At 31.2% G+C, this 72,089-nt stretch overlaps 2 protein-coding genes and 2 long non-coding RNA genes across 8 annotated transcripts; all 4 read left to right on the forward strand.

Annotated features, from left to right (window-relative positions):
• The first annotated feature begins 17,023 nt into the window (after nt 1-17,023).
• Nucleotides 17,024-20,095, forward strand: LOC117693137 (uncharacterized). Its single transcript, XR_010714318.1, has 3 exons — nt 17,024-17,156; nt 18,104-18,478; nt 18,665-20,095. It is a non-coding gene; the product is annotated as an uncharacterized lncRNA (long non-coding RNA).
• Nucleotides 20,096-30,889: 10,794 nt separating this feature from the next.
• LOC136275740 (uncharacterized) lies at nt 30,890-36,711 on the forward strand. 2 transcript variants are annotated; one of them, XM_066085643.1, is made up of 11 exons: nt 30,890-31,038; nt 31,453-31,506; nt 31,630-31,660; nt 31,817-31,857; nt 32,158-32,205; nt 32,666-32,734; nt 32,837-32,890; nt 33,960-34,043; nt 34,155-34,299; nt 35,843-35,989; nt 36,156-36,711. In XM_066085643.1, exons 1-11 carry the CDS (start codon nt 30,931-30,933, stop codon nt 36,410-36,412), a joined length of 1,038 nt encoding a protein of 345 aa, XP_065941715.1. In that variant the 5' UTR covers nt 30,890-30,930; the 3' UTR covers nt 36,413-36,711. The 2 variants fall into 2 exon arrangements, with proteins under 2 accessions (XP_065941715.1, XP_065941716.1); XM_066085644.1 differs by having other exon boundaries at nt 31,630-31,656; nt 31,813-31,857.
• Nucleotides 36,712-38,403: 1,692 nt separating this feature from the next.
• LOC109617940 (uncharacterized) lies at nt 38,404-40,068 on the forward strand. Its single transcript, XR_002198966.3, has 3 exons — nt 38,404-39,004; nt 39,320-39,441; nt 39,540-40,068. It is a non-coding gene; the product is annotated as an uncharacterized lncRNA (long non-coding RNA).
• A 9,410-nt stretch (nt 40,069-49,478) lies between these two features.
• On the forward strand, nt 49,479-61,912 carry LOC105322990 (uncharacterized). 4 transcript variants are annotated; one of them, XM_034449290.2, is made up of 13 exons: nt 49,488-49,718; nt 51,470-51,544; nt 51,708-51,755; nt 52,076-52,129; nt 52,245-52,271; nt 52,434-52,478; nt 54,590-54,637; nt 56,374-56,442; nt 56,531-56,584; nt 58,357-58,440; nt 58,559-58,703; nt 59,753-59,851; nt 59,968-61,912. In XM_034449290.2, the coding sequence occupies exons 1-13, from the start codon at nt 49,671-49,673 to the stop codon at nt 60,228-60,230; spliced, it is 1,059 nt and encodes a 352-aa protein (XP_034305181.2). In that variant the 5' UTR covers nt 49,488-49,670; the 3' UTR covers nt 60,231-61,912. The 4 variants fall into 4 exon arrangements, with proteins under 4 accessions (XP_034305188.2, XP_065941719.1, XP_034305181.2 ...); XM_034449307.2 differs by lacking the exon at nt 49,488-49,718 and adding an exon at nt 49,719-49,838; XM_034449297.2 differs by lacking the exon at nt 56,374-56,442 and having other exon boundaries at nt 49,479-49,718.
• The last annotated feature ends 10,177 nt before the right edge of the window (nt 61,913-72,089 follow it).

Raw genomic sequence — 72,089 nt, forward strand, 5'->3', positions numbered from 1 at the left:
AAAGTGAATTTCTCTGTGCTTTATATATATATATATATATATATATATATATATATTTATATATATATATATATATATATATATATATATATATATATATATATATATATATAATATAATATATATATATGGAGGGAGAAAAAATTTAAATCTTTCACTAAAAAACCATTTATCTAGAAAAGCTGTAACTTAAGTAAAAGCAGCTTCAGTTAGTGTATATTCAAATTCGTTAAAATCAAAATCTTGAGAAATAGGGTGGGGCCACATTAGGGATCCAGTTGTACAAAGGAAATCATTTTAATATATCACAAAAGCTGAAATGTTACTTTACATGATTATGGGTTTACTTATATGCAAGCATTTTGACCTATTGCTGATTCTTTAAAATTGTTTTGACTTTTCTACTGAACTAATCTTTGGCCTCACATGGGGTTCAGTGTTTGATGTAGGTCTTAATCCCGTATATAAACAATTGTTTGGGATCTTTTTTGAAAACTGCAATGCTCAACATGTGATATGTGATATGACTATAAAGTTATCCTGTTAGAAAATTAAAGGGACTTGATTAAAAACATAAGAATATCCGGGAAGGTGGGGAGTATTTACACAGGATCTACATATATTATACCACATTGTCCAGAAGTTTCGTATTATTAAGCTGATTTTATCATGCCTAATGTTGCTCTTGTGAGTGATGTGGCCCATTGGCTTTTTGTTCAAAAAGTCTGTTTGTTTTCAAAACTCATGTCTAAATGATTTAAGTCTATGTATTAAGAACTATTATTTGAAATATCACGCAACGGGCTCCATGACTTTAGCTCACCTGAGCTGAAAGTCAAGGTAAGCTTTTCTGATCACATTTTGTCTGTCTTCCATTTGTCTGTAGTTAACTTTGCGCATTGTCAACATCTTCTCTAGAACCACTGGGCCAGTTTAACCAAATTTGACACAAAGCTCCCTGAGGCATATGGAATTCAACGGTGTAAAAATTAAGGATCCCGCTCTTTTTCAAGGGGAAATTATTAGAATAATAATTTTGAGAAATTTTCAAAAAGTTTTTTTTTTCAGGAAACATTTGGCCAGGAAAGCTGAAACTTTAGTGAGATTATTCAAAGTTTTGAAAAATCATGACTTTCGGGGGTAGGATGGGGCCACAATGGGTATCAAATTTTTTACCATAGGAATGAATAGAGTTAAATGTATTCTTAAACAATCGTCGTCTAAAGAACCATTTGGTCGGGAAAACTGTAATTTTTGAGGTAGCATCCTCAGGTCAAGTAGACTTGAAGATTTGAATGTCTTATGGCCACATGGTCTCTATATATTTAAGGTCTTTCGTTTTCCAACGGGAGACCTTATTGTATTCGTTCGGTTTCGTTTTCCCTATTATTATTTTGTTTTCTTACAAAATTGAAACTTTCAGATCTAATAGATATTAATCCGAACTTAATATACATTTTTTTTATTTTGATGGCGTCATTTCCGTTCTTGAGAAAATGACATTTTAGCGATTTTCAGAGGGTCGGCTTGAAATTGAGTTCAAACTTTCAGGGATTGTAGATAAGAGATTGTAGATGTGCAATTTGGCACTCATTTTTGTCATGCTCAAAAGGCGTTAAAGATCGCCTGGTCCCGAAAATTGAGACAAAAAAAGACGTCGTATTTTTTCATGGTTTTTTTAGTTTAGCTCTTTTCTGAAAAATATTTTGTTTAAACATGTAATGCAAGAAAAGTTTATATTTACAAGACCTTTCATTTGATATCAACAAAAAAGGGCTGGCCCTTAAAATTAGGGCTCTAAAGTCTGTTATCTGTAGCCCTTTACTGAGGGATATTTTGTGAACGGTTATAGAAGCAAATATGTTTATCTTACAGTTATGTATCAAAGCAATGTAATGATTTTATCATGTGTTACATAATTAGGGGTTTTTAGGGGCCAAATTTCCAGAATTTTGATCACCAATATCTCAGAAAGGAAAAATATTTTGAAATGCAGTATAGAAAAAAAATAACTCAAAATGATGTTCTTAATAATATGCAATTTTCAAAATTTCGTTAAACGGCCCCTATAAGGAGTAAAGGGATCAGCCCCTGAAACATTCTTTCCAATATATCTCAAGAACGGTAACAAATTTCTGAACACTTGTTGAACAAAATATGTTCAGATTTAGATGACATTTTATTTGATATCAAGAAAAAGGGCCTGGCCCCGCAAATTAGGGAACTAAAGGGCTCTAAAAATTTTCATCTGTAGCTCTTTGCTGAGGGAAATTTAATGAAAGGCTAAAGAAGCAAATATGTTTATCTTACAGTTATGTATCCAAGTAATGTAATGATTTATTCATGTGTTATGTAATTAGGATTATTTAGGGGTCAAGACTCCATAAACAAACTATAACCACCTATATCTCAATACGGAAAATATTTTGAAATGCAGTATAGTAGAAATGATGCTCAAAATGTATACTTTACAAAATGCAACCTTCAAAATTTGGTTCAGCGGCTCTAATAAGGAGATAAGGGACTGGCCCCTAAAACTTTTTTTTCTCAGATATCTCAAGAACGGTGACGTATTTCTAAACACCTTTTGAACAAAGCTCTTATCCCTGAAACAAAATAGTATCTAGTCCTTAAAATGTAAACCCTGCTTTTCTATTCTAAATCATGTTTAGCTGTTAAAAAGCAAAATCAAGATCGAACATATATCTCAAATTCTCAAATCAGACGAAAGACTCCTCGTTGCTCGCAGCGAGATTGTGTCTAGTTTGATATATTTTTTAATTTTTATTTAAGGTTATTGCTGGACATAGTACACACGACTACGAGGAGGTAATGCTTGTATTTACACATCCTATAACGATTTTAATCATTTCACTTGATACATTATACTTAAAATGGGTACTTTCCTTGTTGATATGTATGCATAAAAAGCATGCCGCATGTTAAATTAAATTAAGTAAAACACGTCGTTCGCTAGTCGATTTGAGATGAATAAGAGTTTGTAAGGATAACCATAAACGGTTAGATATTTTAAGTTATTTGCCTTTATAACAAACTTTGAACTGTTCCCATTCTGGATACAAATCTATCGTTAAGTTTTTGACCACGCATGGATAAAAAGTACATGTATATGTCCTTTTCGTGTCATATCTATTTTTTTATTGAATTTTCTGATCTCATTTTTTTTAAATCCATTAATTTTACCTATCTATTTGTGGGTTTTTTCATGACTTATGTACAATGTCATGTGATTGTTTTAATAAAGGATTTGTTTCTTTCTAGACACCTGGAATGCAAGAACGTTACATTCCCCACGCAACTGCCTATGTATGTTCGAAGTTTTGTTTTTTTTCTTCAAAAAATTGTACTGTTAGAATCATTATTTAGATTTAATGCTGCAATATTTTTGTTATTAGAAAAGCTTTAAAATATCAGAATATATTACTACCTTATACATGTCAGAAAAATATCGTACATTTTCATTTTATGTAGTATTTCTATTATATCATAATAATATAAGATAATATTATCTGATATAGTAATTGCAAATTAAGAGTTTTAGTTTTAAATACGAGGCGTTTCGATATCTGTTTCAAATATTCAGTTAAGGGTAAAAATTTTAATTTTAAAGATCTTAAAAAGAATTGAAAAAATAATCTATAGAAAAAAAATGAACTTAAAATTTCATAAGATGTAAGATTACTATATCAGATAATATTATCTTATATTATATGAGATAATAGAAATACTACATAATATGAAAATGTACGATATTTTTCTGACATGTATGACGTAGTAATAAATTGCTAATATTGTAAAGCTTTTCTAATAACAAAAATATTGCAGCATTAAATTTTCCAGTTATTGTTATAGAAATCACAAAGAGAAAGTAACAAATCAAATAATACATTTTAAGCATCTTGTAAGTAAATATGAAGCATAGATTGTCCAAATAATTGTACAAAAAGATCAAATAATGCTAGACAGCTCTTTGTGTTTCAAAAGGTAAGAGTTGGTAAGAGGGCGAAGGAAGAAACCCTTCAAAGATCATTTCGAAATTCAACTAAAAACTAAGAGCACATTGTTAGCAAAACAAATTTACACAGAATGCCTACATTAAATTCTAGATAAACAGGTTATATTATACTTAATATTATTTGAAACATGGAGACTGCGAGCAGAGAACACAGTTCAGCACCTAACATTTTTTTCTTTTGAATTATCAGAAAAATTATGTGTATTATTCTGCCCCTGAAACACTAATTATTATTTCTTCGCGCACCTTTTTGCAAGGGGAATATAGCGCTACTACTGTGCGTTTATGTGTACATTGTATGTGTGCCCATTTTCAGTTTTTTAGTAAAATTCAAAGAAAACCTTCTCATGATCGTTCTTAAAACTTTGTATACTTCTTAGTGCATAGTACAAAAACAAATCCTATTGATTTTCAAGTCCATTGATTAAGTATTTTTGAATTATCGTAAAAAACTGAACTTAAAAGAGCAATTTTGGGTACGACTTTTCCGATAGTTTTATGAACGACCTGAAGTAAATAACTACCGTATGCAGTTCTAATCAACAACTTGATATATAGGGGGAATGAAATCTAGCAAAGGTAAAAACAAACGTTATTTTTAGTATTGAAGGGTTAAAAATAGTTAAAACTTGAAGCGGATAAGAAATTAAAGTCATCTGATTTACATCAAAACAAGCAGTCTAATTTTTAACAATTTTTCCCGTGTAACTTAAAATCGAACTATTGCAAAATTTAGAGTACACATTGACAGATTTTGCAAAATTTATAACTGGAAAATTGTTTCATATTAATAATAGCTGTACATCTAATACTATATGGTATGGGTTGGCATAGGAAAAGCACCTACAATCGTCTATCAGAGCAAATTACAGATTCATAATGCTTAATGGGCTATATAATAATGAATAATTGTGTCAAATTTATTCTGATCTGATACATTTACATGCATTTTTTCAAATAATACATTCTTGTCTTCAATAATTCATGTCGCGAGGGGATCCTCCGTCTAGCGATGCCCTTGCTTTTGAAAAGTAAGCAATTCAACAAAACATGTAAAATTCTGACATTCGTATTATAGTGATTTTTTATTTCAAATATCGAATTGAATTTGTTTTATCACAAGTATGACGGCATTAATAATGTATGACATGAATATGCCTCTGATGGTGTTTTAATCAAAAGTTGTAAATTTAAAAAAAAATATGGATGTATTTAAAAAAGCACATAAATGAAACGCTCTTCAGCTTTATATGAATATTAGTTTTATTTTAATATCATAATTTCATGAAAGCTTCTTTGCATATTATTATATTATAGAACGATGGAACCTTTCGGCAACAAGAAGTGAGTATCTGTATTTGTAGATAGATAGATAGATAGATAGATAGATAGATAGATAGATAGATAGATAGATAGATAGATAGATAGATAGATCGATCGATCGATCGATCGATCGATCGATCGATCGATAGATCGATAGATCGATAGATCGATAGATTGATAGATAGCAATTAATAAAAATGTTAATGAGACCCGCGTGATTAGTTTGATTATAAAAAACAAGAAGACTCAAATCTTTTTTTGAAGTGGGATGTTATGTTTTTGTATAAAAAAATCTTTCGCTGTGTAAACCAGAAAAAATTGAACTATTTCAATAAAGGTGTTTGTTTGTTTTGATAACAGATTTCTAATTTCCTACCACTGGCTTCACGTGTTCCTAGAGATAGGGATAGTAGTCATACCACCCCTAAGGTAAAATATCTTCATTGATTTAAAGTTATTGGTTTAAAAAACGTATATAAAAATTGATATAAAAACACAAATGAGCTTTACAATTGTTATGCATTATAACTTTTACAACTACAACAAAGAAAAAAAAACAAGAGGCCCATGGGCCACATCACTCACTTGATGAAAAATAGGTTGATAAAATCTGCTTAATGGAGTCATTATACAAACTGTCAGGACAATGTAGTAAAATACATGTAAATTCTGTATAAATAAAACTCCATATTTGTTCACCCTGTATATTCTTATGTTTTATAATCAAGTCCATTCTCTAACAGGATGATTTTATACTCATATCAGCTGTAGAGCATTGCCGTTCTCAAAAAGATCGTAAACAAAATTAATGTTTATATATGGGATATAAACCTACATCAAACTCTGAACCCCTTGTGAGGCCAAGGAATCGTTCAGGGACCAAAGTCTAAACAACTTTAAAGATCAGCAAAATGTCAAAATGTTTGCATATAAGTAAAACCATATATACCTTTTCAGTTTTTGTAAATAATTAAAATGTTTTCTATGTAAAATTGAATTTTCCATGTGGTCCAACCCTACTCCTCAAGATATACAAAATAATAATACAAAAAACTCGTACTTCATGAGCCTGCTAACAAAACAAGAGCCTTTTGGTTTCGTCCAGCCGACATAGTATGAAGCATTTGTAAAACCGGCAGAGTTGACAAAATCAGTAAAACTGTTTTATTGGTGCGAGGTGATAATGTTATCAAGCGTTCATTTTTAGCTTACTTGTACTGAAAGCCAAAGTGAACTATTCTGATCACATTTTGTCTGTTGTCCGTATGCCTGTCCGTCTGCAATCTTTTCACATTTTTAACATCTTCTCTAGAACCACTGGGCCAATTTGAACCAAACTAAGCATAACGCACTCTTAGGCAGAGGGAATTCAAAGTTGTGAAAATTAAGGATCATGCCTTTTTACATATGGAGATAATAAGAATTATAAAAAAAATTGAGAAATGTTCTAAAATCTTTTCCTTAAGAACCGTTTGGCCAGAAAAACTGAGACTCATGTGAAAGCATCTTCAAGAAGTTTAAATTCAAAGTTGTGAAAATCATGCCCCCTGGTGGTAGGGTGGGGCCTCAATGGGTGTGGGTGGGTTGTGTATAATTTTTTACTTAAGAATATATAGAGAAACACTTAACCAATCTCCTTCTCATTAACCATTTGGCCAGAAAAGCTAAAACTTGTATGGAAGTACAACTGTACTTTATGTAGTGGTGATGCAATTATGTGAAAATCATGATACTCGGTGATAGGGTGGAGCCACAAGGGGGGGGGAGTCAAATTTTACATAGGAAATTATAGAGTAAACCTTTAAAAATCTTCTCAAAAACAAATCAGCAAGGAGAAATAAAGAGTAAATCTTAAAAATTCTTCTCAGAAACTAATCAGCAAGGAAAGCTGTAACTTATGAAGAAGATGTAGGATGGGGCCACAATTGGGGTGGGGGGATAGTGTCGAATGTTTAACTTAAGAATATAGATAAAAACTTAACCAATCTCCTTCTCATTAACCATTTGGCCAGAAAAGCTGAAACCTGTATGAAAGTGCTTCATGTAGTGTTAATGCAATTGTGTGTCAAATATTTCATAGGAATATAAAGAGTAAATCTTAAAAAATTCTTCTCAGAAACTAATCAGCCAGGAAAGCTGTAACTTATGAAGAAGCATTCTCAGGTCCTGTAGATTCACAATTGTGAAAATCATTGACCACAGGGATAGAGTGGGGCCACAATAGGGGGTCAACTTTTGACTTATGAATAATATTCATAGGAAAAGGTCTTATAAAATATTCTTCTCAAAACCAATCAGCCTATAGCTAAAAATCTGAAACTTGTGATGAAGCATCGTCAGGTAATGAAGATTCATGTTTGTTCAAGTCATGATTCCGCGTAGGATGGAATCAAAACAGGGGGGGGGGGGGTTAGAATATATATATATATATATATATATATATATATATATATATATATATATATATATATATATATATATATATATATATATATATATATATATAAATATATATATATGGAGAGAGAAAAATTTTAAATCTTTCACTAAAAAACCATTTACCTAGAATAGCTGTAACTTAAGTAAAAGCAACTTCAATTAGTGTATATTCAAATTCGTTAAAATCAAAATCTTGAGAAATAGGGTGGGGCCACATTAGGGATCCAGTTGTACAAAGGAAATCATTTTAATATTATACAAAAGCTGAAATGTTACTATACATGATTATGGGTTTACTTATATGCAATCATTTTGATCTATTGCTGATTCTTTAAAATTGTTTTGACTTTGTCTACTGGACTAATCTTTGGCCTCACATGGGGTTCAGTGTTTGATGTAGGTCTTAATCCCGTATATAAACAATTGTTTGGGATCTTTTTGAAAACTGCAATGCTCAACATGTGATATGTGATATGACTATAAAATCATCCTGTTAGAAAAGGGACTTGATTAAAAACATAAGAATATCCGGGAAGGTGGGGAGTATTTACACAGGATCTACATATATTATACCACATTGTCCAGAAATTTTGTATTATGGCTCCATTAAGCTGATTTTATCATGCCTAATGTTGCTCTTGTGAGTGATGAGGCCCATTGGCTTTTTGTTTAAAAAGTCTGTTTGTTTTCAAAACTCATGTCTAAATGATTTAAGTCTATGTATTAAGAACTATTATTTGAAATATCACGCAACGGGCTCTTTGACTTTAGCTCACCTGAGCTGAAAGTCAAGGTAAGCTTTTCTGATTACATTTTGTCTGTCTTCCATTTGTCTGTAGTAAACTTTGCGCATTGTCAACATCTTCTCTAGAACCACTGGGCCAGTTTAACCAAATTTGACACAACGCACCCTTAGGCATATGGAATTCAACGTTGTAAAAAATAAGGATCACGCTTTGTTTCAAAGGGAAATTATTAGAATAATAATTTTGAAAAATTTTCAAAAAGTTTTTTCTCAGGAAACATTTTGCCAGGAAATCTGAAACTTTCGTGAGATTATTCAAAGTTGTGAAAAATCATGACTTCCGGGGGTAGGATGGGGCCACAACTGGTATCAATTTTTTTACCATAGGAATAAATAGAGTTAAAAATGTATTCTTAAACAATCGTCTTCTTAAGAACCATTTGGTCGGGAAAGCTGTAATTTATGAGGTACCATCCTCAGGTCAAGTAGATTTGAAGATTTGAATGTCTTATGGCCACATGGTCTCTATATATTTAAGGTCTTCCGTTTTCCAACGGAAGACCTTATTGTATTCGTTCGGTTTCTTTTTCCCTATTATTATTTTTCTTTTCTTACAAAATTGAAACTTTCAGATCTAATAGATATTAATCCGAACTTAATATACATTTTTTTTTATTTTAATGGCGTCATTTTCGTTCTTGAGAAAATGACATTTTAGCGATTTTCAGAGGGTCGGCTTGAAATTGAGTTCAAACTTTCAGGGATTGTAGATAAGAGATTGTAGATGTGCAATTTGTTATTCATATTTGTCATGCTCAAAAGGCGTTAAAGCTCGCCTGGTCCCGAAAATTGAGACAAAAAAAGACGTCGTATTTTTTCATGGTTTTCTTAGTTTAGCTCTTTTCCGAAAAATATTTTGTTTACACATGTAATGCAAGAAAAGTTTATATTTACAAGACCTTTCATTTGATATCAAGAAAAAAGTGCTGGCCCCTAAAATTAGGGGACCAAAAGGCTCTTAAGTATTTTATCTGTAGTCCTTTACTGAAGGATATTTTGTGAACGGTTATAGAGCAAATATGTTTATCTTACAGTTATGTATCAAAACAATGTAATGATTTTATCATGTGTTACATAATTAGGGGTTTTTAGGGGCTAAATTTCCAGAATTTTGATCACCAATATCTCAGAAAGGAAAAATATTTTGAAATGCAGTATAGAAAAAAAAGTTACTCAAAATGATGTTCTTAATAATATGCAATTTTCAAAATTTCGTTATACGGCCCCTATTAGGAGTTAAGGGATCAGCCCCTGAAACGTTCTTTCCAATATATCTCAAGAACGGTAACAAATTTCTAAACACATGTTGAACGAAATGTGTTCAGATTTAAATGACCTTTTATTTGATATCAAGAAAACGGCCCTGGCCCCGCAAATTATGGAACTAAAGGGCTCTAAAATCTTTCATCTGTAGCTCTTTGCTGAGGGAAATTTAATGAAAGGTTGTAGAAGCAAATATGTTTATCTTACAGTTATGTATCCAAGTAATGTATTGATTAATTCATGTGTTATGTAATTAGGATTACTTAGGGGTTAAGAGTCCATAAACTATAACCACCTATATCTCAATACGGAACATATTTTGAAATGCAGTATAGTAGAAAAGATGCTCAAAATGATGTACTTTACAAAATGCAACCTTCAAAATTTGGTTCAGCGGCTCCAATAAGGAGATAAGGGACTGGCCCCTAAAATCTTTTTTTTTCTCAGATATCTCAAGAACGGTGACATATTTCTAAACACTTTTTGAACAAAGCTCTTATCCCTGTGTAACCGAGCAGAAAAGAGGGCAGATGGTGATTTTAGTCGATTTATTAAATAGATAAATAAAGCATTGACCTATAAACAAAGAAATAATACATTAGACATAAAATAGAGTTTTACACGTACATTTAATATGTTTAGTTTCTGAAATCTTTGACAATATACAATCGTTACTCCAGTATTTATTCATAATATAAAAACATGGTTTGTAACATTTAACACCCGATTTCATTCAAATTTTCAGCTTGTATTGTAAATAAGATTTATTTTTAAGTCACAAAAAGATGAGAAATCGTAATTTCCGGGTTCGAGTTATTCCCTTTTCTTAAATTTTTTTAGGGGCATTCGTTTCCGGACAAAGGCTCCGAAATGGTCCGTAGCAAATAATCCAAAGTTAGATATCCTTAAAATTTACACTTTGAATGTTCTCCTCTGATTTGTGTATTATTGTTTTCTCAAATTGTACCAACTGAATTATATTTTCGAAATCTATGTTTGAAAAACTGCTAATTTTTACTAAAAATTTTGCTTCGTAACGTTTTAGTTTGAATTATTTTCTTAATGCATATAGAATAAAAGATGTGCATAAATTAAAGGTTTTTCATTTGAGACCAGCAAAAAGGGGGCTGGCCCCTTAAATAAGGGATCTTGCCGCCTGGAAAGTCTTTGCTGATTAACTAAAAATTGATACATGCTACGATAATGATGTCGCTGAAAAAGTTGTTCTGCATTATCTTATCAATCTAATTGTAATATAGTATTGTTTGGATATTGCGTAATATGAGAGTTAAAAGCTTCACATTAAGACATGCAGATTGTCAACTCCGCCATTAATGTGCAAATTTTACGGGACCAACCTTACTTTGAGAACTACAGTGCAACATCAATCTTGTATAAGTCATTATATATGAACCTGATAGTGAACATGAACATGAACCTGTAAATATCTTAAGCATGTTTTATTTGTGAAATATTTACAAAACCTCTTTATTTAGTTTTTAAATTACTTTTCTTAAAACTTATTGACTTTTCACAAAGTAATGGTAATGCATTACTAAACACATGTAATGGTAATGTAATGAATTACTTCAAGAAAATTAAGTAATGGTAATGGTAATTCAATGCCCTTATTCATGAAGTAATGGTAATGTAATGCATCATATTACATTGTAATTCACACCAAACCTGATTCTAACTAAGCTGGAAAACATGAACACTAACATTTAACTTGGTTCTTCAATTTATAAGATTGTATATATTATATGATGTATAGGTCTTCCAAAATGTATAATCTATTATAGATTTTGCTAACAATGCAGTGTATAAAATTTAAATTCAGTTGAATCAACTAAAGAGCCAACGAACGAGAAGGCAAATTCTTTGTACAAAATTCCTTTAAAGACGAACAGGAGTCATACGGCAAGTAGACTGGAAGCCAATGAAACACCTATTTATTTTGTAAAACATCTGTGTATAACCCGTCCCGATTTTAACTTCGGCTCGTGCATGAAGTTTGGTAGTATTAAGGTGAAAGATTGTCAGAATAAAATTCACAACTTTTAAAAAATGGCACATTGTGTTTGGGAACTTTAATTTCGATTCCACCATCAACCTTTTCTATTGATTAATGAGCTCGTACACCAACTGAATCGTCAACGGCGCTGTGCATTCAGTTACGTAACTCATTCCACATTTGAAACCGAGCAAGAATATTTTGATCAATAAAACTATTTGTTTATTTTCTAAATAGAATTTTGTTTATACACAGAGGACTTAAAAAGATTTAAAGCGTGTTTTTATAATACATATTTACTGAAATGCATTAAAAAATTTCTGCACTATTTTCTTACGCGTAGACTCAATTCATGTGTTCTACGCGTGCCTTCCGGTTTGAGACTTCGGCTGACAGTAAACCAATAGATGGGGTCACGTGACCCCGTCTAGAAATATCTAAGGTATTTAAAAATTCCTTGAAAAAAAACAATGGTTCAGCATACATTACACCGAATTTATCTACAATTTTCATGATCTAAGTCTTGTCAGCGGTGATGATTTGTGCTTAGGTTCAAACACTGTTTCACTTCCGGTTTGCCAGAGTAACTGCAATGGAGAGATGATTAAAATCAACTCCCAATAATTGCACATTAAACAAAAAGCTTATGAAAATGTTTCAGCTCTATCGGATGCAAATATAATGAGAGGTAACAGATTATTAAAGTTTAATTTTTCTTAATTTTGCAGTCACGATACCAACGAGGAGATCGATATGCCAAATATGACAATGCCTCGGTAGGTTTTGCACAAATGTTTGTTTATAATAGTTATAAGCCAAGATAGACTGCGTTCGAAAATCTAAATTACAATACGTCATTATCCAATTGTTATGGATATTTTAGTAATCTAAAATTGTATGTCTTATTGTGTTTTTACAATTTATTGTGTTATGTTCCTAACAAACAGACCCACGTTGAAAATTATTACAAGATATTAAAATTTGATTAAAATAAACATTGTAAAATATTTTGACGTGGTCAGATGCAGTGCATGTAAAGCATAGTGTTTACAAAACATCCTTTCAGTTTGGTTGGGTGTATTGACAAAACAACTTAACCTTTTAATTAAAAAGAAGCGTAAGGGAAACATTGAAGCTACCAAATTATTGAAAACTTGACTTGTGATATGTAATTCAGTCAAAAAGTACTCTAAAACATTTTGCCAAACTTATGCATCTTAATATAGAAATATTCAAATTTAGATACAGCATAAGTACGGATAATTGTTTCTAAAGAGAATGAATGACACAGACCTACTCAAACCTCTTAAAATGATAACAAGAAAATTATTCCTTTCTAATTGATAAAGTACTTTTCCAAATTGCATGCCCAAACAGCCTGCTGTTGCTACATGCATTGATTTCTTGAAAATATGTTTGCCCCATCCTTTGATATTGTCCAAAACTGAATTGATTTTTAGACCAATACTACGACCAGAGGAGACTTACAATCTATTTAGTATAACAATAATACGATAAAATGGTATCTTGGGGGTAGATATCTTGGGGTTTGTTGTAAATAAGAACAGATTTAAAACAATCGAGCGTTATGACTCCAGTCATATGCATATTTTCATTTATTTCTTTGTTTTGTTATAGTATTTTGCAGATGTAGGGCCATTGAGTTTACAAAGTACAACCAGTCGCGAACAGGTAAGACTTTAAATTAGATCAACTAGATATTTCTTGTTGGAACCTATATTGTACACTTTTGTTCAGGTAATCAATGTGACATATCGGGCTCTTGTTTAAAAAGCTACTGGAAAAACTAAAAAAAAGTCACATTTAGTCATATTCATTCATAAACAAAAACCTTCATTTCATATATTATACTATATTATATAGCCAGTAAATAATCTTGGACAGTTCACTGCAAGTCCTTTGACCAATGCAAAATTCACTTTTATCAAACCAGTATGTTTATTTTGAAAGTTCTTGAATAAATAGATACCAACAACTGAATATCAATAGAGATTAAGGAGTTAAAAATACATCGTTTATTTCATTAGGTACAGGTAGTACATGTACCCGATCGCATGTATTATTTTTATGCCTGATGAAACTTCAGTTAGTTATAACACAACAGAACACATCATTGTTCTGATTATCGGCCTTGAAAAATCAAATAGACATTTAGATATTTCAACAGAGTAATAAAAACTCCAGAGTTCGATTATGGTATTTTTATGAAATCATGTCCTTAATGATACGGTTGATATCAAAATCAATAACATACATTTTAGTTTTTAATGAAGTTTTTTTTATACAAATCAGAACCAGCATAAGTATTAATGTGGAATGGGACATCTGTCGATATTAATGTAGATTAAAGTACATTATAATTGAAATACTTTCACCGGTTTAGAATTTAAAATTTTACAATATTCAACCAAAAAAAAGCTTTTAAAAATATTTTGAGAGATAAAAATTGTAAAACCCCGAGTGGCATTCGAACTCATGACTTACAGATTTGTAGTTAACCTTCTTTTTTATCTTTTATTAGTAGTTAACCTTCTAACCCACTCCGCTACGCTTTTAGGTGACAATATCGGGAAAGAAACAACTTAAATAATTATACTTCATTTTATTGTTTATTTCGATAAACAATACGTCACAACATGGAAGTGTCCCATACCACCTTAAATGTTTTATATAATTAAATTCTATAATACGTGACTCCATTAAGCTGACTAAATTATTACTTATTTTGCTCAGGTAACCAATGTGGTCCATCGGCCTCTTCTTTAATGAAACTACCGAAAAAAACTTTTAAAAAGTCTCATTTAGTCATATTTAACCGAGTGAGGTTTTGTTTCTTTCCATTAAGTGTCGTGTTAAACACCACTTTCATATTAAATGAGTTCTGCAAACAGAGAACGGGTTATTGTTTTTTAGTTAAATGTATTCATCATGTTACGTCATAAATTATTTCGTATAAAAACCCATTTTTTTTATTTCACATTACAAAACAGCCCATTAACAACACCATACTATCTCGGCCAAAGATAGTTAGTAATAAAGTAATAATATATGTATTATACCAATTACAGCATATCTGCACATTTCACAATATTAATTCTAAACATTTGTATTTTTGACATATTTACAAGTACATCAATACTGTATCATATTATTTTTCAAATATAAAACTAATTCATTACATGACTCTGTTGAGATCTACAACACATTTTATATTTAAATATCTTGTATGCTATGAACGACACAATAGTACTAAAATAGCTTATTTTTTGCATTTCTCTCAAAATAAAAACCCAAAATAGCATGTTTCCACTGTATATCAAATCCTTTAACTAAGCTTAAAGTTGACCATATCATCTTAACATGTTCACACTCAAAAATCAAATGTTTTACATCTTCAATTTTGCTACACATATTACAAGAAGCAGAAGACCTATATTTGCATTTAAAAAGAAAGCTGTCACAGCACACTGTATTGTTCAGTATTTTGTAATTAAATTCACATATTTTTCGTTTGTCATATCCATTTTTTACTTTATTTTTGCATATATCATTCCAATATACTTTTCTCACTGAAAAAAGTATTTTAAACAATGCCTGATGACAGGGAGGCTTGAATTTTTTTAAACAACAGACTTTGGTAGAAAAATTTACACTTTTTGTCTTCAATACAATGTAAAAAGAAAAAAAACAATTGGATACTTTTTTGTATATATTGACAATATTTCATATCAAATTTAAGATAAATATTGATTTTTTTATATATCGCATTTCTAACTATTCTATATTCACACATCCAGTGAGCTTTTTCTTTTATAGTAGATGACAATTCTTGAAACGTTTTGAATTGGCCATCAGCATTAAAAAGATCCTTAACATACAGTATGCCGCTTTGAATCCAACTTTTATGACAGAGTGTTTTATACAAATAATTGTTCCAAATTCGTTGTATAGCAAAATTTGTATCAGATAATTTATTAATGTGAATGTTTTTTTTTTTACAATCATTGAAACTACAAAATACTTCTCTATAAAAAAAAATAGGCAGTTTAAAAATTATTTCAAATTTAGAGTTTTAAGTCTCCGATACGTTTAATTCATAACTGATATCTACATTTTAAATTCTTAAGTAACCATCAACTATTTTGTTAATTATGCATGTTTTGTCAATCAATATTCTACACCATGCAGCTTTCAAAGCTTTAAACTTCAATTCAATATCAACAACTCCTATACCGCCATCTTCTTGCCTTCCAATCACAGTATCTCTTTTTATTCTATCTCTTTAATTCCAAATGAAATCAAATATGCTACTTTTCAGTTGTTTAATATACTCAGGGTCAGGCATAGGTAAAATAGAACCCACATAAATTATTTTAGATATAGCTAGTGAATTAACAATGCATGATTTTCCAAATATAGTTAATTTTCTTTTTTTTCCAGGACTTTGCATAGTTTTTGCATATTTTGAAAAGAGTGTAACCAATTAAGTTCATAACATTGATTTTTATTATGTCCAATATAAATACCCTAACATCTAACAGCATCATTGGTTACATCAATGCCGCTTATATTTCTATATTTGTCTTTCAAACTACCAAGTAGTATACATTGCGTTTTGTATATTTACTTTTGATCCAGCGTGTTTACAGAACTCTTCAACAGTCTCTATTGCAACATTTAAATAAGAAATATTTTTCAAGTCTAAAGTGACATCATCCGCATGTTGAATAGTTTTTAAATCGTCTACCATGTTTGATATATTTATTTCTTGAATTTCTGAATTGTGTTTTAATTTATATGCCAATATTCTCACAACAAACAGATATAAAAGTGCTGAGATAGGACACCCTTGTCTTATACCTCTTTTATTTTGCAAGTTTTAGATAAAAACCCAATTTTAAACCAAATGTTTACTTTGATTTTAGCCCCCTCCTCTACCTTCCGCAAGGCCGACTTACTGTTATCTAGAACCAGATCTCGTTCATAGAGACACGGAGTGGGATCAGTCCGAACCTAAAGTAAGTTTTATTAAGTAAGTTTTATTCATACAGAAAAGTGAAATACTTTTCTTTGCATTATCAGTTATTTAAAAAGTTTAACACTTCATTTTCTTTTGAAGCATAAAAGTTGTTCCATAAAGAGGGCTTGTCAGTGCGCCATCTTGACAGCTATTTTCCTCGGCATCTCGATTGGCGTTGCACTTTCCACGTTCAATAACATGAACGCCAATAATTTGGAGAAACAGATAATAGAGGGTGGGAACATGTTTACTTCAATTTATAAAGAAAATGTGTTTTTTACAATGCATAGCATAACAATTTATGTGATAAAATACCTACTGCGATCAAAATTTCTTAAAAAATATTTTTTATTTGTTGGGAACAATTTCGATCGATAGGTGAATAAAGTTATTTTGAGACAAAGTCGTTTGATTGCTTTTATACTCATTGGGAAAACGACTTTTCTTCGTTATGTATCGGGGATGTTAATTCATTAGAAAAAAGGTGCCAACAAAATCCATGTACCGTAAATTGATCCACTGCGTGTATAAAAAGAAGATAATGGTATCTTGTTGAACTTAAATGTGAGAGTATATCATTCAAGCGGTTTGATGATTTAAAACTTCAAGCATTTCTCAATTACTTCTGGTGAGATTTAATTTGAAGTGATCTTTAATTTTAAAAACTTAAGATATCTTCCAAAGAGAAACACTTCGGATGCTGACTAAGCAAATATGCAATCGTAAAATCATGTTTTATTGAAATGTTCTTTACATATCTGTATACAGGCATTATTTGCAACAAACTAAATTTTTAATCCTTGTATAATGAACACTCAGATCTTGGTGCAGAGTGACATTCTCAGACGTCTTTGGTTTGTTAATAAAAATGAAAATTTCAGTTAAACTTTAAAAATAGTTTAAAGGGCTTCAAAAGGATTGATCATTAATCTGCACAAAAATTTCAAAAAAAAAGTTTACCACTTAATATTACGGTGAAAATAAACTTGTTTGAATTCGATTGGTTATTTGAGGGCTTTATGTAAAAGTCTTTTCTAGAAGTGTAACATCGTCTTGTTGTCTCGATATTTTACTTTAACGAGATATTTGGAAACTTTCTTTCGTAAATGGCCAACTTATACATGTATAGTTTGATTTAAATACGTATTAATTTTGTTGACAATAAACATTTCTTTTTTTCAGGCAACAATCAAATTAACAATACACTCGCCAGCTCGCTTAAGACGTTTAGTGATTCATTTAATGAAACAATAGTGTCCGTTCAAAACGATTCACACACATTATTGGATGAAACAAGTAATCTGCGTAATCAAACTGAAACGTCAATAAGAGAACTGAGAACAAAGTCCTTGGAATTATCTGAGGAGTTAAAGGTGTTTAATGATGCATTTGATGCAGCATTAATATCTTTAAAAAACGATTCACTAACTTTACGTTATGAAATAAGCAGTCTAAGGAATGAGACTGATACGTCAATGCAAGAATTAAAAACTGTGGTGTTGGAATTGTTTGAAGAGTTCAAAAGGAACATGACAGCCTACGGCACGAACCAGACAGGTATTTATCATTTACATCATTAACATAGTTAAGATACATCGATCGATCGATTTATCGATTTATCCACAGAGAGAGAGAGAGAGAGAGAGAGAGAGAGAGAGAGAGAGAGTCTCAGCGTTTAGCGTATAATTTACTTTTGCAAAGATTATTAGGAAAAAATATTAAATTTGTATGTGGTCTCTTTAGATAACCAAGGTGGTGGATCTGGGTCGGGATCAGGAGGACAGTGCTACAACAGTACAACTAAGGGCTGTGTAGATCATTGTGACCGTATGTGTGATGGGGATTACCAGTCATGTGAGACGTGTAATGGTTATGTTACGTGCGCAAATCGTAAATTACATCCAAGAGACTGTCCAAATAGGTTTCTTGTTTGGGACGATCAAACTAAAACATGTGAAAGTGTAAGCAGTACGTGTTAGTAGAAAAAAATATATATTTTTCTTCAAGCACAGCTGTCATAACCGTTAATTGAAAGATTCTCTTTTAATGAAATGGTTTTTTTTTTCATTTTACGCGACTTTCCTTTCCTAGACTATTCAATGACCAAAGCAAACTTTGTCATCCAAACATGGTTATTGAAAATTATTGTCCTATCTAGACGACTTACGTGTATTTAGGTTGTTTGCTCTGAAAGTGAATTTGGTTTTTGTGTGTGCAAATTTAAGCATGTAAGAAAGCAATCTACAAGCTTTTAAACTATCATAATTCAATGAATATCATATGATGATTTGTGCCAATTTAATAATATTTTTCAAGGTAGTTTGCATTTTTATTGGTATATAAAAGAAATACCATAACATGTCTTGATGTTTTGGCATGTGTTTTAACATTCAGTTTCTCAACGCAAATGTCAACACAGTACGTATGGTTCTTACAAATGAGTTATTTTTCGAAATTCAATAAATATAAATAATATTCACATGCATACATATACCTTAACATAATTTTTGTATCTACTTGATCTGGTATTTTTTTTAAATTACTGAAGGTTTAATTGACTGTATCAATCGTTTTCAGCATTTTTTACGCAAAATATCTGTTAAGGATATGTGTCTCTTGTTTATGACTGTGATTTAACAATTTTGGCACTAATGTGTGTAATCAAGAATACTTTAATTTGTGTAAACAGTCTAATTTATCTGGTGTTGGTTGTGTTGTGTCCTGATGTGTCGTTGTTCCTAATTTATTGCATATGTGCCCACTTACAAGTATATACACTAGTGCTTTCAGATTCCTATTGAGATTCATACATTTAACATGGTATGTGTGTTTATGTTTGTTATTAGCTTACATGAGATAAAAGAAAACAATTCTACTAACGTTGTCAATGCGTTTGCAGTTATCATTTCGAATCTATACTACTATATTAAAATAATAGACTTAAATTTTTGGGCTTTAATACCGAGAAATCGGAAGAGTACTGTCTTTTGGTTTATATATTTTTAACATCTTTGGTACTTGAAGATTACCAATTTGTTTTCTTTTTTCTCAATTAAGCTTCGCTAATTAATAATCAACGAAAATTCCTCAAGAGATCCCGGAATTCATCTGGATTTTTCGGATTTTAAAATCTTGCGCGTGCGCAATACATTCATGCTAACGTGTTTTTTTTAGTTTATGTGTCCACAATATAATATTTCCATGAATAAACTCAGAACAATACACATGCGTGTACATTTTCATTGGAAATTTGCTTTATATTGCTATTTATGATTTCTTATGAGAGAAATTATAAAATAACAATTATACATATCAGCTAAGTACTTACTTTTGTCTTCGTGTTGGCAAAAAAATATTTGATTCCATGCAAAAAAATTCACATTGTATTTCTTAGGAGAGTGAAGAAAGAATGTTTTATCGTTAAAATGATAAACGTTCAACGGGCCTGGTTTTACGATAGAATGCGTTCCGTGTATTGTGTCTGTAGCAAAGAAAATACGTGTACGTTGGTGAAATTAAGGTGTTGAATTCTTCGATTATATGGATTAAAATTTTAGATGAAAGGTATTTACAGTCGCTAAAAGGTTTATTAGGATAAATTTGACTTTTATTTTCAATACATCTTCAATTTTCTGTTGCTTTCGGGTATATGGGAGCAAAGACATGTTATTCAAGTTATGTCTCTGATGGGAGGCATTCTAACTGTGGCGAGGACCTTTTTCGAGACACAGATTATTCTGACTCAAAAAAGTGTAGTGAAATTAATAGCATTATTGTAGGTTTATAGCTTTGTTACGTAGATGTCAACAATTCAGTGTGTCGATGTATATATTTCGTAATTGTCCGATACGCACTGTCAACCCGTGCACGCATGGGTCAAAGTCTAGTACTTCTGAAAAACCGCAAGCCCAATATCAGCGAATCAAAACATTCAAATGTATACATTCTTCGATAATACGTTAGATAACAGTACATGTACTTGCACTTATGCAGAGTCTTTTAAACCTCTAAATTAATATATGGAAAAGATTATTTTTTTATTTTTGGGTTATGTAACTTATCTAGCCTATTCTTTAACCATTGTTCTAACTTCGATTATAAAATGGCTCTGTCTTTAAAGTTAATATAGATGGTAAAGATTTATAAACGATATAAAGCAGAACACCAATTGGCAATTTTGATCATGGCTTATTTATTTTACAAAACTTACCAATGGTTTAACAACCGACCTACCACCCACTTGGTGAGCAGGTGTATGCCTGTACAATAAACGAAATCAAGTATTCAATCAATGTCAATCAATCGTGATAATCAATGCAAAAAATATTCAAGCAATATCATATTAACAATAATGAATGCAATCAATAGTTAATGTCAATTTTTGAAAATAGTCAATATAATCAAATGCATAAACAACAAGAGGTCCATGGGGCTACATCGCTCACCTGAGCAACAGTGGCTTTATATGGGTGTTCAAAGGATATTGTGCAATATGGATCCTCGGTAGAAAAAAAGAATAACATAAAATAAACTGTATCCAAATTTTACACTTTTTTTCCTATACTTAACCTTTGACCATATGAAATACCATTTTTACCAAAAATAAGATCCTATGAAAGATATAAAACTAAATTTTTGGTAGGTGTACATTGTTAACTTCCAATTCCCTTTATTTTAGTTCTGTCCGCTCACTTTTTTTTAAAACATTCATTGATTCCTTATAAACAATTATATAATATCATATCAGAAAATAGCATATGGTGAAAACAAATTTAGAATATATATCAGGTTTTTATAAACTAAAAATGTACACTGTATATGTGTATGAGTTAATCAGCAAAAAGGAAAAAAATCAACATATGGTTTCTTTTAAATAAAGATACTACATGTACACCGTACGTACATCTATACATGTATGTGTTAAACAGAAAAATGTGAAAAAATCCTTGCATTGATAATTTACATGTGATTTTTTTTTGGCCCACACATAACAAAGGGTTTCACTATCATCAGTCAAAGTCAGTGTCCATGTTAGAAACCCTTGTATACAACAGAGGGACGTTCTCCCTCGGAGGGTGGGCGTCTATAAACATATATATACATACATAATAAATATAAGCATAAATACATATTTAAAGGATAAATGCATATTCATAGTAAAAATGCAAAATTTTGAAAAAGTTTCTTTTCTTTCATTCGATGTAAAAAAAAAAGATAGAACTGAACAATATGATAAAGTATTCTCTTTAATATACATCTTAACGATTGACTTGTTTCTTCTAAGTTTTCAACTCTACAGAACATTGTATATTTGTAAATTCTGAATGCAATAAATGACAGGAAGATATTATAAAGATTTGTTGTTTCGTTATCATCAACAAAAAAACCAACAATGACATTTTTCCAAACAATAGTAAAATTTAAGCATTGGCTTGCCATATGCCAAACATGTTTTACATTTACACAATCAAAAATTAGATGCTGTGCATTTACTATCTCGGTTTTACATATTTTGCATTTGTTATTTACCCCTTTATTCCACTTACTAATTAACATATTATTACTTAGTAAATTGTTTAGAAGTTTATAATTAAATTCCGCAATACTTTTATCTTTGACATTTTTAATTTTGTTGGAATGTATTGATTTCCAAACTTCCTTATCTGGGATTTGGAAATCCCTACGAAGCTTTCCTTGTGAAATTGGACTTTGAAATTTGAGTTTTACAAGCTTCGAATAAAAACATTTAGTTTTGTATTCTTCGTCATTCTGTTGCATTTTGATATAGGGGATTTTAGAAAAATCATACATGAATTCAAATTTCTTAAACACTTTTTGTATTATTCTATACTCGCAGATCCAATTGCTTTTTTTGTTTAACCTGTCAAGTATATCATTTGTACTTTTTAAATTACCGTTTTCTTTAAAGATGTCTTTAACATACAGTATTCCCCTCACTTTATAAAACGATCAAATTATATATGAAAATATGCATATAGGTACATATTCATCTTCAACTACATTGTACTAGCTAGTTATTGTATTTTATTTTTAAAATTCCTATATGTGAAAGAAGAAAAGTGTAAAATTAAAAACGATTGTTGTTTACCAGGCGTGAACTCGTGCGACGTTTTATAACCTTACTCACTTAATCGATGAATACACTCGAAGAAAAAATGTTGTCATGTGATATGTTAAAGAGCTATTATATGTATAATCACTGCATAGGCGTCGGAACTGGGTGGAGCCCCCCCCCCCCCCCCCCACTGTTTTTGCAAAGTTAGACATTGCCGTACTTATTTTATCTGATAAAGTCTAGCCCCCCCCCCCCCCCCATCTCTCTCAATGAGCCCCAGACTACAATGTTTTGACAGGCATATAGCTCTATTTTACCAAGGCCTACCCTTTATTTTCATCTTTATTCAAAATCAACGTTAACAAATGGATACAAATCAATATGATTTTTCGCTGTAATTTTTTCTTAAGTATAGCGATAGTACATTTATCCCCGTAACAGTAATGCTTTAAACTGATTTAAAGAGGTCGTCTTTATTTAATTGTGTCTGAAAAACAAACACAGTTGGTGTAGATTCATCGAATAAAGAGGGGGCCCCAAAAAGTTGTCACAGCATATCATCCTTTAATTTTTCTGTACTGTACAAGTACATGTATTTAACGTTTAGTTAGACAATTCTAGTGGTAAATCAAAATTTCATCGTCAATTGTAGAATTGTAAGCAAGATACAGAACTCACAATTCTGCTTGGTTTGAGTCAATTTTTTGTTCACAAGAGTTAATTACATTCAACTTAATTTTTTTTAACTTGGTATTTCCTATTCAGAATGAACAAAAGCATGGCCTCAGTTCTGTGAGCAAAGCTCTGTGTCTTGCTTATAATTCAAAACTTGACACAGCTTAATATGGTTAGAAAAGTGACAATTGTAAACAATTAAAACAGAAGAAATATGCACTAAAACAAAGAGAGAGCACAATTTATTTTTCATAATAAATGTATACCTATATATTTCTAGCAGCAAAAACAATCTTCGTTTAGACTGAAATTGCAGAGCATTTAACAAAACACGTTGCATTATAATCAACCATAACGCAGAGATCGTACCGAATTACCAATAGAATGTATAGTATTTATAATATAATATGTTGTTAGTAAATCATATTTTGCTCATTTTGCGCAGGTAAACAATTAACTGTCTGATTTAGCGAAGTCTATATTTGATTCGATACGTGAAAATTCCAAAATACAGGCGATATTTCCCCTCAAGTTAAAAAGCATAAACGAAATTCAAAACAACGTAAAACCATGGTCACGAGTGAAAATGTCAACGCATTGAAAGATTTAACCTAAATTCACTTCACGTAATCGGCACAAATATATTAAGCTTGTTTCAAGTATCCCTTCGCAAGTAAACTGTTGCACAACAAGCAAATTCATCTTTGTCAGTTCGACCCGTTTGTCATACTTCAACACAATCGCAACTTCTCGGGCCTTTCCGGCAAGCTCGGAAAAACACCTGGAATGTATTAACATCACCGGATGTTAGAATTTTATACAAAATGGAGTCACTTCCCATTAAAATAACTATCAGCTAGACAACCTTGTATGTCGCTTTTCTATGTTCTATTTTAGGATATATTCTATTTTATTTCTATTTTAAGACTCCATGTCAAGTCTGTTGCTTCTTGTATAAATGAATTTAACCTTAGCGATAAATTCTAATATTTTAAAAAGCTGTTCTGATGGTGATAATTTAACTCTAGTAGTAGCGCGCTTTTTGTTTATCAAAAAAAAAATCTAGATCGTGTAAAGAATATTGCCTATTATAGTTAGTTATACTAGTGTAAAAAAAAAAACCCGGTTGACGTCGTTACGTTTGAATTTCGTACAGTTTGATGTCATTTTGAACGTCAATTGATCGTTTTATCTACAATTAATAACAGGGATTGTGTAATATTTTACTGTGACCTTAACTATGCACTAGTGAACTTATGTAAAGATCATAACACATTCTCAGGTCATACGTAATCTTTGTGAGAAGTAAGAACTTATGATATTTCTTTCTACGAAAGGTATTGAGAGGACACATATGCGCTTTTTCTTCCAGTGATCTTGTATATGTACTTGCACAAATGACCTTCGGTCAAAATCATGACATATCCAAACTTTTTCGGAAGTAGTAGATCATAATGTTTCTCCATAATAGAGACGTGAACCGGACATTGCTGTACAGACAGAATGCCAAGACGATTGTAATTATGGTACAAAATTAATGAAAAAAATATCCAGTCCTGATCCATCCAGTATAGGAAAACAACGTAAATAAGACGAAACTTCAAATGTACGTTTGATACACATTTCGACGCACTGCGTATGAAATGTTTGATATCTGCTATTGTGTCAAAATTCAAATAATTTTTATCTAATAGTATATTTATGTAATTTTTTCCATTATTATAACAAAAACAAGTCAAAGATAAAATGTTTGCATGATATCATTTAGCTTGAACTCCTATTATTCTTTAACAAAATCGATATTCTTTAAAGTTCCGTCGACAACAAAGTTTGATTGTGTCGACGAAATTCAATCCTCAAATGTGTCACCAACATATAAACGTTTGAATGTGTTGATGTACCTAAACAATCACCGTTTGAAAAATGGTACAGTATCTGGTTGAATAAAACCAGTTTTTGTCTACTCTGCATTCTTCGAAGAAATTGTATAAGCTTTGGATTTCCCGTTTGAATTTACCCGGAAGTTTTTAACATGCATTATTTTCAATGCATGATTTTAAGAGCCAGTCTTCGGCCTGTTTGTGCAATGACTTTGAAACTGATTATCATTTTATGTTACATAACTATCCAATTTTTTTTTTATTTTTATATCTGTTACATTATTTGATATCATGAATGATTATATAATTTTAAAAGAATATAAAAATAACTGTTGCCCCGTAAAATCAAATTCCAACAAAATATTTAAAAATCGGTTCGACTAAGTTTGTCTTGAAAGGTTCAAACATATATTCTACTTATGATCAATTTGCAGTGCGCGTTTTTGTTTTTAATTTTACACTTTTCAGTTATAAGTCATATGTTTTTATTAAACATAATATACGAGAGCTGTCCAAAATCTTCGAGGACTATCGCGTTTTTGTCATTTTAGACGGATGTAATAGATACATCATACAAACCAAAATGTTTTTCATAAAATTTAAAATCGAACTAAAGTGGTTTTTAATGTTTTTAATAGAATTGAACTAAAATATTAATATATTAAAGGGTCGCGGAAATACACACGGATCAGTATAAGAATTGACCAATTTTCGTGATTCAGCTTTTTGATATACATATTCAAAATATTTTTTAAAAAAATGCCAAACACATCATAATATTCAATTTTAACGTAGTAACACTGTAGTATTGTGTAAGTTATTTTCCTTCGTCATTTAAAGCTGTTTTAAAGCAAGCAGGAGTCTTTTAAAAGATACGACGACAAGAGCTTGTCTTTAAACACCAGAAAAGGCGACGTCAGCTGACACACGGAACAGTGCACCACCATAAAAATCTGTGTCTACTGTAGTTAAACATCGATAGAAGTGAAACAAATAATGCAGGAAACAGGAAGTATCAAAAGTCATATCGAGATGACTTGTCCACATGTGGTACAGGCGATTTTTTAAGGAGTGTGCGATTGTACCCTCAATGACACACCATACTCTGGGAAACAAAGGACTACGACGGTATAAAAACACCGTTAAAATTCAACGTTAACTGGACCATACGACCTGTATAGACAATGTACAGATAATTCCGGTGTAAGAATGTACATTGCTCTGGTTTTATTATAGTATAATTATATTAAAATATTTTAATACTTTTCTTAAAATTGCGTCGTTATTCAGAATGAAAAATCATGTGTCCACAGACTTTTTAGACAACCCTGGTACAGATCGTTTTTCATTAATATGTCTCGCTGCTCATTTATTAGATTAATTTAACATATTAAAGTGTATAATGGCAGGTTTGTTAACTACAATGAGGAGGAACGTCACCATTTAAACTAGAACAATAACTATAGGCGCGAAAGAATGAGGTTAATCTGACATACACACGAGAGCACTGCAAGCTGTATGAATTTGTGAGATTTTAAGTGCATTTACGTTATCTTTATTTACACGAAATAGTTCCTGCTATTTGATTTATTGTTATAATGACTATAATCGAAAACAGAAGTACTACTCTTGATATGTTTTGATTTTGTGAATCCATGACAATTATTAAAAAAATCTGAAATACTTGTTGGTATTTACATGGAAAATAGTTTTAGTAACAAAATGTTTCTGAATGTATTCGAAAAACAAGATGTAGGCTAGTTCATACAAAATACATTTCAGAAAACAAACCTACAACCCTATATTCCAATGAAAAGACAGATTTTTTTCTTTTGTTTTTTATAAACATGGTAACCGCATTAGCCACGTTAGTATTTTTAATCAAAATATTTTCAATTTTGAAAACACTTTTTCATTTTATTTGGTAATTTAAAATACTCTCGAAAAGCATCATATGTACAACTTCATTTAAATGTACCCCTTCCCCTACTTCCTATTTTTTAATAATAAAAACCTACCCTTCCACATTTTGTTAAAGGCATCCATTTAAACTTGACATTAACCATTGATTTTTATCTTCAACAGATGACAATGTTCACATAGTTTATTTAACCAATTGACGTTAAGCTTTTATAAAGAATATATGTTGCATAAAGAGGTACTAAAATGACACAAGTAAGACAGACACTCATATTTAAATTGTGCTTCTTTGGCCGACTGATGTCTCCCCTATCATTCTGGAGGGGATATAATATCAAAACCTAAGCATTACTATTTAAACCTTCTTGAACAATTATTATGCTATAATTGAAAATTATTTGTGTATCAAAAAATAAGTTGTAATGAAAAGATTGGTTTTGTCAAAAGGATCAAATCTATTTATATTCGCAAAAATCTTATTTTGCTTGTTTTGCAGCACACTTACAATGGAAATAAATTAGTTGCATTTATTTCGCCGTCAGGATTTGGTATTAGAAATGAGGGTGTTGGTCTTCTGAACAAAGATTTTTTAAATAAATGCTCTGAACAGTTTACTACCAGCATGGCCCAATACTTCAATTGCTGATATGTTTTGGTTTAAGATTTGTTGCTCAACTTCACAGGCGGCTCTTTAGAAAGTACCTTTAAAGACGCATTTTACAAAATACTGTTTACATAAAGTTGAGTCAAATATGTATGTATACAAACAAAAGACAACAAGGAACTAAGTATGCCAATGAAAAAAAATCGAATGTAAAAAAAAAAAGGGTTATTGAAATAATGGTCAACAGAACAATTTTGAACAAAATATGCTGTGGATTGGACGTGCACGTCATAATATATACAAGGAAGTAAAACTGTACACAAAAGACCTTTCAATCATTGATTGATTGCATAATCTCAATATATAAACTGTGTCAATGTTAAGTAAATTGAATTTGTGGTCTTGGTCGATCTTTTTTTCGAGAGAGGGGGTATCAACTAACATTCTATTAAAGCTCTAAAATCAATTCATACCACGTTTACCCCCAAAACCCATTTTACCTAAGACATCCAATTTTGTTTTTGTCTTTTACATTACTATGTTTCAAATTAATTGCATAGATGAAAAAAATTCTAATTGTTGTATTAGATTTCTTTCTCTTGTTAATCACGTTTTAGCAAATTGTTAAAATATCAGCTACCTATACAAAAGTCTCAAGAAAAGTAAGACGCAGAAAGAGAAAAAAACCCGAATTACTGAGTTCAATCTTTAATTGGTTTTTTATGTCAATTTGAATTAAAGTGCATCATGATTCTATCAAAGTTTATGTTGACATCGAGATAAATGGGAACTTATTGCATATGAAAATCAAATTGATATGCATATAGACTGGTTTAGTATTATATTTAAGGATTATAAAAACTCAGGGTGTATATTATTGTATTAGATGAAGGAAGACTTGTTAGCAACTTGAGTTAAAGTTCAGATCAACGGTGTGGGTCAAAGGGGTTTTGTTTATTTTTATGTTCACAGATGTCTACAAAGAGGGGCCTAAATAGACGTTGTAAAAGTTGACCTGGATATGAGGAATATTATAAATAATTATTATTTGAATGTTTGAAATAACATCCGTAGTGATAAATAATAACTTAGCATTGTTGATCTCGGAGGTTTTTGATAGACAGAGATTATTTTTTTTCTTTATTATTAATGATTGTTAGGTACGTAACAAGAATTGCTTCCAGTGAACATTGAAATAGAACAATTTTGCAGTAAGCATTGAAAGACAACCCCTTAACGAATGCAGAGCTGAAATCATGAGTGGCTGTCAAGTATGAATATTAATCAATTTGTTCTATCAAGATACAGAGTAAGGTAAAAAAAAAAAAAAAAAAAAAAAAAGGACTCGACCTGGATAAACTTTGTAGTTAACAGATGTGTGTGCTATTGCTTACATGTATTTGTCAAAGAACTTTTAAAAGTTATGAACAATCAGTTTTTCCGATGTTACTGGGTTCAAACTGAGAAAAAAACCATTTAAGAAACCCCTAAAATACAGTAATTTAAAGTTATTTAAAGTAATTTGCTGTTTTAGTTGGTCAATGAAGAAATATTTGATGTACAAGTAAACACAGGGTATTGGTCTCGTAAATCAAAATGTCAGACGAATTCTCAAATCGAGCAATTACATCTGAGTTGCTTTGCCTCAAATTGATAGAGATATAACTGTTTACATTTTGAACTGAATTATGTCAACAGACATTGAATAAATTGGTATGAAATTAAATGTTCGAATAACAGAGAAAAAACAAAGTATTGTTCAATAAATTACTTCAATAAATTTTTATGAGGGATTTTTCTCGATTATTTGATCTTCAATTGTTAGAGTTAGTAAGATAGCTAGCAAGAAAGTCAAACAAAGGGTATGAATATGTATACAAACTTCCTTTCATGAATATCAAATGCTTCATTAAAGGAATCCTTTGTTTGACTTTTATTGGGTGATCATTACAGTCTGACGGATATCTAAATCCAATAAAACCCCTAATACTTTACTATACTTTACTATATTTACGTATCGACTTTATTTGTCACCCCATATAAAATCTAAAATGGTATTACTTATATATCAGTATATATCAATATATACAATATATCAAATTGTTAATGGTATTTTATTACATTACTCTTATCATGAAAAAACACACATGGTGCCCGAACACTGTACGTCATTAGACACATGGGGTTTTTAAAGTTTAAACAACACGACTACAACGTGTTTGATCAATGTTTTACTGATAAATTTTAATTTGAAATATAAATACAAAATTTGACTTGTATTTTTATTACATTAAAACCACCAAATAATGTACATTTAGAAACTTTTGCCTTACGCCCGTTAATCTGTGTTATAGAACCGCCGTTCGTGAAGGATGAACCTGAATGTTTATTTCAATATGTTGAATATTCTATCTGCAAAGTTTCAAACAAAGTATATCGCTCTGATCTATTGCTTTTCAATGTCATCACCAACATCACACTCGCACAAAAACAAAAAATAACACCCCTGGTCGGACCTACAAGGCAGGCTGACTCAATAGGTGAATTATTCCAGTTAAGTTAATTCAATCGATTCTTTTGTTTTACATACATTGTCTTTGGACTATTTTAAAGCATTGTCGAAAAGTTGGATTTTGGTTCGTTATTTTTAATTCTTATAATGCAAAGTTACAATGTTAGAAAGAACTTTAGAAGTCATTTCATGTTTAACCAAAGATTCAATTAAACAGATGCATAGTACCATATTGTTTAAGGGAATTATACACATTTTGTAAATGGTGCAGACTAGCCAACGTACTCACAAATTCAATTAGAAATAAGCCTTACGTGCAACATTGTCCTTAAGATATTTAAAATGGTGTTTCCTTCATATCGACAGAATGCACAAGTAACGATCTCCGGTATTTCTCAGAATTCTAATGAATGTGACAACCCTGGGAATTCTGATCGGATGCAGAAATCGGTACATTTTAGCATTACCATTTTTAAACATATACATTGGTAGTATAGAATATTTATCAGTTCAACGGCTTTTTCATTATAGACTTTTTATCGTAAACTATGTATTGAAACTACTTTGTTCGTGCAGTATTAAGAAAAAAATATTTACTTCAAACAAAAATAAATATGATATTTTTCTCATTGGAGTCATTATGCACTTCGGAAAAAAGGTATATTTCGGTCAATTACATAGACAGTATATCAATTTGTTTAAAGACAAAATGTTTTCGATGTTAATATTTTGTTTTTAAACCATTCTATAAACAATTCATGCAAGTAAAATTTGTACTTACATTTAAGTGTAATTTTTTTAAAAAAAGTAAAATTTTAAACTAAAGATTTACAAATGTTTCACAATATTTCGACATAATTATAGCTTAAAGAATCTGATGGACAGCCAGACTGTTTTGTCACTCACGGAAAGCGATTGGTAAGATTCCATTTTAATGAAAATATATTAAAATTTAAACTTAAACAAAAAATCTATTTGAAAAGTAACTCCTCTTTTAATATCTGGGCTTCAATCGTGTATTATCGCCATTTTACATTGTAGCACAACAGTACCTTTCGTCCACAACCAGTGAGTATATTCAGGCTATTTCTTTGAAGTGATTTAAATATTATAAATAAAGTTGAAACTACTTGCATGATTTTTATTGTTTAGAAATAGAAAACTTTTGATATCATTAAACTATTTTATCAAATTGCAAACTGAATGTGTATTTTCTGTTTGTAGGTAGCATCTTTAATATCTTTATCTCAAATACAAAAAAATATTTTGGTAAGTAGTCTGAATTTATACAGGGTGCAAGTACGTATATCATAACAGTTTTGTTGTTGTGTTTTTAGTATCAAACTTAATGATATATTAGGACAAATATTTGACATAATATCATGATTTATTTCTAAATTCACAGTCTTTAAACAAAATAACAGCTTAATTATAAATAAAATAGGTATGTTGAGTATGATTTCAAGGTGATCAACGTTTTATACGCTATATAGGTTGTCAAAGGTGTTTTAATAATAAATAAAATAAATGAAATATAAACAAATGTTATGTTTTTTTCTAATGTTGCAGTCACATTCTGATAGAAAAAGAAGGCGGTTACAGTATGATAATGCATGGGTAGGTTTTCTATTTAATATTCATACTTTTAACCTATATACATAATTCTTAAGGTTAAGTATGTTATTTGATTTAACTGATTTTTTCGTTTTCAATTCACTTTTTATAGAGTTCGCTATAAATACACTTTATCCTGTAGAACTATTGCGATGTTCAGTGGCCTTAATCCCGATGAAATTTAAACTTTTTGATGTACATGATCGTGAAAGAAATATTTCCTTAGATTATATTCGATATAGATTGACTTGATGCAATAAAATAAAATTAGAAATGTATGGTAATACTAAACGGGAAAGAAATTATAGCATGTCAAATATTTTAAATTTTTGTCGAACGGATAATTAAATTTGAAAATGCAATATGTTCTGGAAACCATTATAAAAGGTAGATTAGTGTGACTTTATTTTATATTCTTACATTGATAATATCGTTATAGACACTTATATTTTCATTTTTGCAGAATATTTTAGAAAAAGGAGATGCTAGACTATTCAATCATAAAAAACCTTCCGTAACAACAAAGCAATTGGTAAATTATATATATTACAGTAACAATAGCTATTAGTACTTATAATTGATGATGTATCTTGCAGTTAATTTGTTGATAACTTTGAAAATTTGTTCCTTGTAGAATACTTCATACGTTTTTGTAGGGAGCGTGCAAGAAACATCACGAGAGGTTAAGGTGAGATCCTTTTCATTCATGATATGCTTAATGATGTGTAATGATTTTTTACTCGGCATATTAGAAATATAGACACGTAGCATCATTTTTGAAGGGGGGGGGGGGGGGGAGAGAAGCCAACACAGACTAGCCTGAAGTTCTGACAAGCTAAATTTTCTAAAAAAAAAACCCAATCTTCGAAATCCTTATCCATAGGGAGGGTGTGTGAAGCGTGCAAAATTATAACCGAATGCACAAATATTTCAAAGACATTTTTTCTTCAGCTAATATTCTTATTTGTTCGATAGAGAGAAAAGGGGGGTACATATAACTTTTATTATAGTGGTTTATAAGTATCGATATTTTTCTCGGCGTATTTTAAAATACTCGTAGCATCGTCTTTTAAAGTATGGGGAGGGGGGACGGGACAGGCCTTACCAAAATTCTGACAAGCCCAAATATTCTTATAAGTACTAAAGTTGGAGGTCTTTCAAAATTTTATTCTCTGTACATTGGTGTAAAAAATGTATGTTTTTAAAAATGTGCTTCCTTCCGATGCAACGTGCCTTTAATAGGGGGCGAGTTTCGTAATCTTGTTTGATTTTGAACCATTTAGTTTAAATTAATTGAGACAAAATTTCTCCTAAAAACTTTGAATTTACATGTAAGTTTTTCAATTTTTTTCTGGAGTGTTTTTATCAGACATATATTTTTCAGTGATACAAGTATGTCTACATTGGAAAATCAATTTACATACTGTTTATTACTATTAATTAACATTCTAAAGCAAATACATTGAACCTCATTTAATTTTTCCTTAATTATAACTTCAGTTTTCGTTTAAAATTTGTTAAATTTTCTTAAGTAATATTTAAGTTTCATTTGATATGTGACTAAAACTCTCTTTTGTAACTTCAAACTTTTTTAAAAGACGTAATAAATAAATGGGACCTTTTTTAGTTGGTAACAGAATTATTAAAATATAAATTAAAAGGCACAACCACAAACCTATACACTACGGTCGTAGACAAAATGCATAAAAAATGTCGACAACTTTCACTTGTGAAATGATTGTTTGTATGGATTACAGGCACCCCCTACACATTCATCGGGTCTAACAGATGACTCTAGCCGATATTCTGGAGACACAGAGGATTACAAGTCCAGATCAAAAGTATTTTTTTTCTTGTTTATAGAAAAGTTTTAAAAATCTTTTTGTAATGTCAGCGGATAACATGAAAGGATAAATACAATTTAAACCCTTCTTCTTTCCTTTTTAAAATAGGTTTGTTCTATGAAGAAGATATGCAAGTACGTTCTCTGGATACTCATAATTCTCGGTATATCGGCTGTCGTAGCGATATCCGCTATCAATTACCAAAATAGCCAGGCTAAAAAGCTTACCAATAGTATGGAAGCACAGATTGATGGTAAAACATATTTACTTTAATCATCCTACATTGCATGACTTCCTACCTTTAACATATATGAAACATGTAAATAAGAGTCCTGTTGACAGTTTTAGTTATTGATAAAAAATTGTGCATAAAACTGAAATGCATTTTTTACTAATATATTTAACATCGATGAATGAACATTAAAATCTTTTTTCGCAAAAATGGATTAAATGTAACACAAAACAAGGCAATGTTAAGAAATTTTTGTATTCACCAACAAGATAATCTAAATGGAATACTTTTTGTCGTATTTTTAATTGTTGTTCTTATCAAAGCTGAATACGGCTCGAAAATAGGCACCAACACACGGATATAAAATCCCTTCAACTTCTCTATATCGAATTCACACTATAAACTTATGGCTGGTGCCTTATGTTCACACATATTTTGGGGTTTTTTTGCGCATTTTTGTCTATTTACAATAAATTGAATTGCATATTTTATTTTTCTGTCCTCCTGGCTTAAAAATGCTAAAAATTAAATGTTTGAATCACTAATGTGTAACATGACCATGTAAACAGTACTTTTACGAGGTTGAGACTTGTACAGTGAAAGAATTCAAATTGTTAAGAAGACAGCGGTTTATATCAGGAGTTTGTAGTGAAAACGGGGGGGGGGGGGGGGGGGAGACAGCGCTGGGAATTTCTTTCAACGACTGGTGTTCAGCTTTAAGAAATAAATGAACACTAACCTAACTTTTTCATGCATAAGTTAATATTCATAAATATATAACTCAAAATTTTAAAATATAAGACCAACCCCTCCATTGTATTTGGAAACCCCTCAAATTTGAATTGCGCCATTGTGCCCATTTTAGTTTATAACCAAATTTAAGAGGCATGGTCATGATTTTGGTAAAAAATTATTTTTTTCGGATTTAATACTTCCAACGCGTCAGTAAGGCATTTCCATTACTCAACCAAAATCTGCACGTCAGTTGTCGTGTTATACATTGGATATAGAGCACACAAATCTTTACTATGTAAACAATACTCATGCCATGTTTTTGTTTATGTTAGTTCAATATACAAAGTTCTTTTTCAAGTTAATTTTTCTATCTGCTGATTAATTTAAAACTTCTAAACATTTTCTAGCATTTGTCACATTTAAGGTCTAAGCCTGGAAAATTCAAAATGTAAACAAAAACACAACTTAGGCTTTGTTTACATAACAAAGAATATTTGAGCTCTGTATCTTACGTATTACTTGACAACTGACTTTCAAATTTGAGTTAACTATTAAAAACACCTTACTGAAGCATTGGGCACATTAAAACCGAAAAAATAAATTTTGATCAAACTCGTGACCATTCCTCTTTAAACGATCGTATCATGATTTTGAATATTAACGCCTAAATAATTGATTTATTATCGTCGTTTAAATGTAACGGTGAATAAAAACTGACTTATTGATTTTGTATAATCTAAAAATAATGGTTAAATAAGAATTTAAGAATATAGGTTTACTCAGATTCCAATGTTTACATTTGATATAAATAATTTAATTTTGTCTGCAGATAACAATGAAATTAACAAGACACTCGGTATTGTATTGGACAAGTTTGATGCAATTAAAAAGTCGATCGAGTCTATGAAGTCACTTGTGGAAGAGACCAACAATAACGTTAAATCGAGAAATGATTTGACAAACCAGAGGTCTCCAGGTACAAGAATGTTCCTCTGAGAGAGAGAGAGAGAGAGAGAGAGAGAGAGAGAGAGAGAGAGAGAGAGAGAGAGAGAGAGAGAGAGAGAGGTGCGTTTGTGACTTATTGTTTTATTCTTAGCCTTAATTTTACTCCGTTGTAATAATGAATATATGAACTTCTTTAGTTTATTCAAGTGGTGGATCCGTATCGGATTCATCGGATTCAGGAGGACAATGCAAGCACACTACAAATGATGGATGTGTGAAAGATTGTCGCCTAATGTGTAATGGGGACTACCAGTCCTGTGAAACATGTGAGGGTTACGTCTCTTGTAATTCTGAATATCTAACAAAACGAAAATGTTCAAATACCGATATAATTCTTTTTTGGGATGACAAACTCAAAGCATGTGAACATAGAAGTAGTACATGTATTGTTTAGTGACAAAACACGCAAGGTTTTGAAGATGTTAAGTGGTCAATTATATTTGTGTACTTCAAACAACAGAAATGTTGTTATATCTTCATGTATTGGATAATTTTACACTTTAGATATCATATATAAATTTCATTCATTTTTGTAACTGAATAATTTTCCTCATACCATAACTTATCGATACTTCTAACTAAAAGAAAATTTCTGCCATAATTAAGACGCTTATTTCTTGTTTGTCCAACTGTCTTTCTTCTGCAGCACGTTTATAAATAATGAATTTTTCATTAATAAATTTCTTATAATACGAGATGAGATGCCCAGACAATAATAAATTGTGTACTGTGCATGAGTTGTTTTTAACGTTTCTGGTTGTAAAATTGTTTCTCCGAAGCATGCGATATATGTTTAGTTCTTTTCTAATATAAATTGTATATACGCCATTTGATGTAGGATTCGTATGTAACAATCCTTAATTTTGATGCATGACTTCTTTAAGTCAAATATTTATACGATACTCAAAATTGTTTTATTTTTATGATGGATATCAAAATAACTGCGATCGATAGCATTGTATAGTCGCCCAACAAGTCATTTTTTGATAATTGTCAAATTTAATTTATTTTTAAAATAATCAATTCTCGAGTCCTTTGCAGTTACTCTGGCAAACCGAAAGTGAAACAGTGTTTTGGACCTAAGCATAAATCATCACCGCTGACAAGTCTTAGTTCTTGAATATAATAGAAAAATTCGATGTAATGTATGCTGAAGCATTGTTTTTCAAGGAAACTTATCTATAAACACTTTGTAAATAGTCAGATTTTATATACATGTAATACGAACAATTTAGATATTTTTGTAGTTTCATGTATTCCTACGCCAGAGTTTAATATAGTCTCGTGCAACCAAACGCTTGGCTCTCTGCGCAAGTCTCCGACAAACAGAGAGGCTCTTTTGCTTGTCGGAGATTAATGGAGACAGCTGAGCGTCTGGTTGAACGAGACTGGAGTTCAATATCAATAGTGCTTGGATCCATACAATTTTTAGAATTGTTTCCATTACTAATACATAGTTTAAAATCTATCTTTAAATATTACACAACATGATTCATATAGAGTTTCTCCAAATTCTTGTCTGAAAAGTCTAATTATAATCAAATAATCATATCAAATTCATATTATAAAAAGTGCGTAATTTAAATACAGACTAGAAACTAATTGCCACGCAAGATAAGTTGATTTTAAAATAAATGATAATCGATAAAATCAACTCCTGTCAGTATCTCAGTACTTTGATTAAGTTTTATGCACATATCGGTCGGTAAATAATTATATTTTCCTCACTCATAAAGACCGAATAGCAAAACCCTATGCAAAATGTTTGTTTAAATATTAATGTTTTGACTAAAAAAATTAATTTGATATAAATCAATTAGAGATTGATTATACTTTTAAGTATAATCACGTTGTTTTTTAATATATGTCAGAAATTCCGAAATACTTGGATCTTAAAAGTAGGCGGGAAACGGGTGTTAGCGTTCGCAGTTCTACGTGATTGTTTGTGTAAAATTAAAAGGAAAATGCTAAATCAGTAAATTAAATGTCGATAACATTACTAATGCGATATTTCATTTTATGTTGTCGTCAGTAATAAACAAACACTGTACATGTGTGTTTTGACAACATATATATAAAATGTATATTTCCATAGTCAACTCTTCATTTTAATTTTTTTCAATAAACAAAACGTAATAATTACTGGAACAGTTTTGTATTGTCATTATCCTTTCTATTTATTCAAAACTTAATATATCCAAAAGAATTGGTTAGTAAAAACCTGTACATGGCAACAAAAGGAAATCTTTAAAAAATATGTTTGTTTCCCAGAAGGTGCATTAGGTACACATTACACACTAATGCCTCCAGAAAACTTTTATACATAAATATAGTTTAAATATAAAGGGTTTTTTTTCCATTACACACAGCCTAGAACATAAAAGGAACATTATTAGATATTAAAATATTTAAATATTGTTTCGTTAGAAAAGTAAAAGACAAGCAATACGGGATGCATTCTGTGTGGTGTTTCCAAAAGTCACATTATGTTGCACTTTGAAGTGTGCAGAGTAACTCAGATGCCAGACTATTTGCTGATGATTGCCTGGTGTATCGACAGATCAGAAACCAGAGAGATGCAGCCGCACTACAGGAAGTTCTCGCTGGAAGGATGGGAACACAGGTGGCAGATGAGTTTCCACCCGGAAAGGTGCACGTTATCCAGATCTCGAACAAGAGACAGCCACTGCAAACATCCTATACTCTGCATGGACACCAGTTGCAAGTTGTTGAGAGTGAAAAGTACCTTGGCGTAATTATCTCCCCGGATCTTCAGTGGACGAACCACATCCATACCACCATAGGCAAAGCTACAAGAAAAGTAAGCTTTCTGAGAGGTAACTTGGGCCAATGCACACCATCAGCGAAAGACAACAGCATACTGTACATTGATCAGCCCAGCGATCGAGTATGCTTCTTCCGTGTGGGACTCCCATCAAGCCACACTTACCAAAGAAGTTGAGCAGGTACAACGAAGAGCTGCCAGGTTCGTATACAACAACTATAGTGACACCTCCCCTCGTTGAGTAACCAGATTCCTGCACCAATTTGAATAGGATTCCCCAAGCATGGGAGAACTATTATATCAAATAAACAACATTTGCAAATGCATGTGCAAATAATTCATTTAAAAATATGACTTCAATCCGCTTCTCAGTCTTCAATTGCAATAAAAAACAAAATGTCCTCACTGTGTACATTTGCAAATAGTGTTCCGATGTAGAAGTTAGATCAGTTGCATAGTTTTTATTTTTTGTTTTTACAAATTGCAATCCCGTCTTGTCTTTATTTTGTTTTCTAGACATCGTATATAAAGAATCAGTCATGAAATGCAACTTCGGTGAATTAGATTGCGTCAACCATAAAGTGAATACATGTAAAACAATAATAAAGGAAAATTCTGACCATTGATATAAAAAAGAGGTAATATAGCTTGGACATACCCTGATTTGAAGTACAAACTTTATGAAACAAGGAAGTTGGTAAAACCAATCCTTATTGTCATATAATCTATTTCTCAGAGGTTCAACAAACGAAAAATGACAACGTTTTGCAGATTTCCGACATGAGAGACGTTTCCTGGTTCAAACTAGAAACTTTGACTTTGAATGTCATGAATGAGAAAAAGAAAAAATCAAACAGAGAAGTAAAACGTTCACACAAAGTCGCCCGCTTGTTCCATTGCAATTGGCTGAAGGTGCAAAAATTCTAACATTAGGCGAGCATGTTCCAATCTTTCAAAATAGAGATTGATTCAGAGTTATTGCTCTTTGCATATGTATGATTCGTACACATTTCATCAATACTTTCACACTTTAGAGGTTAAGACGTAAAAGAAAAATTGTGTGTTAGCATTTGCGTTCATTTTAATGTAAATCAATCATTCTTTATTTTCTTTATTCTATTTCTTATTTATATATACAGATATGACACCGTGCAACTTAAACATGATTATATGCAATTTACATTAAATAAAGAAACAAAACAAAAACCCGAAATAGAGAATGTCAAGTGTAAAATATTTCTCACACATGTATTGTATTTTGTTTATAGTCCATGATAAATTTGTACAAACATTTCTAAGGATAAAAATCTTTAAAGAATTTACAAAAAAAGATATATATATATATAGAATCTTACATAATTAACTTTTTGAAAGATCAATTCAGGTCTGTAATATAAAAATACTTTTAATAATTTTAGTATATGTTGTTTTCGTATTGAATCACTGTAAACCTCATTTTATACTATACTATTAAAGAAAGGCAACGGTATCTTATCAAATTCAATTTAGGGAAACACTCAAAATAAACACGGATGATGTGAGCGATAGTGACCAATCTAGACAGTATTGGAATAGTTATCCGCTGAGTATTTTCAGATGATTTGTGCACACTTGCTGTGGTTGTACATCATTATTGTCCTCACCATTGTAAATGCCGCTTAGAGTCATGTACACAAACATCGCTTGTTGCTTATGTAAATAAAGAACCTCTATTGAGCCTAACCTGGGCATTTGTCATTACTGTTTAATTCAAATGACTTTTTAAGATGTTATTATGAATGACACCTTAAATATAAAAGATGAAACTGATCCATTCAAAGAGAGACCAAGAACTTGAAAGTCTTTTCAAAATAACTAAAACACGATCAAAGTTTGTAATCAAAGGCAAAGTTATTGATTGTAACAATATATATATATATATGATTAAATCATGTAATGACTACCTCCTTTGGTGACTCAATTAGGGATTGTAGGGACAAAAGTCCCTTAAATTATGAAATTTAATAAAATTTGTCTAAAGAGAAGACATATCTTCTTAAATACTGTGGAAAAGATTTTTTTGTAATGTTTGTTTGAATCGATACTGCCAATCAAAACGCCAACAACTGTACCTATTCAGGACACACATAACCGGCCCCTAAAAGTCAATCTCTTGTATCTAGAAAAAGAACGACAGTGTTAGATATGTGTAAAAAATATTCACTATTTTTTAATCCTTTCATATGATATCCAAAAAATTGGAACTGATTCCTTAAATATGGGGTCAAGAAGTTCGTAAAGTCTTTCAAAAAATAACTTTAAAACGATCAAGATTTTGTTATGAATTACAGTTGTCATATTTTGGATACTTCATTAAAAAAACTGATCAGATTAAAAACAAACTTTTAAAAAATTCTGAAATACAAAACAAATCTATTCATCATCTTTGATATTTGATCTCTCACAGCTTAGTTGGAAAATTCTTATTTTATGTAAGGGACAGATTTTTTTCATTTATATTTATTTACTATATTTTTCAAATTCTTACTCTAATTTCTATTGTTTATTTGTCCCTTCAATGAAATGTTATAAATGAGGACAATGTGTAAAAAAAAAAAAATGCTGGTTTGTATGACGTCACATACATGTATCTTATAAATTTAAATGTAGGTATCTTGTAATATTTCAATTCAAATCTTAAAAAGGAAATACGCTTTGTTTAAACATTCTTAAAATAACGTGATTTATACTTTGTGCTTATAGCACAGTGTATGTAAAATCTAGTTTGATTCGGCATACTTTATCATTCATGTAAGAAGATGAAAATTGTATCTGAAAGTAAATTTAAAGGAACGTTGAATATACAGTTTAATATAGTGTGTGTGAAATATAAGGTATTTGTTGTTTTAAGTTTGTAATTGTTTTATGGAATAGTGTATTCATGGGAGGTTTTTTTTGTTATTGAAATGAAAACATGTCTGAGGTAAACTCTTCTGCATCACATGCTTTTGCTTGAGCTGTTTATATTCACTCAAGTTACCTATATTTCTTTAAAAGTTCGTCGACAAAAAAAATGACTGTTTTATTTCATTTGTTAGCAAACTACAAATCTTTGAATAGGTTGATAGATTCATTCAACCAACGTCAGAAAATTGGGCATCTGGGTGAATCTAAACTGTTTTTGTCTATTTAGTATTCTTTGTAGTTCTCAGATTTTGTTGGATTATGGGATTTTCGTTTGAACTACCCGGAAGTTTTGAACATGCATTATTTTTAAATGCATGATTTTTAGAACCAGTTTAGGTCTGTAAAAGCAATGACTTTAAAGTTGTTTATTATCTAATGCTTCGTAGCTATTTGAAATATTTTTTTTTCTTATGACAATTACAATAAAAAGATCATGAATGATTAAATACTTTTAAAAAATTGTAATATATATTAAGTTATATATCAAATTAAATGTTAAAATATATAAACAATAAATAAGACAAAGTTTGTCATGAGGTGTTCAGCCAACGTATATACTAGTTCCTTTACACTAAGAAGTCAAATGTATTCATAAACCACAACATACAAATCAATGCCATCGATTTCATTTGCTGCACGTTTAACAGATTAATTAAACATATTTATTGATCATTGAAAACGAAGTTGGTGTTACCAAAGAAAACACAAAATCAATAGGAAACTAAAGTTCAGTGAAAACATGTAAACAAATGTTCAGTATGCATCTTTATTCTTTACAAATTAATTTCAGGAAACCCATACATATAATGTTCCATATTTGATATGCAGTTTGTTAATTTTTACTTTTTGACAAAAAAAAATTTCAATAAATATTGTCATTCCATAATGACGAATCATAAAAGAGTACATGAGATATATAAAATGGATATATTTACGCACAGGACTACTATGTATCATCGACTGTTCTTATTTGCAACTTACTTTTTCTGCAGTAATTGGTAAATAAGAAGTGTTCATACGGCAATGTTTGTAAGGAGTGTGTATATATAAAAGCCTAAAATGTCTATAATAGAATTTAAAAAGCATCGTTATCTTTAAAAAAAAAAAAGACTAGTAAAGCGTTTTCAATAACAATAGGTATAAAATTATTTGTTAAGAAAAGTTGAATAACAATATAGTATATAACAGTTGACAGTGTTTACAAGCGCTTAGCATTAAGCTTGATGGAACTACAATTAACGCGTTGTAAACTATGTGTAGTGCAGTTTATTCAACTAACAGATAATTAACACCAACATGTGTTGGCGCAACTTCTTTTTTATCTTAAAAAAGGTTTATCGAACTGACCCTATCACTACATACATAACATTTGGGTGCATTTAACACATTATTAAAATTAGATAGTTCATAACAAACTTCAGAACACAGGTGAACACATAAATGCAATGTAGTCATCACAAGACAGACCTTACTAAGACTTATTTTGGTTTATTGTGCCCCTTAATACAAGATGATCTGCATTTCATTCTTTTCACATTTCAAAGTTCTTGAATCTGCTTGGTAGTCGTCTGGTACGTTGGAGACGGGTAGATATAGGTAACTGGCTTGTAGAGCATGGAAAGTTTCCTAGTGGACCCAAAAGAGCTTCTGAAAGCCCAGGGTCTACGCTGATGCATTTATTTGAGTAATTGTGAGGGAGAGGGGACATGGTCTCTAATGAGGTTGGTAGTATATTATCGGGATAAGATGGAAGTTCTTTTGGTGGGCTGTTCTGGTGATGTGACACTTCAATGAGCTCTTCCTTCTCCGACTCGGTGTCACTGGTATACGGTAAGTTTAGCATAGTAGGGGAACAAATTAGCATTCTGATCTTTTCACTTTGTATTAAGACTGTCGTAGCTGATTACCGACAAATTTTCTTATTTGGCACCACTCTCTATCAGCTAATACAAAGAGATACCGGTTCCTAGCTTTTGCCTTATTTATATCGCAATCTAGGTACACCATGTCTCCGACCTACACTGAAGGGTAAGATAAGTATTTTAGGTGAAGGGCTTTAGATCCTCACTGCTGGTGTAATTGGCTTTGCGAGTCTGGTGTGTCTGTAGTAGGAGCTCCCGGTCTGATATAGGCAATTGTCGATTTGTAAACTGGTCCCTTTGAGTAAGCATCTCCCTTGCAGACAAACCCCTTTATTAAATCGAACTGTTACGGTTGCAACACCAAGCGATAACAGCAGAGAGAATACCGCTCTTGCGATGGGATCAATTCTCGGTATATGTTCCCGTCTTCTTGGACTGCACGTTCTGTGACTGGGTTTTTTGCCATTCTTGAGGCGTCCGAGCTCAATTGAGATCCGATGAAACTTTAAAATTAGATCATTGGCCAATGCTTGAAATCCAGGGGATGGATCAGTACGAACAACAGCAAAGGGGCCATCCCTGGGTCTTAGCTCTATACAGAATTGGATGATTGCGAGACGGAGTGTCTCGGCTTTCTCGTCCTCAATAATTAGGGCAGTAGTGTAAGAGGAACAGCATTCCCGCATAATAAATATGAGCTGTGTTTCTCGCTTCATAACGTCAGCAGCAAATGTGCTGCCAATGATCTCAGGTGGATCAGAATTTTATCTGTTGAGTAGCAAAGTGTAAGACTTTCTTGAGTGCTGAGCATTGAGAACAAGCCGCTGTAATACTATCAATGGCTTTGTCCATATCCAAAGCAAAGACGAATCCTTTCATCACAATTCTCATCTGGTGCACTGGGATGAAAGAGTTGTAAATGAATTGATGTAAGAATTCTGTGAAGTACTGATCTTGATGATAATGATGAGCTCTTTTGCTGACACAAATGGTTCATTTTGCTGACAACAAGCACTAATTATAAATAGGTTAATTCTAACATATGCTTTGGCGTAGTATGATATTTTCTTTACAAATATGATTCGCATAGCATCGATGAACATGCCTGGTTCTATACGAAAGTACTTACTCTGACATAAAAAAAGTAACAAATAGGAAAATTCACTATTAAACACGCTAGTCTTGAATTAAAAAAAAAGTGAGAAGCTGTCAATGTGACAGCAAACCGGGTTTTCTTTTATGTGAACTGTATCCATAATCCATGTCAACCCATATCCAGTGAAATGGAGTACCCTATATGCAATATTTTGCCAAAAACTAAAAAATCAGAAGTCAAACTCCTAGCAATATGCACACCTCCGATATATGTACAATTAATCTGCATAAGAACAACTTCCTATCTTGAAAACTGTAGGAGGAGTTATCCGTGCAATAAGGGTACCCTATATGCAATATTTTGCCAAAAAATGGCCAAGTTCAAAAGCTGGTATTTTTTTCATAAATTATCGGAAATCAAAATCCTAGCAATATGCACACCTCTGATATATGTACAATTTATCTGCAAAAGAACAACAAATTCCTATCTTGAAAACTGTAGGAGGAGTTATCCGTACAATTAGGGTACTCTATATGCAATATTTTGCCAAAAAATGGCTAAGTTCAAAAGCTGGTATTTTTTTCATTAATTATCGGAAATCAAAATCTTAGCAATATGCACATTTCTGATATATGTACAATTGATCTGCAAAAGAACAACTTCCTATCTTGAAAACTGTAGGAGGAGTTATCCGTACAATGAGGGTACCCTTTTGGCAGCCGCCCGCCCGCCATTTTCACCATTTTAATAACCGGATTTTTCCGATGGAAAACCCGGTTTATAAAACTGTGTCATACAAATTGTCTTTTTTGGTTTGCTATAAGGTTCAAAATGGCGTTTATATCAAATATATAGCTTTTGTTAAATTTTAATGAATGATAAAGAGGGAAGCAAATTGACATTTAATTCTAGAACCAAAACTCAAGGCACAAAAGAAAGTTGATCTGACATACAATCTGTCTGAATGTTGTCTATTTTAATCAAGAACGTGCATTAGCATGATCATTTTTATACATTCTTTACACAAAATCTTTGCTGGAAATTCAATTGGTGACTTTATAATTAAAATCGAAAAGGACTTCGACTCTTGATATGTTTTTGTTGTTCTTTTGTGAATCCGTGACAAGTTGAAAAGCTGTAATCCTTCTTTATATCATATACCTGGTGGTGTATCAGCCCTGATAGACATGTTTTGGACTAGGTGAGACAGCAACCAATAGCTAGGGCTGTATCGCCCTTGGGGCTGATATTTCTTTGTCTCAGCCCGTCGTCAAGGGGGTGTATTGCCCTCAAATTTATGTTTGAAATATATCTGCTTTGATTTCAACTACAGTCGCACCTGTTTTAAGCGGCCACCTGTGGGACAATGACAAACTGGCCGCTAAAGACACGTGGCCTCTTATTCCAGGTTTCAAATTAATAAAAAAAAAAACACCGAGTATTTTCATTTTGGCTCTATTGCACAGATTTATTAATAGCATATGTAATGGCGGCGTACACGGAGATGGTGCATGCACAGCTCGGATTGATGAATAAAAAGTTTAAATTAATTTTAAATGACCGTTTTAATTCCATGTATCTATCAAAGGATTAAGAGCAAAACATTTTCTACTAAATACGCCCAAATAATAATTTTCAAGTGATTAAATGCGGTAAACAAAGATGTAGCGTTTCCGTACACAGGGTTTATGCTGAACTACGATAGCCAATGTTTTACCTCTTTAAAAAGTATCAAAATTCCATTGGGATATATAATAAACACCCTTTTATTCTATCAAAGAAATTTTATAGAAAAAAGGTGCGTATTACCGGCTGTACATGCTGTTTAGCGCAAGACTGGCCATTTAATAACTTTGTAATGAAGTATATAAGTACTTGTAGATATATAAACAACACTAAACAGGTGTTATGATAATCAATTATCTCATTAAATCTCAGCAGTCTTCAAATTACCCACTCAATTATTTGTCATTAACTCATTATCAGCTTTCGAAGTTTGGCTACTTTCGATACGGGGTCACATGTCAGAGTTAAAAGTCATGTGACAAAACAGACAAAATGGCCGTTGAAAACAGGCATGTTGAAACCACGGGACCTAAAAACAGTGGCCGCTGTCCGCGTTAGACAGGTGGCCGCTTAAATCAGTTAAAATATAGTGAAAAACTAAACGGGCGGGATTGAAACTGGCCGCTCGTGGCGAGTGGCCGCTGATTAAAGGTGGCCGTAACAGCAGGTGCGACTGTAGTTTGTGAAATAACGATAGAATAACAAATAAATTAATAATATGTATTTCGTACACATGTAAATTGATTTCAGCAACAAAATGATTCTAAATATTTCCAATAAAGAATATGTAGGCCAATGCAAAGCGAAAGTCTAACAATTAACATACAACCCATTGTTCCTATAAGATGACATCTCTATTTTGAATTTCATTGATTTTTTTTATAGTTTCCTATTCGTCGAAAGATATTCACATTTGGGTATATGACAAAATGCATCGCAAGCTATAACTGCATTACCCACATTGTGTATTTTTTTTTACAAACACAACAATTTTGATTTTGAAAAGACTTCTTAATTTTTCTTTTCTTACTCTTGAAATAATTAACGTGTACCTATGTACAATCCCCTCTCCCCCAAGTATTTTAACGATAAATCCTACTTTTTACACATTATTTTCGAGCAGTTCATTGACAAAACTTGACATTGATCAACAAACATTTTTCAAATAAATTATCAATTCAACGTAATAAATTAAACATTTCACGTAAATATATGTTGCAAAACTTTTCCAAAAGTAAGACTCTTGAAAATACACAAGTAAGACAAAGACTCATGCTGAAATTATGCTTAGTTTGTCAATTTGGTAATGTATGTATTATTCTTAAGGGGATAAAACACTATAGCCTCCTTGCTTATGGTAACACATTTCTGATCAATGATCATGCTATATAAGAGACATGTTGTATCATAAAAAAGTTGTAATGAAAAGATTGATTTTATCAAAATAATCGAATCTAGTTACATTAATAGGATTCTGTATAATATTTTGCTCTTTTGAGGCCAGTACACTATCATACTGGGAAAACAAAGCCGCAACTATATGTATTTATTTGTCAGAATTCGGTATTAGAAATGAGCTTCTCGGTCTTCCGACAGAAACTTTTTTAACCAAATACCCCATACAATGTAATACAATGCTGACACAAATAAGGATTAATCGCTGTTTCTTTTTGGTTTAAAATTTGTTTTCAACTTCATATATGACTCTTTAGCAAGTACCTTTCTCAACGCGATATATTAAATATTGTCTGTATAATTTTGATTGCATGTGTACTCAAATAAAATGAGCAAGAGACTAAGAACGTCAATAAGAAAGCGATTGTAACTTAAACCTTATTCATATAATGGTCGACAAAACAATTATGAACAAAATATGCTGTGGATACGTCTTGCACATGGTACTACAACCAAGGAAGTAGAACTTTACAAAAGAGAATCCGCAATCAATAATTAAATGCAGAATTTAAATATATATAAATGGTGTCAATGCCACGTGCATTTAACATGTTGTCTTGGTAGATCTTGTATTCGGCAAAAGATATATCAACAAACATTCAACAAATCTATAGAGAGAAGTCCTTGTAATCATTCCTTTTTTACCAACAAAAACCCTTTAAAGTAGGACACCCCTATCGGTCTGTTTCTTTTATATTACTATGATTTAAACCAGTAGTATAAATGAAAATAATCTAATTTTTGTTCTAACTTTTGTTATTCACGTTTTAGCAAATGTTAAAATATTAGTCACCTATAAAACAAAGTCTTAAGAAAAGTAAGACACGGAGAAAACGCATTACGTTAAACATTTTTTCAATTGTGTTTTATGTCTATTTTAATTTAAATGTATCATACATATATCAAAATTTTTGTCGACATCAAGATAAATGGGAACTTATTGTATATGATAAATCAAACTGATATGCTTATAGACTGTTTTGATTTATTGTAATAGAAAAAAGATAGCTTGTTAGAAACTTGAGTCGGAGTTCTAAACAGTTTTCCATAAAAGCAATGTGGGCCAAGGGTGTTTTGTTTATTTATGTTGAATCACCAATGTCAACAAAGAGGGGACCTAAGTCGCCAGTATGTCAGTTGTCCTGGGTATATAGAAATAACATAAAAATACTTTTGTTTGTTTGTGTGAAATAACATCCGTAATGATAAGCAATAAATAAACATCTTTGAATTCAACGGTCTTTGCTAGGCAGAGCTTTTTATTCATTCACCATTGATGATTGTTGTGTAACAGAAAGTGCATTCAATCAACATTGAATTAGAGCCCCTTAACAACTGCAGACCTGAAATCATGTGTGGCTGAAAAATATGAATATTAATTACTTTGTGAAACAAGATACAAACTAAGGTACATAATGTATCTTCGAAAAAAAATTGTGTAGTAAACAAATTTTTGTGCCATTACCTACATGTACCTGTCAAAAAACGTCAGAAAGTTATGAACAATTTAGTTTTTCCTTTAGTGACAACAAAGTTTTAGAATTCTATTGAGAAAAAGACATAAAAAAAACCTAAATTGCAGTACTTAAAAACTATCTAAAGTATTTTCTTTTAAATGTTTTATATATTCAATGAAGAAATATGTAATATAAATTAAACTGTCCAAAGAATTCTCAAATCGATTATTTAAATCTGGGTTTGCTTTGTATCTCATTGATAGAGAAATAACTGTTTACTTTTAAACTGAATTGTGACCAAAGACAGACAAACAGACGGTCGGAAGGACAGACAGACAGACATAATTGATTAAATTAATACAGACTGAGTTTTTTTAACCCAGCTAAGAATTATGTCAAATTTAAAAAGCTAACAACAAGACACAACAAACGTAGTTATGGTACAAAAAGTAAACAGCTAAAAATATCTCTCAAGATGTATTTAAATGTCGTGTCGATGGAATCAACACACTTTAAGGGAACCATACAACATGGTAAGACTTTCTTTTTCTAAAGCCACTGAGTTAATCACAATCGGCTGCATTTCAGATTGTTGATTGTATGTAGGAAAAAAATTGCTTGACTATTGAATTCTGCATTATGTTGCATTCGGGGTAAGTGTTTATTCAATTTACTTAACTAAAACTGTCAAAATTTATTTCATTGAAGAATCGAATGAAAAAATGTTTTTAAAAAACTGTATGGTATTTGAAATGATAAAAATTATAAAAATTTAATGTTTGAATAAAATTGGCAAAAATTAGTGTTGATCGATTTTTTGAGATCTTTACTGTTATAGTTTGGGAGTAGGCTAACAAGAATATGAAACAAAGGGTAGGAGTATGTACAACAATTTCTTTTCATGAATATCAAATTCTTTATTAAGGAATAAAGAACCATTCTTTAGCTTTTATTTGGTGATCATTACAGTCGGTCAGATGATTAATCCAATGAATCCCAAATGCCTTTATCATAGATTCACGTATCGACTGTAAATGTTTTAAAATGGTATTACTTATATTTCCAATATTTAGAATTAGTGTAAAATTTAAGTTATCGATATTTTATTACATTATCTTTATAATGCTAACACGGATTGTGCCCAAACAATGTACGTCATCAAACATATCGAATGTTTGAAGTTTTAACAACGTGACTACAACGTTACTTATTAATGTTTCACCGATGAATTTATTGAAATATAAATAAAACATTTGACTTCTTGTTTTTATTACAGAATAACTGCAATATATAAACATAATTTTTTGACACTATGTGTTAAAGAACAGTCCTTAGTGATGGACGAAACTGTTTCTTTATTTCATTATGCTGATTGTACTCTCAGAAATGTTTTTAAACAAAGTGTATCGTTTGATCTGTTGCTTTTCAATGGCATCACTAACATTACACTCGCCAAAATCCAAAACAAAATTCCTTTACAAACGCACAGGAGAGGATAAATCAACAGTTAAAGTTCGGCTTTTCCGTCGATCCTTTGTTTTACATTCCTAGATACATGTATATCCAACAAAATCTTAGGAAAACATTTTATTAATTGCCTAAGAATTGTTGGTGTTTTTGTTTCATTTTCATTTCTTATAATGCAAAGTTAAGAAAGAACTTATTAGTGAAAGATTATTTCACTAATAGCTATTGATTGGACAGATACATAATAATATATTTTTATGGAAATTATTTCACACTTTGTACAGTACCGATCAGACCCAATTGCAACCTAACAGAAAGTAAACACCAACTAAACCCTGGGTTTACTTTCTGAGTTTACTCCGGGTTTACTAGAGTGGACCCAGAGTAAACCCAAAGAAAACCCAGAGTGGACACAAAGATAAAACCCAGTCAGAAGTATACCCCTGAAAACAGACGCTAACTGTACATGTGTATTTGGAATAAACAAGGGGCAGGAATAACAGGCAGTAGGTTGTTAAGATAAAAGACGGGTCTGCTTCACACTTCAGTGCGTACAGTTGACCTCAAAAGCAATTTCCAAGTAAATCCAAAGTTAACCCCGAGTAAACCCAAAGTAAATCCCGAGTGGACCCAAATTTTCAAAAAGTAAACCCAGAGTAAACCCAAAGTAAACCCCAAAAGTGAACCTGGGTTTAGTTGGGGTTAACTCTGGTGTTAGGTTGGGTCTGATCGGTACTCTAGATGGTGCTTTGTAAAAGGCTAACATGTAATATTATCCTGAAGATATTTACAATAGTGTTTGCTTTCATATTGACAGAATGTACATGAAACGATTGCGAATGTTTCTGAAAATTCCAATGAATGTGACAACCCTGAGCGAATGCAGAAATCGGTACTTTTTAGTATAAAAATATATGTTATAATAATATAATATTATATTTTACTTTAAACATTTTTTTTAAAAACATTCAACTGCATGGGATGGTAGCTCAGAATATTTATCATTTTGTTTTTTTTATAAAACAGTTTTTGTCATAAGCTTTTTATCGCTGTAGGATGCTTGGTATGGTCATGTTCAGAAAATGCAAGACAGTGGTGTTCAGGTAGGACTTAAAATTTTAAACCCCATTAATTGATTAATTTTTCATGCATAAATTTACCTTGTTTGTGCATTATTAGGAATATTATTAAATTCCACCAAAAGCATTATATTTTTTCTCATTAGAGTCATTTGGAAATATATTTTGGGTCATTTGATTACACAGTATATTAACTTGTCGAAAAAAAAATCTATTTCAATTTTTGGTACCGTTCAATAAATAATTTAAAGAAACTTATTTCGTTTTTAAATTTAATTTTAAAAATTAAAAATTTTAAAACTAAATAAATTTAAACGTTTTACAATATTTTGTAATAATTATAGCTTAAAGAATCCATAGGACAGTCAAGCTGTTTTGTCCCTCATGGAAAGCGTTTGGTAAGATTCCATTTTAATGAAAATTTAATTTAAACTTTAATTTAACAAAGAATTAACTTACAAACTTATTCCTGTTTTAATTTTTGAAATTCAATCGCGTTATTTTGCATTGTAGCACAACAGTACTTTTAATTCACAACCAGTGAGTATAGTTGGTCGTTTACAGTGAAGTTTATTATACATGTACATGTATTTGTTAAAAATAAACTTGAAAAGAAGGTTCTTTAAATATCGAAAACTTTTAATATCATTCAACTATTTTATCAAATTGCAAAGTGAATGTTTATTTTCAAACTGCTTCAAGGTAACACCATTAGTATCCTTATCTCAGATACAAGAACATATTTTGGTAAGTAATCTTAAATTAAACATGGTACAAGTACCAATGTAATGTATAGATAACAATGTCGTTTTTTAAAAATATCAAACTCTGTAATATCTTCAGACATATACAGTGGGACCTCAGTTATCCGGACGCTTTCGTTCCCAAGTCAAATCGTCCGGATAGGTGAAGCGTCCGGATATCTAAAATGTTTATATTATTGTCACAAATGACTGAGTACTGTAGACGTATTTTTTTCCACAGGGTCATAATTCCGCGGAATCACAATATCAATTTAATCCGCGGGTAAAAATTTACGCGGATTCTTTGAACGAAAAAAAAATCATTTGAATAACTATTATTAAATATAGTTCTGAGCGATTTTCATTACCTAGAATTTGTCAAACTTTGGACTTAAATTGTAAGAACTGTTCACAGTGAACAGTAATTATCGGTTGTGCACTGGTCGGTTGTCATTAGTCAGCCGTTAAGATGTTACGACGCTGGCTAAAATCGTCTGAAACACCATTTAATCTTTATCAACTGTCAATTTATGGGTTCTCATGTCGTTTGAATTATGAGTTGATCAGTTTAATCAATTAAAAATCAGAGCACAAAGGGGTCTAAAAATTGCAGTAAAAACACGGGTCTTGGCGTGTAGTTAATTGGGTCATTGAAAGACAGACCCGCTTGGGGCTATTTGTCGTCTGACACGTGCCGTTATCTCAAGCTTGGAGAAGTTTAAATTTCATGTAAGTAAATTTAAAGAAAATTCAAATCTTTAGGAGATTAAATTATTTATTATGTGAATTCTCAATACAAATTTGTTTGACAGTTTGCATAGATAAAAACGATATACATTGGGTACATGTATATGCAAGTGTTCTATAATGTAGTAACTTCCGATTACTAGTATCCTTATTCATGTAATGCAATTCCAAAATGCACTTTAAGTACACTGAGAAAAAATTCCGCGGAAAATTTGTGCCCGCGTTCATAGCGTAAATAAATACCACGCGGACAAAAGTACTTCTACAGTATTTGTTTATAATGAGTGTTAATACTGTTTTCTTTGCCTAAAGTTATCTGTTGAAACTCGCATTTTAATAAAACTATGGAACACCGCTTTATATCGTTATTTCGTAAAAAAAAAAAAAAAAAAAATTAACCGGACTATAATAAGATGCTTCTTTACATTACATTTAATTTGCTTTACATTTCACGACATGCCAATTTCCACAATAATTGATGATTTATTTTTTAAATTTATTTTTATTCTTCAAAAACGTTTATTTGATTAATAACATTGTTTGTTACCAGCTGAAAAATTGCAAGATCCCCCGTTGCACTTACGATAAGTTAACATGCTTTCATTTTGTTTTCCTAGTCTACTTCCGGTTTTGACTTAATCTAACAAGACATTCATGAGACAATTCGTTTTAGATACCTTCTTTAAATAGATTAAACACAAAGATATTATGTAAAACTTTCCAATTTTTTAAAATCAATTTTGCACATTCTTCTTTCAAAATAAAAAGATGTTTTAAAAAGCGATGACACTTGACAAGTGTGCAGGTAAAGATACCCAAGCAACGTGCAGTGATGCGTGACTAATCCTGTCTAACTATAAGCACTGTCGAGTTTGAAAGTGATTTGGTACTTTAGAGTGATTATACATGCCATTCGTTAGGGACTAACACCTCAAAAAAGGTGTGAAACTCAAGTGACAGACGTAAACTTTCTGTAGTTTTGAGTGGGGTATCGTCAAAATTTACCGTCCGGTTTAATAAAGCAAAATAGATAGTTGAACTGTGTTTTGTGGTAAAAACAGGCCGCCCAGATCCGGAACGCGGAATTTCGGATAAATGAGACAAAATAGCGTATAAAGATCCAAATAAAATCGTCCGTAAACTAAATCGCCCGGATATCTGGGGTCCGTATAATTGAGGTCCGACTGTATTTGAAAAATATGTTTAATATTTAAATATAACGGTCTTTAAACACAATAACAGTTTATAGAGAATAAGAGTATTTTATGTAGTGTTTCTTAGAAATCAACAATTCATACGCTATGGTGTGTTATTGTATTGGCGTGTTAGATATATAATAATGCTATAATTTTGTGTTAAATATTGCAGTCACATTCTGATATAGAAAGAAGGCGGTTACAGTATGATAATGCATGGGTAGGTAGTATACATGATTCTTAAAGCTTATAATGTTATGTTGATTAAAAAAACAAGTACGAACATGTCATTTATATTTATTATATCCTAATTTACATGCATAAATATGAAACAAGTATACGTGTTATATTGTAAACAAGGACAGGGTTTCAAAATACTTAATAACTACTATTACATTAAATGTATTTTTTTTGCTTATCACGGTAGATTACATGTCATTATATACTTTTATATCTAGCAAAATATGGATTATGTATTAGAGTTGTAGGATTTGACAATCATTTTGATTTCTTTTGCATTCAGTTCACCTATTCATAGATTTCGTACATGTAGGTTTATTATGCATATAACTAGTAGCTATAAATACTTGATCAGGTCGGGTACACTACCTTATATGGATAGCATTATTTAACACGTGACAGTATTTTCGTCAAACAGATTCTCCAATGCAGTGAATGAGTTGCAATGGATGACGGTCTACAACGTGTTTACGATTCAACAGACGCACGTGGTTTTTGTCTGTTTTATTCACGATATTTAATTGCTTGCCGGAATGTTTGTACATCTTGATTTTTACTTTAAAAGGTAAAAAAGGAAAGATTACGTACCATTAACTTTGTTCCATGCTCATATTGAAAAATACTGTTGTTTTAGTTGATCAATTGTTGCTTCAAAAATGATCAGTATCAAACGACTGACAAACATACGCATACAAGTACAAACAGGTTTTGATAAGAAAAAACTGCACAGTTGTGTATTCGTGACTTTATCATTGTGTTCTAGAAATAAATACAGGTAACGTTACATTTTTAACATACGTGAATAGCCACGGTAGTAGAAATGCACATATATACAAATGCAGAAGCGCAAGCTGTGCAGCATAAAGTATTTTGCCCGTTAAGCATTCTGATGAATGTCCCTGAAGAAAATATCAACGCGGATTCTAGTAATGTTGTCTTAGATATGGGATATCACGTGAAAAAAACGGTACTTACTGCTTCTAATTCTATAGGACGTACCTCTCTTTTGAACATTGACAATGGGGTATTTAAATAGTTTGATATAAGTTCTCATATGCAATATTTTTTAAATGTGAGCGTAGAAATTGAAGTTCAGACATAATTGTCCATATTAATTTCATAAATTCTGAAAAATCATTCAAAATGAGTTTCCAAAGGACAATTAAAAATGGTATATATTTTCAATACGCTTTGTATACACTGAAACTTCTAGTAGCCCACAATGCCTTGCAACTCATTCACTTGATTGGTTTGTCGATAAAAGTAAACAGATGTAATGCAAATTTATGCCGACGTCACAAAATATAATGGTCTCGACCTGTTGATCTTATTCTGTATGATATTGCAAATTAATCACATCGATGTTCATTGGTCTTTAGCACCGATAAAAATTGAAGTGTTTTGATGCAAATGGTTTTAAGAGAAATCTCTCCTTAAAATATATTCATTAAATTGAATAATTGTTACAAAACAAAGTAAAGCATATCAAAGATGTTGTAATATCTTTAAAAGTGATTAAATTACAGTATGTCAGATATTGCAACATTTTGTTGATCGGATCATTAACTTAAAAATTGCAATGTATTCAACATATAGAATACAAAACAAAAAATAACATAAGAACAAATTAAATGTAATTTAATGTGATTTATTATCATATTTTTATCAACGAAAATATCATAAATATTGTAAATACTTAAATTTTCATTTTTCCAGGATATTCTAGAAAACGAAGATTCTAGGTTATCAAATCATTACAAACCTTCCGTAACAACAAAGAAATCGGTAAATTTTGTATATTACACTAATACTACTTATAAGTGCTCACAATTGATGAAATATTTTGTAATTACATGTTATTTTTTCCTTGTAGAATACTTCATACGTTTTTGTAGGGAGTGTTCAAAAGGCATCACGAGAAGTTAAGGTAAGGTCTTTTTCACTTATGATACATGTATGATGCATAATAATTAACGATGTTTTTACTTGGCATATAAAAAATATAGGCACAAAGCATCGGTTTTAAAAATCCAAAATTCTGACAAGCTAAATTTCCGAAAGCAAATTCCCCATCCTGTAAATCCTAATCCATAGGTAGGGGTTGTAGCGTTGCATAGTGGTAATCGAATGCACAAATAAAAAAAAAATGCCTTAAGATTTAAAATATCAAACCGTTGGAGGGAGGAGGAACTATAACTGCTTACATCTTTAGTATAGTGAGTTGATGTCCGCAAACTATAAATGCTTCTCACTTGATAAGTAATTATTGAGAAATAAATTTAAAACCTACTTTATTTTGATAAACCGATCCGAAATAGCACAAATGAGAGTAAAATGGTAGAAATGCTTTGGCGGATCCAAGTCAGTTGGAATTTGCATCAAAACATATGTATACAACATATTATATGAATAAATACAAAAATAGTGAATATGTTTACTAGGGACTTATTTAGGATATATATAGCAATTAAAATATGACAAATATTTAATAAGTAAAATGAGCCAATTTGTTTCTTGAATGTGCAATTTTAGTTTTAATGAAATTTCCAGAATGGGGTAACCATCGACAATGGTTGACTAATAAACGTACTGTTGGAAAATTGTAAAGCAAGTTAATCATCGAGCCGTTACCTTGGATCTGCCGACTTAGGTTTAATAATGCAATAAATATGTATATACATGTACTAGCGATTACTAACATTTGCATTATACTGCAGATTGGTAGAACCTTATACATTATTTTGTGAACAATTAACATATTGTGATAACAACTCTTCTTCTGTATGAAGAGATGATGTATGCATAAAACGAGGAAGTTGAATTGGGTGAAGGGGTAGTCTTTTATTTAAAGTTTCTATTTGAAACAGTGATAATAGTGAATTTGACCAAAAAAACAAAATTCAGATAAGAAAAACGACGCACTATACACCCACTCATTGGTGTGAAATAAAATAAAACAGTTTGTAATTTATTCCAGTCAGATGCAGCAAAAAGAATAAAAGGCATATACATGAAGCATCGTATCATACTAATGTATAAAGTGGTAACTACTGCGCTTGCTCGGGGATATCATTTAGGTTAAAAAAAATGACTGCTTTTAAAAATTGGCCTCTTTTCGATTCAACTTGCCTGAAATAGGGAGACGACTTTCTTTATCCTTAAAGATTATAAATCATTTAGTTTAAATTGACAACATTTATCAAGTAAAAACTTTGAATCGATTTTTTTCAATCCATGATTTAATAATAATACGAGTAAGTCTACATTGGACAATCAACTTACATATTTTATTTATTTAGTTATCATCTAGATACACTGTAGCTTATTTAACTTATGTTTAATGAAAACTTAGTTTTAGATTACCATTTGTTAAATTTTCTTAATAATTATTTAAGTTTTGTTTAATCTTTAGCCTAAATTGTCTTTCTGTAGATTTTTTTTTTAAAAATTCAAAAGGGTTTTAAATAAGCATAAAATGTTCTTTTTAGTTCTTTTTGGTTGATAAAGGATGTATCTAAATATAAACTTAAATATAACATGACCGATGATCATTCAGGGAAAATGATATTAGATACCAGGTATGTAAAAAAAAAAATAAAGATATAAATGAATAAAAAAAAATGTACTCTACAGTCGTAGACAAAATGCATTAAGATATCGACAGCTTTCATGTTTTTGTGAATGTTTGCATTCATACAGTTACCACCTACACCTTTCTCGGGTCAGACAGATGACACTAGCCGGTATTCTGGAGACTCGGAGGATTACAAGTCAAAATCGAAAGTAATGTTTTTTTCTCGTTTATAGAAAAGTTCTTTTAAAAATATGTATTTTAGAACCTTAATGGTTAAAAAGGTGATAGATACAATTAAAACTTTATTTTCTTTCCTTTTCAAAATAGAGACTTTGTTCTATGAAGAAAATTTGCAAGTACGTTCTTTGGATACTTATATTTCTCGGTGTCTCGGCTGTCGTAGCGATGATCACTGTTAATAACCAGAATAGCCAGCCAAACCCGAGTGTTAATAGTATGGAAGCACTTGCAGGTAATATAGCGCGTTAACTTTACTCCTCCTACAATATTTATACAGAATGAAACATGTGAAGATGAATCATGTTGACGTTATAGATATTGTTCTAAAATTGTACGTAAAACTAAAATGGATTTTGGCTGATGAACATCAGAATCTTGTACAGCGATAAAATATATAAACAAAACCAGACAATATCAAAATTTTGTTGTGACAAAGAAGGTTTAAATAATATTTTTTGGGGGGTATTCTAATTTTTGTTTTCATCAAAGCTAAATACGACTGATAAATAGGCGCCAAAGCACGGCTAAAAAATCCCTTCGATTTCTTTATATCCGATGGTAACACCTTACACTTACACCATTGCCTTATTTTAACCTATAATCTGATTTTTTATGCGCATTTTCTGTTTGTTTGTAATTATTTGGCTTTCATATTTGATGTTTCCTTCTTCTTGGCTTGGAAAAAGTGCATAAAATTTCAAAAAATTAACTCATTAATGTGTAACATGACCATGTAAAGAATGCGTTCACCTAGGTATGACTTTCGCCGTGAAAGGCAGCGGCTTATATTTGGCGCTTACTGTGATAGCGCCAATAATAGAAACAACACGGTAAATAACTTTAACGACTCGTAATGGGCTTTAAGAAATAAACTAACACCAATCTAAACTTTTAAAACCTGCCTCAAAATTCATAAATATAAATCAGAACTTTCGATCTTTAAAAAAACACCCCTCCCTCCATTCATTAAAAAATAAAATTACTACATTCAACAGTATACATGTTTTAATACCCTTTGTTAGCCTATAAAAAAATTAAACAATGATATCGTATTTTGAAAATAAACGCTCAAAAACTTGATGAATCGTTTTCTTATATATATATATATATATATATATATATATATATATATATATAACGGTGAATTTAAACCGAATTTTAGACGTCTAATCTCAATTCTAATCCAAAAGCATGGTTAAAGGGAATTTAAAAAAAACAACTCAAATTGTACTCAAATTTTAATGTCACATCCACTGTTCATAATTAGAATTTTTTCTGCAGGTAACAACGAAATCAACAAGATGCTCACTAGCATATTAGATTCAATTAAAAAGTCGATGGAGCTTTTAAAAACACTTTCTGAAGAAACCACCACGCCAAGTATGTTTATAATAATTACTCTCAGAGAGAGAGGGAGAGAGAGAGAGAGAGAGAGAGATTCCTTGTTTTATTTCAGCGTTCATTTTTACTCAGTTGTACTGATGAATTTTTTTTAGAAAACGCAGGTGTTGGATCTGGAACAGATTCTGTAGGACCTTGCTACAATAGTACAACTTATGGCTGTGTAGATCAGTGCTATAACATTTGTAATGGGGACTACCACTCCTGTTTGACTTGTAAGAGTTACGTCACTTGCGCAAATCGTCACTTATGGCCAAGAAACTGTTCAGACGATGCAAACAGTAATCTCGTTTGGGATGATACAAAAAAGTGGTGTGACTCTACAAGTGATACTTGCAAAAACATAACAAAAAATTAAGTCTCATATGAAAATCAATCGAAGTAAAACTGGTGATTTTGCCATGACAGTCATATGATATGTGGAACAGTTGAACTTCTCTTCACCGAGCATCTATGTTACGTTGTTGCAGTGCAATGCTACAATTGTAAATTTGAATGACAAAATGGTGTTATTTAATGCTACGGTTTATTTATACGGTGTAGTCTCACAAAATATCGCCTTTAAAGCTACACATGCGATACAAAAAAACACGTACAAAATATTTATATTGTGTGTAGCTGTATAGATTAAACTAAGATTCTGTCTCTCTTGCCGTTTTTCCAGCTATTTTGTTGTACGTGTATCATGCATACTTCAAATCAGGTTATCCCGTTTACTTTAGCATTGAATCATTATTTTTTGAAAGATGTGGTCTCATAACTTCAACGGTGTGTGCATACAAATTGAATAACGCACCCTAGCGCGTTATGACAATTTGTTTGCACACACCGTTGCAGTTATGTTATGCTGCAGTTATTGTGTGGACCCTGAGGTCCACGCAGAAAATATATAAGCGAGGTTAAACCGGGTGCTATGGGGAAAATTCAGCCTGCACATGAGCTAGCCTGGTTCCTGTGCGTAATGGGTAGCTCAGGGAACCAGGCTAGCAGACGTTTATCTGAATCGGGATCGGGATTCCGTGCCATATGCACACATAAGTTCAAAGGCGCTGTAATTGTAAAGTTGTCGGTAAACAGTACAGAAACACAGTATTCCTTTCAAAGAAATGATCGGCATGTGATATGAACTGTCAGTATTATGAAATAAATTAATGTTAAGCCGAAACTACAACATGCATCAAGTAGCATAATTTGCAATGTTTTGTTGTTTTCCGAATACACATGTAACTTAACTTTACATTTATAGTAGGCGAGGCTAGAGAACTTCCCGATTAGATTTTTTTAAGCATTTAAGTATGATTGAATAATTATGGCACTATAAAAGTTTAAATCGCAAGAAAAATGCATCAAAATATGAAATTTTTAATCTACACAAAGCTGTCACTGCATAGTTAACAAAGTTGTGCGAATCGTAATGTGTGCGCAAATAGTAGAATTCACCGAATGCCTGATATTATACTTGCAAACTTCATTCATAGATATATCATAATTATTTCAGAAGTATGAATCCTTTAAATTCTGAGATAAAAAGTCAGGGATATACATACATGTATACGTAATACAACGTACAAATTTAGTGGTTAAAAGCAGAGGGCTAGAGTCGGTGGAATCTCTGATAATCTTAAGGCTTTCACGTTTTCGTTGGAAACACATGCAAATGGTCCACGTATTGTAGTCCTTTTTTAAAGGACAGCAACTTGTCTTATCTTATATCTATAACGAATGTCATAGTCATAATACAATTATAGCCTCTTCGACGTTGGGGGAGAATCTTAATATGGGCCGATATAAAGCAGTACCCTTTTATGTAAAGTTTGGGGTTTAAACAAATTGTGTACATCATATTCTTATAGAAATATGGCTTAATTGACTAGGGAAAAGTACTGCAATACCAGTAAATACAGAAAATGCTAAGCAAAACCATCTTTCATAAGCGTACATAATTTTTCATATTTAATCGGACCAAGCCGCTTAAATGTTATGATGAATTGTGATTCTAAAATTATCTATTAAAGATGTACAGTAAAATGCTGAAAACTTGTGATTTTAATGTGTTGTAACTTTATTTACCTCTTGTGCATGCTTTATCAATAGTGAACCTTTACTTTTATGGTAAATCAAAACAAACCTTGACAATGAGCATACGGCGGGTGGGACCGATCGGCAGGGGATGCTTATATTACTCCTCCTAGGCACATGATCACATTTTAGAGGTCCGTGTCGCTCTGCTTTGAATTTGTATTCTGCTTTATGGATTTTTTATATTGTTGGCGGTTTGTTATTGTCATTTTTCATGAACAACATTTTCTTTGCAAATAATTCATTTAAGAAAGTGTCTTCAATTCGCTTTTTACGCGGGTATGATAAGGCAACTCACAGCGATCAAATTCCTCTGATCGATATGACGTCACAATAAGCAGCATGATGTCATATTTTACTCAGAAACATGTCGATTTTAACTTTAACTCTGGTTTAAATTATAAAAACTACAGACATAAAATATCACTAGAAACTCTTCTAACTGAATATATCTTCGATTTCTCTCTATTATGTATAATTATCATTGATGACGTCACAAGCATGTTGAAAAGAGAAGATCATGTCGGGAGACAAATTATCGGAATGCAGTGTAAACAATGCCGAAATAAGACTTATTTAATACAGATACCTAAGATTTAGATGAGTGTCAGTTAGAATATAATCAGGATAATACAGGCATGGGTATTTTGTTTAATCAGCGAGTGTTATAAGGTAAGCGGATCGACATTTATATGGCTTGACCAGCCTTTCCTCTGTCAGTGTGTACAAAAAATGGCAAAAGTGTAACACTACCCCGGATATTAAGAAAGATGATTTTGGTAAATATCAACGGAATATGACCTAAACTAACTGAAAAGTGCTGCTAGAATCCTGTGCTTTGTTGTTTTAAACGAAAAATACGTAGTATGAAATGAAATTTTAGAAGTTGAGAGGGTTTCCGATAAATATTTACAATATTTATTTTATGCGATGTACAATAGGATTCTAGCAGTAATACTAATAAACATGAACTAATTGCAAATCGAATTATTGTAGCAAACATACAAATGAACTTCGGGGTAGTGTTACACTTTTTGATTTTTTGTTAAGGTAAAAAAGTGATCTATCTTTAACTGTCACGTGATACCATGGCACGGAAGCTTCAAAGATTGAGTCGACTCCGAAGTAGAAAAATAATATCTTGGTGAACTCTTTCACTTGGTATTAATATCCCGCGCTGTTTTCATAAAAATAAACATTTTTTAAATTGATCATAATTTTGACGGTCATTAAACTCGGAGTTGCCTTAACCTACCCGCGTAGTTTTCAAATGTACAATGAATATCGTAATGACGTCATTTTGCTTATTTGCAAATTGCAATATAGAGGTTTGTTTCACTTGCATAGTTTTTGTTTTCCACAAGTACAATCCTACCGTGTCTTTATTTTGTATTACTACGATACATATAATACACAAAACAAAACAAGGTTCAGTAAATTCCGAGAAATTAGAGTCATGACAACGTATATAGAACATAAGTTTTCATTGGATTAGATTGCATCGTTCTTAAAGTGGATACATGTATCTAAAGCAAAGATGAGTAAGCACTCCTACCGTTGATGTGAAAAAGGGTAATATAACTTAAATACATATTAAAGTACTCTGATTTGATTTACACATTTTGTGGAAAAAGGAAGTTGGCGAAACCAATTCTAATCATCATATAATTCAGATGTTCTCAGATGTACAAGAAACAAAAAAAGACAACGTTTTGCAGATTTCTTACAATAAAGATATTTTCTAGTTCCAACTAGAAACTTTGACTTTGAATGTCATGATTTTGATATAAGAATAAGTCAACCAGAGGGAAAGTAAGAATATTGCATGAAGCAGCCTGGCCTGGTCCATTACAATTGGTTAAAATGCCAAAAATCTTATTTCAAGGAAAACATCAGTATATTAGGTTCCAATCTATCAAAATAAAGATTTCGTTCTGAGTTATTGTTCTTTGCATAAGAACAATCCGTAAATATTTCATGAATAACTACTTACCTTACAGATTAAGATTTTGCTTTTATTGAAACTATAAATCAATTATTCTTTATTTTCTCTATATAGTGATATAACAACGTGCAATTTAAACATATTTATATGCAACCTACATTAAAAAAAACAAAACAAAAAAAAAAGAAAAAAATGTTACATATAAAATATTTCCCACATAGAATACATGTTTAGTTTATTTGCCATGATACATTTGTATAAACTTTTCTAAGGATGAAAATTTACATTTTAAAACATAAAGATATATTTTTAATTATATATATTTTTTGAAAGAGTTAAGTTTTTCTGTAGGCCTGTTATACTTAAATACTTTGAATTATTTCAGTATATGTTGTTTTGATAATGATTCACTTTTAGTCTCATTAAATAAACTTCTGACAAGGAAAGACAACAATTCTTTATCAGGTTCAATTCAGAGAAACACTTGAAATAAACACTGTGACAATATTCACATTGTTTGGGGCATTCATTGGTCTATCTAATTTTTTGCAATACCCTGTTTTCATTTGAAACGTTAAATCGTCACAATTGAGACCAGAAACCCATTCAATTTGCAGTGCTACATTTGATTAATTTTTCTTGAGAAATTACGACTGAATCGTGTTCATGTGGATCACTATTTACGCTTTGTAACCTATTTTGAACCACTGTTTTCACACGTTAATAACTGTTTTTATAAATTACTAAAAATACAATGTCACATTCTGATTTTTTTTGTGGGCGATAGTGACTAATCTAGACAGTATTCATTGTGTATTTTAAGCTGATTTGTGTTGTGGTTGTACATCATTCATTGACCTCATCTTTGCAATTGCCGCTTAAGGCCATACTCACAAACGTCGCTTTTTGCTTATGTGAATAAAAAATCTTTATTGAGCTTAACCTGGGCATTAGTCAATACTGTTTAATTCAAATTACTGATAAAAGTTAGTTAATATTTCACTCCATTAGGAGGTAGTTTCCGTTAGAATTGAATATTTTTTAAAAAAAAATAAAACTATTCTAAAGGAAGAATCAATATTCATAACGAATAAAGATAAAGTAAATGCCATAAGATTATCAAAAGGAATTTTATTTATTGAAGAAAAACAATTTTTACCACAGAAGATAATGAAACAAAGTAATTTTCCTGTTTAGAATTATTTCCCTTTTTCCAATCCATATTTTTTTTTTGAAATTGGAAATTCGATTCAACGTTATTCAATATTGTTAGGAAATTCTTCATAACCTATTGGTAACTGTTTTTCCATTTACTATTATTATTATCATTTTTAGCTAAAACCATTTACGTTAAATGTCTCTTTTTAAAGGTGTCATACACCAATAGCAATAGAGTATAATTATACTATCTGAGGAATAGCCTTTCTCATGACATTCCGAGATCTTTTGGTTAACTTACCTTTAAGCTATGCACAAATGTAACACTTGGTCTTGGCATGATTATAGAGCAGTGTTTCATTATGTTTTGTTTCATTGGCATGGTTTGTTAGCCAATGAAACAAAACATAATGAAACGCTGCAATATTTACATTTGGGTCACATAGATCCTTATGTATGTAACAAGCAGATCTTATTTTAATCAGATTAGATATGATACAATGAACAAATGAACAATATATATGTGTGACCCATCCAAATATGTAAATTAACAATTATTATCTATGTGACCCAAATGTAAGTCATTTATCAGCGACATGAAAACAAAATGTCTGATTTTTAGCTCAGAAGAAAACAAATACAATTGTTTGATGTTATACTTTGATAATAAAAAGATTGACTATTCTTTCGTAAACATATGTTTTTAAGAGCTAAAACAATTTTTAACTTTCGTTGTCACATGCAACATTCACATACCCGAGAACGTAACTATGGTAGTGCTATATATATATATATATATATATATATATATATATATATATATATATATATATATATATATATCAAAGTTCATTACAAGTAATTATCTTTAAACTGAGTACTGAGTTTTAAATGTATATAACACCTCTTTTAAAAAATATTTACATGTATTTGATTGTACAATATTGTGCAATTTGTAAAATGGAACAGTGGTTATGTTTAGAATATAATGTACTTTTAACCACGTCAATATCTGAAGGTTTTAATGTCACCACAACTTCGTTAATAAGAGAGCGTAAAACGGTTTAAAATTTACACACATCTTTTATGGTTCAAATGGTCTATCTTCACCTTTTAATCAACATTAAATTTGGATGCTTGCATTCGATCATCACATAACTACAATCACAGCATTGTAGTTATAGAGTAGATATTAAAAACGTTATTCCTTTATATCTTTCAACGCCGACTGTGGCTTTATATGAAACATATGATAAAGCAGGGTTTAGCATCTGGTATAGGTACAGTTGTACATATAGGTGTGCAGATATGAAAAATATGAAACAATATTTACATTCCATATTTTTTTGCTTGTAAAGTGTATTGAAAGCTACGGCAGTTATAATACTGTAAAACACACAGGGTACTCAAAGGTTGCAATGGCGAGTTTTATTATGACGTCCCAAACGTTGAACGCTGTAAACTGCAACGTCACAAGCGGAAATCAAAGTTCACGCTTGCAGCTTTTACAGTAGCTCTTCCATTGATAACATAATTAACTTACCATTGGGATAAAATAGGAATTTTAAGGTATAAATCGCTTTTGCAGACAGGGCAAAAAGTTAAACAAATGTATATATAAGCATTAAATCATGTTTTTTTGAAAGATACAGTCTCATAACTGCAGCAATGCAATGTGTGCATACAAATTGAGTAACGCGCGTTGTCAATTTTTGCACATACCGCTGCTGTTATGAGACTACATCTTTCAATAAAATATTGATTCAATGCTTAATTAAAATAAGGTTTATTTTACCAGAACTTAGGATTTGTCCATGACAAATCGTCCAATTTTACGATAGTCAAATGCATTATCCCGCCTTAAAATCCTTTCTTTGTTCACATCTAGGTGTCTATGTGCATACAAATATTGCTTATTTTAAGCAATAAACGCTTAAAAACACTTGCTGGTCAAGCTTTCTTTGTCGTGACATCAAATAAGCGACATACGTTTAGTCAACATCAGTTTATTTCATTTATTTATTGTCAAAAAATTCGGCATGAGGCATTGTCTTATTTGCCTGTAAGTAGTTGCATGTTTTCGTAAAACATATACATGTACCTAACTTTACCTTTCCGCACTGCTAAAGAAAGCTTAACATCCTTTGTACATTACATGATCGTAAATACTATGTCATTGCTTTGAAATGGTATATTTTGGTCTTGTTTCTGTACATTTAACAAGTATATACCTCTCTCCAGCCTTTTCTTGAAGAATTGCCTTTGGTAATGTATGTATCATATACTTCTTATGGTCTTGATTATGCCCTTTGTATGTTTTACATACCTCTCCATGTTCATTACAAAAAAAATGTGTTACTTTTGCTGTGGTAGGTTAAATAATGTCCATCTTCCAGTTTTATTCGTTGTTTTGGTTTATTGGACACACTTTCATTTTTCCTTATATATTGGATTTGTAGATCAATTTAACATAGATTTACTATTCTACAAGTGATCCTTCTGTATTGTCGTAGTAAGTTTATTCATATATCTATACAAAGTTCTTACACGCCTTTTGTTTACTCTTCTCTGACCAGTATTCTTTTTATTGCCTATGTGCGTTTTACACACAAGTGTATCCATCTCCAGTCTTTGTCATTGGCATTGTAAGTTTACAATATTTAATCTGGTACTAGTATTCATGACCTTTGTTCATTTTGTTCACTAGCTCATAATTGCAGTAATCAAAGATGACATTTTCAAATTCGATAAAATACTTTTCTTTTAATGTTGAATTCAAACATACTTAAATGCTTTCTTGCCATTTGATTAATTATATAAGGCATATATTCAAATCTTTTTGTTTATACGATGCATTATCTTCAAACAATCTTCATGGCACACCAAAGTTTGATCAATGGAACTTAAGTGTCACTAAACACGACATAATGACATTAAAATGTAAGTTTTTCTGTGTTCTGATCATTTTCTGTAACCTCTTTTTATACAAAAAGTCGGTTATGTACCAAATAAACTTGTATTTATCAGAAAATCAAATACCTAAGTACTTTCCCTAAAAATAACTTTAATTTACTTAAATTACTTAAGATATTGACGTGTAGTGATTTTATTCTATTTTTACTAGTTCATTACAAAATATTGTGTTACTTTTTTGGTCAATGTCCTTTCTTTTTAAGGCTCGTATTACACCAGAAGCTATATAAAGCGGGTAATTATATTTTCTGTTGCACGTCTACGTAATCACTGTAATTAAGCAACAAACTACATCTATAACAATTTAAAAATCACTTCTCTTAAACCGATTTTTGTACCACCGTGAAGGAGACGACACATTTTGCTTGTCTGAATAATAGCTCGCATACATAATTGATCTCGTGGGACACCGATATCCTTGAGAAATTGTGAGAGCGTTCGAAAAGATTTATCGCGAGGAACAAATAATAAGATTACAGATCTAATAGGCAAAGAGAAATTATTTGAATAATTGTGGCTCCCCCGCGTTTGATTTTTCATGATATAATTAGAAAATTAAGAATATCCCATTGACAAATTAGACTGATTTACACAAGAATTATAAAAGCTACGGAAAAATACTTAGGTGTAATTGTTTCCTGGGTTCGAAAAACATAGGCTGACGTCATTTGAAATGTTCTGATAATCAGTTTACTTTTGCTGGGCTTTTGTCTGGCAGGTAGTTATTAATGCTGTAATGATATTGTATCTGCTGCCCTTCCATCACCTGATTTACTCTTTGTAGACTTCAAAAGCATTTGTGTTTACAGGATGTGCTCTAGCTCCGCGGTAAAACTGCGCGTAATGATGCGCGTAATGAAGCGTATAATGAGGTTATGATATAGAAATAGCCATGGCTAAAATAACATGTTATGAATATGTTTACAATTTTAGCGATTTCTTTGAAAGTAGTGTAGTTTTGTTTCCTATCGTATGATAATGGTTTTTATTTCAACGTTCTATTTTAAACAAAGGAAAAGAGTATCTTCTCTTTATGAAATCATTGAGTTATTTTTAAGAAAAAATTTTAAACAAGGTGCAAAAAGCTAACTTCAATCCAAGATCCTATCTTAAATCCGCTTCGTTGTGGGTTTTTTGTGGGGGGTTTTTTGTTTTGTTTTTCTTTCAACGAGGGTGTCAAGTCAACAAACTTTTGCAAACCTTCTTCATTTTAATTTCTATTTCTGAAATTCATGCTCGAAAATATGATTTTTTTTACAGACATGTAATTGTTGATATTAACTCAAATAGATGTTTTTAATTTTTTCTTGGTTTTTAACTTAAGTTTACCATTCTTTTTTCTTTGTTTACATCAATTAATTAAAATATAGAGCATTCATGGAGTTATCTTTGAGAAATATGAAAGTTCTAAACTTAAATAATAAACAACACACCCCATCTATGTTGGCATACTACATGTACCATTTGAAAAAAAAATGAAATAAAGTACTTTTCGAACACCAGTTTAGATACGAACTTTAAAGAAGTTAAAAGTACACGGTGTCGATTTCTAAAGCAAATGAAAATGAGTTCGGTTTTTTACCTATACATACGCTATTTGTGAATTTCAAGTGTCAAATCAATCAAAGTACTGACAATGCTTGTTTCTATGTCGTCACAGTGTAATATATCAGAATATCCATTAATAAACCCGACAATCCCTAGTAATATTTAATCAAAAATCTTTTCACATGCTGACCTAGCAATTTGAAATTAAATGGAGGTGAACAACAAAAGGATCACGAAAAAATGGCGATAAAGGAGTTTGTAATTGATATAATGGAATTTGTGAAAAACAGAAAATACAGAAATCAGGGAGATTAAATGTAATATTCCAAAGAGATCGGAAAGAGAAATTTTGATGGTGAGTAGCACGAAAGAAGAAAACACTGACCAAAAGGTAATTCATACTTTTATTTTAGAATACCTGCTGTAAATATCAGACATCGAACTCATTCGATTTCATCTTATGAAAGGCATATTGCCGCTAAGTTTGTCGTGAAAAAGGTTTGAGATTAGATGTAGAATGTACTTTTCGACTAAAATCCAGAACGGATGATCAGATTCCCAAAGAAACATCAAAAGGAGGAAAGCAACTATGTCCATATTCCAAGAGGGTTCATTATTTTAGAGGGCAGTTGACTCTGTTTGAATGTAAACTGCAACTGCTGCAAAATAAATGTCTTTGTTATGTCAATAAACATATCACACTTCAGTAAATTTTGAAATAATTTCTAGATATATAATTAGACCTATCTTAGTGTCACTTTAACGACATCATATGCATGAAGTATGAATTAGATGTACACTATATTTAGAAGAGTGCCTTCTTTCTGTTCGCTGCTGGCAGATACATTGGTCAGAATGGGTCATTATTTCCCTGAAATGATCTCCAATGTTCTAGATAGTTTCCCCAGGTTGTGGGGAGAGTGCTTGTAATTGAATCCCGCAGGTTGGTGAGATCTAATTAAACTCCTTTAACCAGGAACTGACGCTGTGTTATTCAGAAAGAAATGCAATGCTCAGAGTCGACGTCGTACCGTAATGAGAAAAACGTCAAATAATTACGATTTGCTCGTTTTGAAACCATTATACTAAGCCCCTATTCAAGAGAAGAATGCAGTAGTGACGATTAATTCTGTCAATTAAAGTAGCCAACGGGCAAGAAACTTCAACTGCGGGGAGGAACCTCTAACAGATTATATCCTATATTTGTAGTATATTGACGGACTCTTACACAAATACTGACGGGAAGAGATAAAATCTGTATTAAAATAATTGTGTAATGTATGGATAGACACTTTCTTTATTTTTATGCTTTTAAAGAAGACTTTTTCTGCCAGCTTTAAAGAGGCACGGTCACAATTTTAGTCAAATTCTATTTTTTTTTAGTATTTACAATGCTTTAAAAATGCCTTTCTAATGAACAAATGAAATTTAAGAGTCAGTCGTAGAGTTGTAAGAAAGATACAAGGCTCACAGTTCTTTGTCTTGTAAACAAGGCTCGTGTCCTGTTTTTGATTATGTACGTTCAATATATACCACTAAAATCTTTTTCAAGCTGATTTGTCTATTCTCGTATTCATGTTAAGCATACAGAAACAGTTTCTAACGTTAAACACATTCGTTTTAGGTCGTAAATTGGAATTTTCACTTTAACATTCAAAATTTAAACAAATGCTTTGTTTACATAGCAGAGAATTGTAAGCTGTGTAACTCGCTTATACCTCAATATTACAGCATTGTAAACAATGAAATCGCAAAAATAATTTTTGACCAAAATCGTGACCAGGCCCCTTTAACAATCTATGTTAGCAACACATTTCAAAGTCGTCGCAATGTGTCTAATGATAAAAAAGAAGATATTTCATGTGGGTTTTAAAACATATTTTTTCTACCATCGTACTTGCAATCTATTGGATAAGGGCGCTCTGCAAATTAATCCTTAAAATATCTTATTCGTGATAAAAAAAAATGGAGATATACAAGAAAACAAAGTAAATACTTCAACAAAACAGGCATTATGATAAGTGTCTACATCCATTCCTTATGAACATCAAGGTATGTTTAGATTTTTTTTGGAATGAAAGCGGAAGCAAACGATCTCCAATACTGCAAATGATTTAAGGAGATCACACAGAATTGCAAATAAATTTGTACTTTGTGTCTAATCAATTTCATTTTGTAGTGTAGATTTCACACAATCAAATTCTTTTCTTGTGCAAGCTAACAGTTGCTGGAGTGTACTGTTACATATAAGATTGCGTCTGTACCCCTTACTTAACTTTAGTACTTTATTTTTACAGTGTATCGGGTTTCAACTTTAAAGCAGTGCTATTTCGCAACCTCACGTTAGATATCACCGATGATGTCGCCAATATCTTTAATATAACATTTCACAAGATTAAAAAGGGGGAAACCCACCCTAGATAACTTAATTTAATCGTTTCATGTTGATATCTGGAATCAATTTGTTTGATTGTACTTACACGTGAGTATGATGATGGCGATTTTCTGTAAGTT

This window comes from Magallana gigas, chromosome 5, assembly GCF_963853765.1.
Source record: "Magallana gigas chromosome 5, xbMagGiga1.1, whole genome shotgun sequence".
Lineage (NCBI taxonomy): Eukaryota > Metazoa > Mollusca > Bivalvia > Ostreida > Ostreidae > Magallana > Magallana gigas.

Excerpts from the sequence above, each read along its gene's own strand:
- LOC136275740 (XM_066085643.1), top strand. The coding sequence starts at position 30,931 with ATGGTGTTTCCTTCATATCGACAGAATGCACAAGTAACGATCTCCGGT. Across the intron at positions 32,891-33,959 it reads AAACATCACGAGAGGTTAAG|GCACCCCCTACACATTCATC; the intron begins GTGAGATCCTTT and ends TATGGATTACAG. Across the intron at positions 34,300-35,842 it reads TATGGAAGCACAGATTGATG|ATAACAATGAAATTAACAAG; the intron begins GTAAAACATATT and ends TTTTGTCTGCAG.
- LOC105322990 (XM_034449290.2), top strand. The coding sequence starts at position 49,671 with ATGTCGTGTCGATGGAATCAACACACTTTAAGGGAACCATACAACATG. Across the intron at positions 58,441-58,558 it reads ATTACAAGTCAAAATCGAAA|AGACTTTGTTCTATGAAGAA; the intron begins GTAATGTTTTTT and ends TTTTCAAAATAG. Across the intron at positions 59,852-59,967 it reads TGAAGAAACCACCACGCCAA|AAAACGCAGGTGTTGGATCT; the intron begins GTATGTTTATAA and ends AATTTTTTTTAG.